The sequence below is a fragment of the Psammomys obesus genome, unplaced genomic scaffold, assembly GCF_907164565.1.
Source record: "Psammomys obesus unplaced genomic scaffold, mPsaObe1.curated_primary_1811, whole genome shotgun sequence".
NCBI lineage: Eukaryota > Metazoa > Chordata > Mammalia > Rodentia > Muridae > Psammomys > Psammomys obesus.
In genome coordinates, this window is record NW_026596234.1 from 5,045,992 (window position 1) to 5,118,080 (window position 72,089).

Sequence of the window (72,089 nt, forward strand, 5' to 3'; positions counted from 1 at the left end):
GCCACACCCCATGGCCAGGTCTTACACCATTGCCAGAGGAGAACAGGATGATGGCCTGTGCCAGTGTCCTTAGGCTCCACCCCCAATCTCTTCTGCCCTTGGCTGGTTTTACTCTGTGTCCCTTTCTGTGAACAAGGTCCAATGAGCTGAGTCCTTTAGCAAAGTTACTGAGCCTGTCAATGTTTTTTGGGATGCCCAGCTTTGCAGCTGCTGCCAAATGACAGCCCTTGGTTTCAGCAAGCTTGGGCTTTGCTGTAAGCATTAGCTTTATGGTCCCCATTTTCTGATATGAGACTGTGAGGACTCGTAGGAGGTAGCACCCTGGCCAAACCACACAACCAAACCAGCATTGGAGCCCTGGCTTGGGGCTCTGTGTGTCAGCCCTCTGTGGAAGTCTAGCCTGGGCAATGAAAGGCCTGGAACGAGGCCAGGAGTCAGGCACCAGAGGGGAAGCGCTGGGGGAGGTGATGAGGACCCTCATCCAGCACCAGCGTCTTTTCCAGGGTGGAGTCTGTGATGGAGCAGTCTGTCCTGAACCTCTGCATGGCCTCAAAGAAAGCAGGAGGAGGAGGATCTCCATGGGTCAGGGGGGCGGGGAGGGCTGCAGAGGGAGATTACACTGCTTCAGCATCCTGCTGTTATTAGACAGAAATCTATACTTGGAGTAGGAAAAAAAGAGAATTTTCTTTTGGGTTGTCATTTCCTTAAGAGACTGGAGAAGCAAGAGCTGTCTGTGTGGATGATTAATGGGGGAGACTTCCTCTTAGTGAAGTCTGTCCTCCGAAGGGCGGGGACGCTCATCAGAAGGCTGTGGAGAGTGGCAGCTGGGTTCACATCCTTTGTTTATGTCTCAGCTGGAGCTAGGAGAAATGGTCTTTCAACAAAGTAGGGTGGAAAATGAGCAGCTTGTGGCAGAGAGAGCTCAGAAGAGGCTCATGGGATGTAGTAGAGCAGGTGTTTACAGAACAAATGCCATGGGCCAGGTGCCTCACAGAGCCTGAAATCTGCCGTCTCAGGTGTGTATCATGATCCCACAACGAGTGCCTCGAGCATCGCATTTTATAGATGACACAATGAGACCCAGAGAACTTAGGAAATTGGGCCAGAGCCATAGGACAAAGGTATGGCTGGAATTAGATCTTTCCCACTCTTCAGGCCTGGCTGGTTTGAGGCCACCTTCTCCCTGACCTTCAGGGACCCCAAAGAAGGCACTGTTGTGAGATTTGTAGCAGCTTATAAGTCAGGGCTTATCCTCAGTCCTTAAATATTAGCAAATGTGCTGGACGCTGGGGTTAGAGCTGAGGCAGAGTGCGAGTCATGTCCTCCTGGAGCTGCTGGTGGTTGGGTAGGTGGATGAATGGAGAGATGAATGGGTAGATGGGTGGAGAAATGACTAGTTAAATGACTGAAGGAACAGATGGATGTGTGGATGGATAAGTAGGTGGGTGATTGGTAGAAGAGGTGAAAGGGTGGATAGAGGAGTGGATGGACAAATACATGGATGACTACATAAGCAGATGGATGATGGATGAATGGATGGACAGACAGCTGGATGGGTGGATGAATGGATGGATGGACAAATGGTCAGACAGATAGATGGATGGACAAGCAGATATATGGGTAGATGGCTTCGTAGGTAGGTGGAGAGATGGATGGAAAGGTGGGTAGATGGATAGATGGCTACATAGAAGGATGAATGGATGGATATTTAGAGGGAAAGATAGATGAGCAAATAGGTATGGGGGTGGGTCAATAGGACAGTGTACAGATGGGTGGATGAATGAAGAGATGGTAGATAGATAGATAGATAGATAGATAGATAGATAGATAGATAGATGGTTAGAAAGGTGGGTATATGAGTGGGTGGGTGGGTGGATGGATGGATGAAATGGATGGGCGAGTGGGTATAGAGGCAGATGCAGGGCAGGAAGGCTTTCAGGATTTGGAGATTCAGCAAAAGCTTTGCTGAGGAACTGAGTAGAACTGTAGAGCCTGAGCTGAGTGATGCAAAGGGACAGAGGAATGGACTATGCAAAAGTCCCCAGGCTGTTTGCTTCTGGGTTACCATATTCTGGAGTCTGAGCCATGGAGGAGGTAACTGATTCACAAGAAAGCTGCAGAAGTTCATAACACACTTCCTGTTCTAGAAAGTTCTATCTCTTATGCTCTCAGGAAGAGAGTGTTTCTCTTTGACCAACAACACGAAAATACTATGGTTTGAAATCGGTGTGGGCCTCGTGACTCAAATGCTTTCATCAGAGCTGTGGCAGAAGGTTTATTATTCTGCTGAGATTAAACCGAGCATCCGAGAGAGGAAAAGGAAATGTGGGAGACACCAGAGGCTGCAGGGAGCTCTTTTCATGGTCCCAGCCTGCACCCTGCCTGTTGCCCTTCCTACTCACCCCAGGCTGTTCTGGTCCCTAAGCAACTTCCCATCCAGCTGAGTCACATTGGGCAGAACCTTTGACAGCTGCATTTCCTCCACTCCAGGAGGCCAGTGAGATGAGAGGGCACCTCCCCTCAGCAAAAGCCAAGCAAGCAGATTAACTTAGGATGCAGCTGCTGTAGATTAAACACTTGGAAAAGCCATTTTATAAATATTTTTTTCCACAATAGCATCCCCATATGGCCACGCTCCAGCCCTTTTCTGACACTGCAGGACGCTTGGCGTAGTTGCCTTGGATGTGAGCTGTGGGGAACAGCCTGCCTGTTCCTGGCTGAACCAAGCAGCCTAGAGGGACTTTAGTCAGCTTCTGGGGGACATACTGGACTCCTGTGCAAACAAGGCCTTTGGAGGCTTCCAGGAAGTACAATGGAGTAGGAGAAAGGTGAGCATGGGATAGTCTCTTCTTGCCCTTTGTTTAGACACTGGCCACAGCCCTTTGTCACGCTCTGCTCTGTACTGAGCAAGGCACAGGGCTTCCAGAAAAACAAGCTCAGAATAAAAATTAAAAAATTAAAATTTAATTAAAAAATTAAAAAAAATACTCTAGTATCAGCACTTTCAGTGGCATGGCACACAGAGGGCAGGCTCAGGGCCCCCAGTGCTTGACTTTGTGACAGAGCTTCCTGCCTATACCCATCCCTAAGTCCTATTTCCTTAGCCATCACCCCTTGCAGCTGAAAGATTGAGCCTCCCATGAACACCCATGGAAACCCTTCCCCTAGCCTCCAGGCCCTTAATGGCCCCAGGTTCCAGTCCCACCTCTGAAATGTCAGCTTTCTTACTGGAACCTGCAGAGAATAGTGCAGAGATGGCCTTGCAAGTCCACAGTAGGAAAAAGGCTGGGTGTGGCTCTGAAGAACCACATCTATCACAGGGTCAGAGACAGGGTGTTCAGCAGGGCAGGACCTGGAGCCCGGGAGGCAGAGGGCAAGGCCTGGCTTCTTTTAGTTGCCATTATTCCTTTTGTGCCCTTGGGATGGAACCCAGGGCCTTACATGTGCTAGGCAAATGCTGCACGTTGGGCTACAGCCCAGCCCTTTTTCACTTTGTATTTTGAAGCACGGTCTCACTAAGTTATAAGGGCTTGCCCAAGTAGCTGAGGTGATAGCTTGGTCATGGCTCCTTATGGATACAGAGGCAGCCTGGCTTAAACTGTTTCCTGCAATATAGACTGAAGCTTCGATCCCACCCAGCCCTGTCCCGTACGCATGTTGTTCCTCCCTTTCTCAGAGAGCACAGGTGCCTTAACCAGCTTCCGGGTCCATAGTTATGAGGCCTCCTGTTCTATATCTCTCAGATCTCTCACTCCTGTAGATGAATACAAAGGATGAGGGACTTCCCAATGGAAGATGGCTGGCGTAAAGATCCTCAGACTTGCATGGCAAAACCCAGTGACAGAGAGGGGTGAAGGTTGTTGGAGCTGAAGCATTAAGTTTCCAAGCTCCTCTCCAGGGAGTGGGAGTGGTATCTGAACATAGAAACACAGTTCCCACCTCAGGAGGATATGAGAAAGTTTATTCTGGAGCCAAATATGGGTGACCATGGCCTAGGAACACAGACTTGGGTCACTCCAATTTCCATGTTCCATTATGGAAGCAATTTAATGAAATTGTTACAGTAACAGCCTGAAGAAAACCACAAATCAAGACACCTTGGTGGAGACCTCTGAGAGGCAGGTTCTAGAAAAATCTCAGCTGCAGCCTCAGGTGCTGCCTGACACACCAGTGGAGGCTAGTGATCCCCTAAGCGACTAGATTCCCACAGAAAACTAGTGCTTTGTGCATTCCGGATGATTTACCTGGTGGTCACAGAGCTACTAGGTCAGGCACAGAGGAAGGGGGCATGTGGCTATAGAGAGGGCTAAAGACTATTTGGCTCTGGACCTGAAACATTCCAAACTCTACACTCACTGAGGCGCTGACCACTTAATCGGCTTTGCTGAAGTTTCGACGGAAGGTGTGGTTCTTCTGGAACCTTCTTCCGCAGGCACCAGGTGAGTCTGTGGCACTGTGACTGTCCTCTACCCAGAGAAACCAGCCCCTCATTGAGCCTCCTGACCAAGGGTGGAGGGTGATGGTACATACGCATGTATGTGTATGTGTGTGTGTGTGTGTATGTGTATGTGTATGTGTATGTATATGTGTGTGTGTGTATGTGTGTGTGTGTGTGTGTAGAGTGATGCTAGATGTCCTCAGTTGTTCTCCACCTTGATTTCTGAGACAGTCTCTCCCTGAACCCAGTGAGAAACTAAACTCTGCAGCCTTGCCAGTCTGTCCCCAAAGTTCCTCTCATCTCTGCCTTCCCCACTCGGAGATCGCAGGAGCATGCCTCCAGGCCCAACAGCTTGGGTTTAAATCTGTTTCGCTGATAGACATTAACCAAATGTCCAGATTTCTTGCCCCTACCCCTGATGGCCCCTGTCTGTCTGCTCAGCCTCACTCAGGACCTAGAGAATTCTCGGGAGGGAGCCAGGAGTCACACACACCACCTCCCCAGCTTCCATAGGCTGCATTCGAGCACGCACTTCCCTACTGTCCCGTGCATGAGGCATGGCAGCAGAAGCTGGCAGTAGCAACTCCCTGCAGACACGCAGGAGTCATGGGGAGTCATGAGTGGAGGGGCACAGAGGGGCACAATTTTGAATTTTATTCAACTGTAACTAACTGAACCTGCGGCTCCTGTGTCGGACAACGTGGGTCTAGACCCAAGGGACAGGACTTGGGTCATTGCTTCAGGAGCCTGAGCCCCATCGTGTCAGCTCACCTAACAGAAGAGTCTGGTGTCCCAACAATGGTGGTGAGTGGTGGACAGGATACACCTTGACCAAGACGGCTTAGCTGTGCATCCTCTCGCCCTCTGTTTAGACATAAACTGTAGTGAGAACTTTGGAACCTTGGTTGCTTTTGAAAACACACAGCAACAGTATAAGAATATGTTTCGTTTTGATCCCAGGTGTGGGGCTACGGCTGACTGCAGCTCTGTGATTTGCCTGCAGCAGCTGACTGTGATTTGCCTCCTGCTCCAGCAGAGGCGTGGCTTTGCCAGCTACAGATGCTTTCTTCAATTGTATGACGTCTGAAATTCTGGGGAATTTTCAGCGGGTATGAAAATGCTAAGCTCCAATAGACATCGTGGGTTGTTTTTGGTTGGTTGGTTGGTTGGTGGTCGCTGTTGGTCGCCTGTTGTTAAGTGGTCATGTGCAAAGAAGACACAGGAAGAAGAAATTAGATATCCTGATGTCAAAGATCAAACTTGCCCCAAGGAGGTCGACGCCTCTAGTCAGCAGGAAGTAGTCTAACGATAATGTGACCTTCTTTCTGACTCCTGACTTTGTTCAGGGATCTCTTTTCTTTCCTCTCTATCCTTTTTTCTCTCATATCTAGTGCTAGGGAATGAAAGGGTGGGAAAAAGGTGGAGAAGGCTAGAAGAAAGAAGAACCCACAAAGCAGCAAATGCCAGCAACAGTAAACCTCCTCAGGACCCTGGATATGGACTGGGGTAGTGGCACATGGTCATGGACCCCTCTGTTCCTTTGCCATGTGGTCACATTAAATAAAAATCTTTCCCTGCTTTTCACCATGCCTTGTCTCTTCGATCGGCCCATTGAGACGCGGGTTGGCTACCAGAGCTCAGACTCTGACCCTAACACCTCCTGTAACAACAGGCTTCCCGGGGCTCTTTGGGGCAAGGGTTAAACTGATTCCTCTCTGAGGAGCATGCCTGTCTGTGAAGTAGAAGCCTGTTTGCACCCTCAAATTCAAAATGTCCCGCAGCTAGTGCCAGCAACTAAGCTCTGCCTCTGTACCAAGGAATGTTTGTCGACAACCATGAGAAGCTGCCTTCCACCTGAGGGAGGCCTTTCAGTGGGCTGACTGAGGAAAGTGCTATCTAGCTGGATTATTTGTTTGGCTTTCTGCACATCGTTTTCTGCTGGGGCTGGCGAGCTACGCACAGGGTTTATGATCCAGACGCAGGCCCATTCAGCAGCCCTGCTTAAGGAGCCCAGCAGCAGCCTGGTTTCCAGCTCACATGTAGAGGCAGGCAGTCTCTCTTCCCTCACTCCCACACTGCCGCCACCACCGATTCTCAGGAGGACAGCCTGGCCCCAGAAGAGACAGCTCTGTTCTGAAAGTCATTTCCTCTTCCTCAGCCAGAATTGCCTAACCCAGCAGCTAAGGTGGCCAGATCCACTTACTCAGAATGCAGTTAAGATGGCCCCAGATCCACTAACTCAGAACAATGCATGCACCTGGCCCTGCTGTACCCACCTTCAGACAAGGGTCTGATCAGTGACCTGATAGGGCTGGAGAACTCCACCGACCCACCGACTCCACCAGCCCCAAAGAACAGAATTCTCTGTTGATGAAAAAGTGCACAGAAGGGCAAATCACTTGGGCCTTGTAAATGAGAAGGATCTGTTGGACCAAAGCTACAACCCTTTTGTATTTCCTACCTCTCTCTGGCTCCCAGATCCGTGTCTGGGTCCTTCAGACAGCCAAGCTTCTTACTGTAGCCAGGAGAATTCTGTACCACATCAGATCATGAACAGCTACCAGAGGTGCCCCTCTCACGGTCCACAGTGCCTTGGGGCTGACTCAAGCCAGGATGTTGGGAACCTTTTATCAAGGTGATGTTGGGCCAGGCACATCTGACAGAGCCAGGTCTGTCTGACAGACCCAGGTGAGGACAAGGACTCCACCCAGCTTGGCTTTGAGATGGAACAGCATTGCCTTTCTCTGGCCACTCCAGTTGAAAGTGCTGATGACTGGTGTTGGCATGCACAGCAGAGAGAGGGGGTGGGGGGCCTTCCGGGACTCCTCAGGTGGCTCCAACTCCTTCCCCAAAAGAAAAGAGAATGTGGCTCCCACATTGACACACCTCTGTAGAGGAGGAGACATCTCCTAACACACCCAAGATGCCAAGAAACAAACCTGTGTTGGAAGGAGGTACTTAGGACCATGCTCAGGGTGCCCCTGAGAGTCCCAAGCCACAAAACCCAGGGCTGCTACCTCATTCACTTAGCTGAACCCCTCAACCATCAGCTTAGGATCTCAGGAATGGAGGCCATGGCTCATGGGCAATATCTCCCCTAATTCAGCCCCACTGTATAGTTAATTGTCCAGTTGCCATGACAACCTACCTGACAAAAGCGACTTAAGGAAGTAAGGGCTTATTTTGGCTCACAGTCTGAAGGTATATGGCCCATCACAGTGGGGAAATTGTGTTGGAGGAGCACGAGGCAGATGGTCACGTGGTCCCATACAAGAAGCGTGGAGATGAACACTGGCTGGTGCTCAGCTCACTGCCATCTTTCTATTCGTTCTGGGACTGCAGTCTTATGAGTTGGTGCTCCCCACACTTAGGATGGTCTTCCTCCTCAACGAGCCCCACTTAGAAACTTCCTCACAGACACACCCAGAGATTAGTTTCCATGGTGACTCTAAATCGAATCTGGTTGGCAATCAAAATGAATCATCAAATCCACCATGCTGCTGAAAGTTCATGGTGACAGCTCTGGACTTCTAAGGGTCCAAGCTGAGCCTTGAACAAAGACAAAGCTACAGACAGCTCTTAGGTGGGGCAGCCAGACCCTCCCCTTACCTACCATGTTCAGGATTACAAGCCGTGAGAGCAACTGGTTGTCTCTGATAGAGGGACTGAGCATGGGGAACATTCCTGGCCTGCTCCCCACCCCAACATCCATGCTCCCTTCAAAGAAATGCCCTTCCCCGCTGTGTAGAGCTGGGCAAAGCCACCAGTTGTGGGCACCAAGCCAGACGCCATGTTCTTTCCTGAGGTCTCACCCCATATGTTCTCTTATGCTTAGAGACTAAGGGCACCAGGCTCTCTGCTCACGTACCTTCGGTGGTAGAATGTGTCAGGTCATAGGGGATGATCCCTGGAAAAGTAAGAATGAAGCCTAAAGCCCTCCGTGGAGCATCTAAATCAAACCACGCCTGAAGGCCCTCCCATGAATTCTTCAGTTTATGAGCCAATAAATTGTCCTGCTTTGTAAAAACCATGATGAGTTAGTATGTGACAGTTGAGATGGAGAGAGTTATGATCCAAATAGGAGGCCTCTGTGGAGAAGGAATCCTTTCTGTGGCTGTTTAAGTGGGGAGGAGGTGATCCAGACAGACTGTAGGTGGGGCGAGCTGAAAGCACAGGGTCCCAGCATCCGGTCTTCAGGGTCGCTGCAGCCTGCACCACTCTGGCCCAAGGACCACCTACACACGCCTTTGGAAAAGGCATCAGACTCTCCATCACTTCCTAGGACTCAGCTCTGAGAGGAAAATAGCTGTTGGCCCACCCCAGCCCAGCAACCTTTCTTCAGCCCCCCACCCCCCAGTTCATACAGCTTCTTTCAGAAAAAAAAAAATCATTGTGAATCAAGATTTATGTCATTGCTCCACTAACAAATCAAAAGCAGCTTTGAGCCCACATTCTGGTGTCAGGAGCCTGCGAGGGGTGAGGGCGGTATTTCTTGACTCTCTCTGTGGCATCTTAAATGGCCAGAACACCCCACCATCGGGCTTCAAGGGGCAGCAAAAATCTGAGGCTTCTGCTCATGGTGGTCTAATCTGGAGCCAGTGCATCTTTCCTAGGATGGCAGCCTCGGGCTCCTGAGAAATGCTGTTTTCAATATTGTGGACGGCATAGTAAATTCTCATGTCAGCCACTATTGATTTTCCAGTCTCCCAACTGCCTCCCTGCCCCCCACTACTCAATGTCTTTGATTATTTTATTTATGAAAGACTTAACCTTGCCAGACAGCAGTCTCAGTGCTGACAGTGGCTCACAGGTTGGTGCTAGGAGACAAGATGGTGTTACTGCTCCTCACTGGCATCTCGGGGTGGAGTGGAAAGAGTTCCCAACATAGCCAAAGTAAAAGGCACAAGTCTGAGGTCTGATATTTAATGGGACATGAAGGGGGCTCCTGAGAGCCCCAAGCTGCCTCTTTGCCCCTTAACAGAACCCCACAACCCTCAGGGTTTCTCTCTCTAGTCCTGGTCTCCCAGGAAGGGGGAAAGCATGGTTTTCACTCAGTTTCCCAACTTGAGGCTTTCTGAGCATATAAGCAACTCTGGTCACTGAGACCAAGCTGGACTCGGTGGCCTTGTGGAGCTCAGTCCTCTTGGAGAGACATGAGAGGCAAAGGGGGCCCAGGGTCTTGGTGCATTTTCCATAGGCTGAGGAACCATAGCAAGAAGGCTTAAGGCAGGACCTTGCGAGGCAGATGAGAAGATCGGCTCCTTGCCCAGCCATGTGCCTGCCTGAGCCCGTCAGACCCTCGCCCCAGCCGTATGGGGTCGAGTCATCATCCCCATTACAGAGGGAGAAACCGGGCCAGGACGTGATGCATTCAGCACTAGATTGAGCCAGGCCAGAATCTGCACTGGGTTCATTCCCAAGTCAGCCCAGCTCTAGGTCAATGCTGAATTTTTAAATGTTAAATATTTTTAGAAATGATTGCGTGACTGCCCATGCCAAGAACAAACACCCTGGGCTACCCGGAGTAAACATTCTTCCTTCTCTTCTCTCTAGCTCCATGGCGTTTCCAGCTTTTCCCACCTCAGACCTCATCTCCCACGTCATCAGGAAAACAGCAGCCAAAGGACAATCTTGGCTTGCCATGAAGAACTTCTGGGTGCTGCTTACACCTTAGGTTCAACCTTGTATTCCAGTGACTTGTCCCTTGTCCCTCCAGCCACCAAATTCTTCCCTCAACTCTCTACCATTCTGCATTACTCCCAGAGTATAAAAAGGACTGAAATAAAAAAGTTTTAAAAGGACTGAAATTTCCTGCTTTTTCAGAAATACCGTCTTTATTGCTGAGCCTCCCTCAGCAGTTCAGCCAGAGGTCTAACCTCCCACCTGCTTGCTGTTCTCCCCACCTCCACCCACAGAAACCCCATCTTTGGTTTCTACAGCTACAGTCCTTGAGAGAACTAAAGAAGCTCCCAGTGCAGAAAACACACAGTGCCGTGTTGTGAGCACACTGCATCACAAAGAGCCGGCAAGCTTGTGTATATCTCCGATGTCAGAATTTATCAAATAACAATAAAATCCCAAGGTGCACCGGTTTCCTTCGCAACAGGTTGCCAAGCGGTCCTGATTTCCTTGACAGCCAGCCAATGCGTAGGCTCCTTTCTCCCAGTTTTAACTACAAACACTAACTCCCAGGTAATACACATCCAGATTCTAGACGGATAGATAAAGATAAGTGATAGACAGATGTTTATCAGACAGATAGACAGACCTTTTCTTTCCTGTTGCTATGATAAAAACCCACTGACGGAGGCAACATAAGGGAGAAAAAGTTTCTCTTAGCTCACAGTTCCAGTTACCACCTACTGTGGCAGGAGTGCGATGTATGGGGGCCTGAAGCAGCATCGTGTCCACAGTCAAAAGGCAGCAATGAATGCACGCACGCTGGTGCTCAGCTTGCTCTCTCCTTTATAAAAATCCAGGATCGGCTTCCCAGAAGGCAGCTCATCCACCCATCATTAGGATGGGTCTTTGTACATGGATTAATGTGATCACTGTAATCTAATCCCTGATAGACAGGGCTAGAGATCCACATCCCAGGCGGTTCTGGATTTTGTCAGGTTGACAATGAGTACTATCCATCCTAGATAGATAAGCATGTATGCACATAGATAGCTACACATATATCCACATAGATAGATATACATGTATGCACACACATGTATACATGCATAAGAGTTGGTATATACCTAGCTATGAAAGTCTTGAAGAGACTACAGCAAATTCTAGGCATTTCAAAGAGGCCTGAGGAGAGACTGCTAGGACAGAGTCAATCTCTGCAGAAATAGAGAGAAACCAGTGTGGTCTGCTGGCCACAAGGCTGCTCTGGCTGCCACTGTCAAGTCAAGCTACAGGGCTGGAGTAGAGCTACAAGAATGAGGTGTGGTTGAGGCTGAAGAAGCAAAGGTCTGGTCTGGGTCCAGATGAATGAACAGTGAAGAGACACCCAGATGGCAAGTCCAGAGGGACAAAGTGGCAGGCAGACAGATACAGCTTTGCATAGGCCATGTCAACAGTAAAGATGAAGCTTGTGAGAGTCAAGAGTCCCTGACACACACACACCAGGTGGTCAGATGACGGATGGGTGGAGGTGTTCCTATCAGAATGCCAGGTATCCTCTTCTTTCAGTCCAGGTAAAGGAGCCTTGCCCTTTTTTTTTTTTAAGCAATTAATTTTTTTTAATTATACTTTATTTACTTTGTATCCCCCCTCTAGTTCCCTCCCTCCTCCCCTTCCAATCCCTCCCTTCCTCCCCCTTGCTCTTTCTTTAGTCTGCTGTGTCCACTAAGTTCTCAGGCCTGGTTTTCTTGATATGATTTGAATACACCCACATACTCTGCAGTCTCAAGTCACCTGGATAAATTTATAGAGTGTCACCTGTTCTGCTTGGGAATAATTATGATTGTACTTTGTCTGTGGCACTGGAAAGACGGTGGTGTTTATATGTCCACCAGGTATAGTCATTCTCTGTCCTCAAAAAAGAGACAAATTCTGCTTGTAAAGTGGAGTCTCTGAAGGCAGGATCCATTGTACAACAGTAGAATCTCTGATGGAAGATTCAGTGTGTAATATGGAGTAGCCAAGGGCAGGTTTGTTAAAGAATAAGCCACTGAGCACATGTGCATTGTACAATATGGAGTCTAAGAGGGCAGGTCCACAATATGGAGTAGCCCAGGGCAGGACACATCTTGATCTCAACATGCTATACAGAGAGAAATCATTTCGCTCATGGCAGCTGTGTACTAAGACTGTCTACTTCTTCAAGGTGCCAACAGCAAGCCTGGCGTTGAGTTTTCTAAAGCTTCATAGCCTCCATTTTAAGTTCATGCAACCCAAACACTCTCTGCCAAATGGTAAAAATACGTGGGACTTCGTGTGACAAAACAAGCAAGTAGGAACAGGCATGGTTCAGCCCTCAGAGCTGGGTTTGAGCTCAGATGAAAACATGTAAGTTCACCCCAATCTGATTGCAGCTCCAGCTCTCCCGGAGATCAGTGTCCTGCTAAGGTTCTTAGTGGCAGGGAAAACATGTCACTGAGGAAGGCGGAAGGGATCCTTGGCATCTTATCACAGAGTGGAAAGTGGTCTAGGCCCGTGTGTGAGAACTGTGGCACACGTGACATGAGCAGACCCTGTGGGACGTGGGTGCCGAGGAGTGCAGGCCACATGCAGACCTGAGAGGCTGTGAGGAGCAGTCACTGCAAGAGGACAAACGGTTTGGCTTCTCAACGGCTGGCACTGAGTGGTTGGAGTGAAGACCCTGAGTGCTTCCAAAGAGACTGTTGCATTCTCTGGGGACAGGCAAGATGCCCTGAGTGAAAGCCAGGAGGAAGTGTTGGTGAGACAGGGATGGGAGGGGCAAAGCTAGGGGTGGCAGGTGTCTCTGCCATTCCTAGAACAGCAGCGATGTCTCGGCCACTGATGAGGCTCAGAAGGCTTACCTTCAAGATCTGTGCCAGTTACTTGCCTTTTTGTTGGGCCACTGTTTTCTCCAGGTTGAAGCATCCCCTCCTGGAGGGAGGGGAGAGACTCATAGGGCTCAGGGAGTAAAGGAAACTAGCAAGGATCAGGAAGTTTCCCAAACATACAAGATTCAGAAGGCGCATCCCTGAGTTATATAAGCAGGGACAATTGCTGGGGAGAAGAGTCTGGGGAGATGGAGCTGCCTGCAAGTTGTACAAAGGTGGACTTAGGGTTCCTGGATCCTCACCCATGCTAGGGATGGGCTTTTTGGAAATGGATCTGCCTTCAAGTCACTCATGCGCCTGTGAGTAACCTCAATAAACTCACCAGTTCACCAAGTTGAACTTGGATGTAATCGCTACCTGGTGTGTTGTTGATTCCCCATTTGGGGTGAGTATCTTCTGTTCATGACCACGGCGCGGGGGAGGGGGGGAGTCACACAACACCTGCTGTGGAGAAAGCAGTTCGCCTTCATTGAACAGACAGTTCTGGCTCCTCCCCAGGAGTCCTGCTGAGTGGAACTTTGAGACACCTCGGTCGCCCCTCTCTCCTTATGCAGTTCTAATGAAACAGGCCCCAGCATCCTGACTATTTACCACACATGGGCCCAGGGAAGTCAACATTGTGTCTGGGTCTCTAGAGAAAGATATAGAAGCAACTGACCGACCATCTCGGAGGAGCTACCTCACCTCCCTGAGGCTTAATTTCCTCGTCTGAAAATGGAGGTTTTGACAACTAAACAAACAGCAAAACTTCAAAACCTCAATGACTCGTATATGTTGTCTGCTACTGCAACAAAAGCTACTCAGAGGGAGAATTCACTGGGGCTCGCAGCTGTAGGCTACACTCTGTCATGGTGGGAAGTCACGGGGTGAGGCCGAAGCACGAGGCAGGTGGTGACATGGCAACCACAGTCAGGAAGCAGAGAGGTGGTGAATGCTGGTCCTCAGCTCGCTTTCTCCTCTCTATTCAGCCTGTGCCCCAGTTCACAGGCCTGAGCCACTCTTGTTGAGGGGAGATCCTCACTCCTCAGTTAAAACTCTTTGGCAACAGCAGCACAGACACAGGAAGAGCTGTGTCTCTCAAGTTGGCAGTTCACACTGACCATTAGAGTCATAAGCAGAACCATAAATACTTGACTGAAATGTGTCCAAGCCTGCCCGTTGAGCTCCCCTCCCCCCAACCTCCATTCCACTAACCAGCTAGGCCTGATGACCAGTTCCTCCCAGCTGAAGTATCCAAGGTAGAAACCCTGGGGCCTAAGGCTGCAGGCCACTTAGAACAGGGGGAGACAGCACAGCAGCTACAGTACTGACACCCGCATCTCAGCCAGGAAATCCTCAGGGTGGGCTTATGCCAGAGGAGAAGGTTCCAGAAAGGAGAAGTAACAACACATGACCACCTCAGGTAGTGCAACAGGGCAACCATTGAGCACGGTTTTGACACCACAGGCTCAGGTGCACCAGCAACCAAAGGACTCGTAAATGATCAGTCTCCAAACTGCACCTCTTTCTTCCAAATATTCTGATTTCCAGCACCGTGTAACTTGGGCAGAAGGCTCTGTCGTGCCCTTCCAAGCCTGGGCCCTACTACATTCCCAGTTGGCTTCTGTGCTGTTGCTTCTAATTGCCTCACCTCTCCTGAGAGACCTCCTGGAGCAGAGCAGCGTGGGACCCCCTGCATGCTCTGCCTCCCTAGGGGACAGGCCCAGACACTGCCTGATGGTGCAGGGTGGGAGCGTGTAAGCACAGTTCCCAGGATGAGTGAGCCCGCTCACCCCCCAAAGTTCCCAAAGAGCATGTGGAGCTGGGGATCAGCCTGCCTGCCACCTGCTCAACTGCTTCCCACTTCTGCCCTTTCTCCTCCTAAACACTTGGTTTGCTCCGCCTGGGGCCTTAAAGGACCAAGTGCCTCTGAATTCCCCAGTTCACTGCTCCCAAAGGCAAATACAGTCCACTATGACCAGAGACCCCATGGTTCTGGGTACGTAACTGCAAGCCAGGGAACTTCAGGGTCTGAGTGGCACCTGCCATAGGGGCACAGGGCACATCCCTGTGCTTGCCACTGTCACTTGGGAAAGGGCACAAATGGTGAGTTCCCAGCCAGCCTCCACTTCCCCTGGGTGGTCGTGCTCCTGCCTCTGAGGTAGGAACTGCTGACATCCCTGCCACCTTTGTCACCTCGTTGAGTGTGGTGTGAGACAGACCCGGGGCCATGTGGATTCCAGGAGGCAGGGACACCAGTCCAGCTTGTTCTGAATCTGCAGCACTAAGTAATGACGGAACTGTCCTACAGTCCTTTCCCCATCTCATGCTGCAGCATACCTCTGGCCTATGCCTTCAGCACAAACACAAGCCTGCCGTGTGGGTCCCCAAGCAGGGCCTGGAAGGAGAAGCCCATGGCAGGCACAACTTTGGGAAGGCCACTGCCTATACTAGGGACCTCTGAACCCCCAGAGGCGGGGCAAACACCAGCCATCCAGTTCTCCCCCATGATCCAGGGAGCTTCGGTCTTTCAGGGCAGAAGGCAGGGCCACCAACCACAACTGGCATGGATATAAAAAAGAGTAGATGTCTGTAAAGGAGATAGCCTGGCCTCCAAAACATTGAAGATACCATGCAAGTAAGCCAAAAGAAGATGGGTTTTCAGAGTCTGCGTGGGGTGCATGGTTTCATACATATGTATATAATTTATTTATTTACGATGTAAAGGTATGCACCTCAGTGGGTACATGGAAGTCAGAGGACAGCTTCCAGGAGTTGGTCTCTCCTTCCACCATGTCAGTCCTGGGGATCAAACTCAGGTCATCAGATTTGGTTACCAGCACCTTTATAGGCTAAACCATCAGTGGCCCAAGACCTATTACTTTTCATACAAATTCAGGCAAGAAATTTGAGCTTGCTCCTATTGTCAGGGTATATGTGTTTCATTTTATTTATTACTGGGTTGTTCCTAGGAAAGAGATCAGAGGAGTAAATACTTTACGGTAATAAAGCAAACCCAGGCGCTTCTGTTTCCTGTCTGTCTGGGAGGGTTCTAGGTGGAGAGCCAGGGTATCCGGGATGGAGGTGGCCTCCCTTCATCACTTAGGGGTGATAATTACATGCTGTAAACACTCGGTATAATGAAGGCCGGAGGCCCAAGGCAGAGACAGTTTCCACTGAGAGGACAGCATCTAACAATTGGTCCCAGCTCAGCTTGCTCACTGCGCCTGCCCCAGCCCTGGGGCCAGGCTGCAGCCCCCTCCCTCCAGTAACACAGCTCTCCCAGGAAAACACCAGCCTTCCAATGGGAGTCATTGTGGCCAAAGTCTGGCTGAGCACACAAGTCAGCTCTGTCCCAGGGCCTGTGGTCGGAGAAAAGCAATCAGCAGGCTGGAGCCCAGGGAAGGTCTCCTCCTCTTACGGTCTGCTTCTAGGACTCCATCCCCAGGAGGATGGCAGGTCCCATTCTCACTTCCCCAAGTAAGTTTTCAGGCTCTGATTGCCAAACTCTGAGGCCTCAGGAAGCTACTGAGGCAGTGACCCCTCTACCTGTTTAATAGGCATACCTCAACTAAACGTGCCTCCCTCCCCCTCAGCTTCTGAGTGGGACATGCCCTCCATGCTCCCTCCCTGCTGCCTGCTTGAGAATTAGAGACAGCATGACTCATGAAACCTCCCCCTTCCTGAGACCTCAAAGAAGAGACCACTCTGCCTCCCGGACCTGAACTCTCCCCAGAGCCCATAACCTGCCCCTGTCTATCTGTCGGTGAGCCCATAGTGTTAACAACTAATAAACCTCTTACCCAAAAGGACAATCTGCTTTGGTCTACCCCATGAACCCAAAATTCCAGACCCTACGATAACCAGAATGGAGCCTCCTCAGCCTGGGCAAAGAGGACCATGCCTCCAGCCATTTAGAAGATGCGGCTCTGCTCCCCACCCATAATGGTGCTTGTCAGTCCTCCCACACAGCTCTCCTCTGTGTAAAACTAATCAGACCTACTTCAGAGTCTCCCAGGGTCTCTGGTCACAGGGTAGAACATTCCACTGCTGTGTGTTTGGGCTTGTGGTCTTTCTTTTACCAGAACAGGCTAGGTTGGTTTTCATTTTCATTGCCTATGTGCCTGCTGGAAGGCTTTAATCCCAAAGGCAAGACCCACATTTTAAGGCAATGAAGAAAACAAACAAATAAACAAACAAACCACCCTCCCAGCCCCCAGCCCCATCCATCTCCATTTCTGTCAATGAGCTGGTCCCAGTCTGGTTTTGCAGTGGCTGAGTCCTTGGCTTCTTTTCTTGCAGTTGGAATGGGAGTGGCATTATTTGAATGTCTGAAATTGTCATTTCTGGGGACACTGAGAAGCCCTGTCCTGGTCACCTGTGGCTGTTGTTGGCAGAGCAGTGCCTAGAAGGGGCCCCAGCAGTGGGAGAGAGGGAAGTGAGCTCTGCTGTCTCAGCCCCAGGGAATTTTATCTGCTGAACTGGAAGAGAACCAGCTACCTGCTGCCGGGACATGCTGGTTGACAGGGGATGGACTGGGACTGTTTGAGGTTGTAATCCCTCTTCCCGTCCTTCCTTTCTCTCTCTCCTCCTCCTTTCTTTCTCTATCTGTACTTCTTTCCCTCCTTCTTATCCATCCCTTCCTCTCCTGCCTCCAATCCTCCTCCCTCTCTGCCTTCCCCTCCCCTTTCTTCTCTCCCTCTTCCCCACCATCCTCCTTTCTGCCTATCTATCTTCTCTCCTTCCCACCCTCCTCTCTCAGTCCCATCTTCCCTTCCCATAGGATCCTCCTACCTCAGCTCCCAAGTGTTGGACATGACAGGCATGGACCTCATTTGAGCTCTGGAATGACTTTTTCTACCTAGAGAACAATGGTGTGCTCTGGTCATGTGGTGAATGTCCAGAGAACAGATCTCCAAGGCTGTACCTATGTCTCTGTAGGTGAGTTTATGCCCTCCTATTGACGCTTGTCTAAAAGTGAATTCGAAAGTCGCACATGCTCCAGCCACCCACCCTCCTTAATTATTTTTTTGTCTCTTCAGGAGGAAATCACTGGGGTCCAATTTTGTGGGTCTCACACAGCGTCTGCCCTTCCATGCTGAATGACTTTGGGCAAGACATTTAATGTGGCTGAGCCCAGGGTTCCCTGCCTGTGAAGGGCGGGAAGTGATGGCAGTGGCAAGGGTACCACCTTCCTGGGGCAGCTGCACAGTCCCTGAGGTCGTGCCCACCCAGGGATCTGTGCAGGGCTCCTGCACAGTTTTCTGAAGCTCACGTGTCGTGTCCTGATCCTCAAGACTCTTAAGTTCTCTCATATCCTCCTTGCGCTAAAATGGAAACTTGAAGTGATTCGGGGCTGGGAGCCTAGATAGGGCTGAGGTGGTATTTAGTGAATATACAGGCTCCCTCCTGAGAGCAAGAAGTTGGGGTGGGAGGGAAGACTAAAGGGAAGGGGGGTCCTGTGGGGCTCCGGGTGTGACTAGGGATACTTATCCCTCATTCACTCACCTGTTACTTAGAGGGGTCCACCACCCCACAACAAACCCAGCAGCCCCTGGCATGAGGTAAGACAAGGGCAAGAAGACGAGGTTGGCACAGCTTCCACCATCTCCTGCAAAGGACGAGATCTAGATAGCAGGAGTCTCAGCTCCAGTCTACTCCTGACAAGGGGTAGAGAGTTTAATGCTACGCCAGGATAGTGTGCGTCACCGGGGCAGGCCTTTGAGGGTAGCCCCGGACGCTTTGAGCCAGCAATTCTGCTTCTTCATCCACCAAGATGTGAGATGCCCCACTTCCATGCCCCCATCCCACCCCCCACGGTGGACTGAAACCACAAGCTGAAATAAGTTCTTTCTCACCTTAAAAGAAAAGTTATTCCAAGGAGTCGAAAGGCCAGAAAAATAAAGTTCCCTCAGGACATTAAACTGGACTATAAAGGCTTGCTACCACCCAGTGCTCACTCTTCGGCTCCTTTATAGCTAAGGTTTTCAGCTGGCAGGGAGCCGTGGCCAGAGAGTAGCCGCTAGTGTGGCAGACACTGTAGGCCCTGCCACTCAACTCCACACAGGGATGTGGTGAAGGGGCTCCCATGACTCCCAGGAAACTATCTGACAGGACGAAATGAAAATTCTTTTCATCTTTGTCACACTGTGGGTAGGCGGGCAGGCCAAAATTCAAGGGAATTTTTAATTAGTATGTAAATTCGACTCTCAGCATTCCAATGTCATTGACTAGGTAAATGGTGCCCTCTCTGCAGGTATTTATTTGATCCTGTCCCGCCAAGGTGCCTTTGTGGCCTTCCTGAGTGTGTGATAACAGCATTTCAAAAACAAAATGAACCGCTCCCTCCGCGCCGACGCTGTCGATGTGCACAGAATATTTTAGGGAGGCTGGCAGCCGCACGTGCGGCCTCCTGTCTGTCTGGCATGGCCTACAGCTGCGAGGGGGGCTCTCACCCTCAAATCCCGGCCCAGAGCAGTCCCTGCAAGCGACCCGGCTGTGGGCTTGGGGATAACCGCCTGTTACCTGCATCCCGGGGACTCAGGAGAAGGGGGACGTAAGAGTGGACATTAGGACACACCGGTATCCACACACGCACACCCCTGTGGATCCCCTCAGAGCAAAGGGTGTGTTAAAGGTGACTTGATGCGAGGGCTCCAAAGGGCAGGAGGGAACTTCCAACAGGATCAGAGCATATTCGTATTCTGAATGTAGAAGGAGCTTTGCCGCACCATGAACGTGTGTGTGTGTGTGTGTGTGTGTGTGTGTGTGTGTGTGTGTGAACACCCCTTCTGTAGCCCTAAGCTGCACTGGTCCCAGTCCCACTGAGGGGGACATGAGTCTCCCAGCAGTGTAAAGAGAGAGAATGTGCCAGATCTGAGAGGCCTCCGCGCATGCAAGTATGCCTGGGGATGCCTAAGGATAAGTACTCAAGTTTCTGTGCACAGGATGCACATATGTGCATATTCATGTCCCTGAACACGTGCGTGCTGTAGATGAGCGCACACAGCACACATATCTGTGTATGATATTGTGCACACAAGTTATGGGTGTGACTCTGCGTGTGTATCCAAGCAGACAAGCCTGTGTGCGTTCCTGACTGTGTTGTGCCCTCGTGTGTGTCTGCTGGTTTAAATGCACATGTGTTTGAGAATGTGTGTGCACATGTGTTTGTGTCTTGCTGTTGCGCGTGTGTCTAGGTATGTATGCGTGCCTGCATATTGTTAATATGACTATTTGTGTTCGTCTATTGTGTTAACTGTAGATAGGCTGATGTCTGTACACGTATAGGCATGAGTGTGTATGCATATGTGCATCCATGCATGTGTACATGCTTGGAAATGTCCAGGTATGTGTGCATACATACAGGCATGTGCCTGTGATTATGTATGTAGCCAGGTGTGTATGCATACCTATGTACTGTGGATATGTGCATACCTGTGCATTCCTCTGAGTGTTTGTGCAAATATGTGCATTTTTACATGTGTACACACATCTAAGTATGCATGCTTTCCGTGCACACATGAAATGTACCTGCATGCCTATGAGTATGTGACCGGGCAATTCTGCCAACTCCGGTGCCTCCCCGGTGCAGACCAAAATCTAGCAACCTGACTCAGTGGTTTCTCCATCCAGCACCCATTCTGTCCCTGGCATGGCTGCAGTGAGGATGGAGACAGGGCGGCATGTCCAGAGTCCCTGATGAGTTTGGCTGGAGGTGCCCCCAACCAGCTGGTCTTCCTGCTGCTCTCACCACTCACTACCAACACCTTAATTTCTGAGCCATCGGTTTTCCCTGTCCCGCTTTCTCCTGCTCAGAAGTGCCATCCTGGGCAAACCCCAAAGCCAGGCTCCTCAAGTGCTCACCTGGAGGGTCACAGAAGCAGGAGGGTCTGAGAGAAGCTGTGTTCAGCTACCAGGCCAGCGCATATAAAGCCATGAGAGACTCCGTGCGGGGCCTTGGTGGTGGGAGAGCACCACCTCTTGGTGGGGGAGGGTCACCTCTGTGGTTCCACTTCCACTCCACAGCATCACGGTCTCAGCTAATGTGTCCTGTTCTCGTCATCCAGGGCTCAGCAGCCTGAGTGCTTTAGTGTCAACAGAACCCCATGTCTGCCAACCACCCTCTGCTCTCTTCTGTCTCCTGCATCCATCTTCCATCCACCCATCATCACCTATTCACCCATCAACCATTCTCCATCTGTTATCATTTACCCATCAGCATCTATCCACTCATCATCTATTCAGCCGTCATCCATTCAGCCACTCTCCATCCATCCATCACCTACCTATCCATTCATCAAGTAAACAGACATTTTCAGAGAACCCCTGTACATCATATGCTGCTCAAGATTTGTGGGCATAACCAGGAGAGAGACGAGACCCCTGCTGTGGAATTTACAGTCTAGAAGGGCAGAGAAACGTGAAGCAGGTAATCAAGTAGAACATGAGGAAAGCCCGGATAGAGGAGAGTGCTGCAGACACATCTTTCTGCCTGGAGAATGAGGAGTCTAGTAAACCCTTCCAACCTGAATGCCTCATGTACTATATAAGACATGGTGACAGGTCCAGAGCTGGTGTTCTTACTTTAAATCCATCTCTTGATCCTAGCATCCAAGATTACTGTGGTCTCAGTGTCCATAGGTTGGAGCTAAATTCCCTAATGCCATGGTATTTGAGGTGGTGGTTGAGAGAACATGAAGATGGAGCTCTTGTTGGTGGAGCTAGTTGCTCTGATTGAGAAAAGATCCCAACCACCTCAAGACAGGGTGAGAAAGTGCTACCTGGCCACTGGGTCTTTCAGAAACTTCATCTTGGACCTCAGCCTCCAGAACCACAATCAATAAACATCGTTCATTCAAGCCACTCCGTCTAGGGTCTGTTTGTTTCTGTACCCTGATAAGACTCTGGGTAAACAGAGGATTGAGGTTGTACTGGAAGAAGCCCTGTGATTCCTGAACAGAAAACCAATTTGGAGAAGGTAACACAGGGCGACTCTTCGGGGATTCCTTTGGCTAAACAAGGGCAGAAATGGACCAGGTTTGATGTAGAGTTTCCCTAAGCAATGGTCCTATCTCACAAGCACGTAAGCTTAGAAATCCCCCCCCCATGTCTCACGGCCAGGCATGGCCTCACCTCCATTCCCAGAGTCCCGTGTGTTCCCAGAGTCCTATGTGTGTGCTCCTGGGGTTCTCCTGCACGCATTCCCAATGGGAAGGTGCATAGAGTCCAAACACAGGTGTTTTCTAACCCCGGAGTGAGTCTCCAACCAAGAACTCATGCTGCACTTGGGCCTAGCTGGAGATGTCATCATAGGGCAGGTTAAATGATTTTAAGTGACTCTGCCTGATCTTGCCTTTATTGTCATCTTAACTTGATGGCTGTGTCATGTGCCCATACTTACAGCTGAGCAATGAGTCCTCTGGGTCCAACTGCTGAGTCTTGACAGGGGAGGGGAAGACACACAATTCCAGGACATCACCTTCTGGAAGAGGTTGAGGTGCCAATATCTTCATACACCAGGCAGGAGTTGACTCTTGCCCCCATCTCAGCTGTCTAGGGCCGAAACAGGAAGTTAACCAGAGAACACCTTTCAGGAACCTAAGTCAGAAACAGAGGGGGCAGCTGCTCCAGCCTCATTATTGCAAGGCCCCTGTCCCCCGGGGCATACAGCAGGGCTAATAAAATGGCACATCTTACAGATCCTTCCTCACTTACCTCAGAGGGGGAAGCCGAACAATCCCCAGCCAAGGCAGGAGCCAGGGAGTGTGGGGAAGGTAGCTAAGAGGTATAGATGATGTGTCTCTGACCCATTCAGCCTTGTGTGAGGGAAGCCGAAGAAGATCAGGAACCATTAGACAATGAACATACCATCCCTTCCTAAAGCAGGCACAGGGTCACTGGCCTATGATAGTGAGGAGGCACAGTTGTGCTCCCAAGAGGGCCAGAAGGAAGCCCTCTGAGGCTTATTCTGAATCCTGCTCTCTTCCTCCCCCCTCTCAGGGCAATGTGTTCTTAGCGATCTTGCAAAGCGCCCTCCTCTCTAGATGTTCTGGGGGTACTGACCTAAGCATTCTCCCCTGCCTAACGGAGTGCTTCTGGGAGTCCATCCTCCTGGCTGCCTGAGGAAGTGAGTGGTCCTTGAGGCCCTCCTGTGACCGTGGCTCATCTGTAAAGAAGACATTCTGGGAAGGTGGGAGGACTCTGTGCCCTCAATAAGGCCTTTGAACCCTGAGTAGATGCTGAGGCCTTGTTAGGACAGCAGCCATCTTCCACACTTAGGCCAGCTCACCATGGGCTGAGCATGAGCACCCCAGTATCGGGAATATGGGAGTGGGCATGTTCCCTACTTAGAAGAGCACTTAGGGGACTTGGGTGACGGTCTCAGTCACCTCCAGATACAGAAGGGTTACTTACAGCCATGGCTGTCTTGTTCCAGAGGAATTCCAGCCTAGCCTTTAACAAGGCCAAGCAAAGACAAATGCATCCAACATCAGTGGTCTCTGCAGCCTGGCTGTGCACTCGGCAGCTCCATCAATGAGGGTCAGTCTGAACATCTTCAGGGGATCCTTACCTTTGGCACGACTATGACGCTACCCATCACGAGGGGCGAGGATGAATATGAACAGGAGACAGAGTTGAGGAAGGGAGAGGGGGAAGGAAGAAAAGAGGGAGGGAGAGAGGGAGGAAGCCCAGAGCACTTAAGGGTGACTTCTAATGTTAGTATAGATGAATAAAATACTGAATTTCAAAGTTGTGTGAGAAAAATTAATCCAGCCACTGCTGGGTCGACATCTGAAGAAAACAGCTGAAGAGATGGCGGGGCTGGCCTCTGTTTGTGTGACCTTTCATCTTCCTAGGACCAGACAGGCCACAGTGAGGAGGTCCCAACACAGGCTCTACCGGGCCTGGAGCCCTTGTCCATCTCTTCCTGCTGTCCTCAGTGTTGCTAGGCACCTCATGAAAGTGCCCTCCTCCCCAGGCCATTCTGCTAACTCGCTGTGCGGCTCTTGCTGCAAGATTCCAGAAATGAAGACTGGGAACCAACTGGGCAACCAGGGTCAATCTCCGGGTCAAGGTGCCATGCTTCACCTCAAAACAGGGCTAAGAGCTGTCATGGCTGTGGGTGGCAAAGGTGTGAAAGGCAGGGAGGGTGGCCTGGGAGCTGAGGGGCACACTGAGTGGCATCTATGGGATGAAACAGTGTAGAGGAACAGCACACCTTCTCTGTAAAGGTCAGGAAGCTGCCTGGCTCCACTCCGTAATCCTTCATAATCTGGGGTTGTGGCGCTGACATTGACCCATGTCCTGATGGGACACTTAGGCACAACAGAAGTGGGAAGGATCTTGCCCAGGCTCACAGGGCTGAACTTAGCCCGTATGTATGGATAGAGGCCTGGGGTGGGGTGGGGTGGTAAGGGACCATCAGCTCTTAATGGGCTTTGTTCCTGGTAGTTCACAGTTGTGCCTTAGCTTACAGCTATAGAGGAGCCACTTAGGCCAGAGAAAAGACTGAGAAATGACAAAAGCATCATCACAGCCCTCTTGCACTTGGACCGGTAGCTAGCGGGGAGCAGTCCTGAGAGCAGCGTCCTGACAGGTGGTGAGCACTGTTTCACCGAGGTGGTGAAGGCTGTGCCCTCACCCTGCCACGCTCGGTGACACAGCACAGAAGCAGCTGGGTCCCTCCACTGTCCGAGGCCGTGAGGTGGGAATGAGATGCAGCCATCTCTGAGAACAGGGCAGGGCAGGGCAGGGCAGGGAGACTAACACTACTGTCATATGGTAGCTGCCATAAAGATGAGCCATAGGAAGAGAGTAGTTCCATATGATATGCAAAGATGCTGGAGAGCTGGTGTGGTCTGGCCCATGCACTAAGGGGTGGGGGTGGATGTGCTAGGCGACCCTTACTCCAATGCATCACTACAGACAAAGTAAGAGCACCCCGTGGAGTGGGGGTGCCGAACCATTGCCATCCCTAGGGCTATTTTCTGTGTTCTCAGCACCTCCTCAGTTGTAAGGGGAAGCCCAGGACCCCACATGTGCCCCTGCTACTGGGCCCCATGCTCCCACTCTGTCAATTCCATACCATATTCAGCTTTCCCAGCTGGTCACCTCCAGAATCATCCCAGGGTTCCTCTTTGCCCTCCCTTTCTCTTCCACATCCCACAAACCAACTTCCATATTCTCTCTATAACCTGCCCATCCCCACCCCTCCCTGGTCCGGCCACTGCCATCTCCTGGACGACCACCATGGCCTCCCTGCTCTGGTCCTGCTCCACACAAGACCCCATGCAGCTATATTCCATGGCAGAGTTCTCCAGCCAACCCAGCGTGGAGGCTCCGAAGCCCATGTAGGATCCCCTCCTATCTTGAGGGGCCGACATGCTCAGCCAAACCAGACACCCCAATTTCTGTGCCCTCCCTCACAGACTCCAAAGCACCACAGGCGGGTTCCATGTCTGTGATGTGGCCCTGGGTGCTGGGGTTTACAAGATTCCACCTAACTAGTGCTAATATTGTGCCTTTGCTGAGCATCTATGCCTGCATCGAGCTGTCCTGAGAACACTGCAGTGTTCATGTTCCACGGACCCTGCCACATCTCCAGCCAACCCCAGAGGACCATTTTAGGGTACGTCTTTTCCTTATGAGGTTGCTGGAAGTTATCTTGCACTGCTGCAAATGGCTGACCTAGGGCCAAGTCTAGACAGTTCAGAAACTGGTTTTCTCTCTCTCTTTCTCTCTCCACTGTCATGATGCTGAGTTAATGAGGGAGCAAAGGTCAGCTGTATGAGGTGCAGGAAAAAGCCCCATCCAGCCGGATGTGGTTCCAATCCAAATGGGCCTGGTTTCAAGGTCTCCATTTCTTCACCTGCTGTCAGCAGGTCTGTCTGTCATATGCGCATAGGTGTCATGGAAATGGTGGTTCTGAGAGGGAAGCAGGGCCTGACCCAAGGATGACCTCATAACCTTATATCCTGCTAGTGTCCTTGGCCTTTGAGAAGCTCCTCTCAGAGAGGGCGCTAGTGGCTCTGCTGACCTTAGAGGTAACTAGTTTTCCTCTATCTCACTCCCAGCTCTATGAACAACCGTAGAGCCTGGCATAGTGGTATAGTCCTGTGATCCCATCCTTGGAGAGACTAAGGCAGGAGGATTACAACTTCAATGCCAGCCTGGGCTACATAGCGACACTAAAATGTACTGGGACTTCAGGGTCCTCACACTGGGAAGGGTGGAAACAAATGGGTCCGTCCAGGCTCCTAGATATCCCTTAGCTCAGCAACTCAACTGGCCTCATGCTGTGACCAGAGCCTTTGACCTGCCAACCCCTTCAGCTTCAGGCAAATGAGAATGCAAGCAGTCCAGCCAACTCCAGGCTTTGGGGGAGCTCGCAACCCCAGGGCACAGTCTTGTGCCACCTGTCCACAAATGAGTGTGCTCTGCTCCACCAACTCAGCCAAGCTGGTAGCCAGCACACCAGGACCTGGTGGTGAAGCGTGAGGTGGCAAAGTCTATGCATGCCCCACCCCTGGGCTCTCTCGTCATCTGAGCGCCTCCTATGGAAGCTTTGCATGGTTTCCCTGGCTCTTCCAGCCTGGGGAGACCAATCACTCACTCAAGTCGTATTCTCACCAATGAGCAATTTTTTGCACACCTTATACAGTCCATCAGAGAGCTTTTGCATAACGCGAATCTAAAAAGTTGTACAGGGCACGGCGACCAAACAGTCTCCTTTCATGAATTGTCTTTAGTGGATTTATATCTTTAACTCTGTGTGCATGTACGTGTTCACACATGGGTGTGGGTGTTCATGCGCATGTGTGTGAAGGCCAGAGGTCAACCCTGGTTGTCTTTCCTCAAGAGCCATCCACTTTTTTTTTTTTGAGGGAAGTCTCTCATCCTACCCAGAGCCCACGGGTCTGGCTGGGCTACCTCCACCTGCCTCCAGCACCCCAGTGCTGGGATTGCAGCCACATACAGCTCTTTATGAGGGATCTGGGTGTGGGACGACGGATCTTGTGCTTTAGAGGCAAGTGCTATCCTGACTGAGCCATCTCCCCAGTGCCGTGCTGACTGAGACATCATCTTCCCAGCCCCTATTGCCTTTATCCAAAAGACTCACAGCTCACTAAACTGGCACGTGCCAGAACCCTGCAGGACCTGGTTCAACCTCCAGCCGTTGAAACTGCCAAGCAAGAGACAGAGCCATCCCCAACACACAAGGCCCCTGCAGGGTGGGCTGAAGGTTTCAGTGCTGGACTTTCAGTGTGACAATTCCCAAAGCAATGACCACGTCCCTGAGACGTGAACTTGGTGGTTTTAAAACAATCTAATTATTCTGGTAACTAGTCAAAACCTTTGTTGAAATCACCTTTGAAACTCTGGTTCGTGTGTGTGTGTGTGTGTGTGTGTGTGTGTGTGTGTGTGTGTGTGTGTATGAGGAGGCCAGAGACCAACACTGGGTATCCTCCTCTATCACTCTTGATCTTCATATTTGTGAGGACAGAGTCTCTCAATGAACATGGAGTTCAGCAATCAGATAGACTGCCGAACCCCACATCTGCTCATCTTCCACCCAGCCTAGTAATTACACCCACCCGCTGCACCCAGCTTGCTATGTAGTTGTTGGGAATACAGGCTCGGGCCCTCAGGCTTGCACCCCAGGCGCTTCACCCAACGAGCCATTTCCCAGCCCTTAAAATTAATTAGCTAATTAATTTTTAAACTTTATTGACTTAGTGTGCTGTAGCGCACACGCAGCGGTCAGAGAACAGCTTGAGCGGGAGGGAGGGAGAGCTTGTTTCTCTCTTTCTCCATTTGAGTTCCAGGGATCAAACTCAGGTCGAGGTTGGCAACCAGCTCCTTTACCTGATGAAGTCTCATCAGCCTCGACTGACTTCTTAAAGAAGAAACTCATACCGAGCACAACTCGTGGCATGAACACGAGAAAAGCTCCCTCCTAATGAAGCATCAGGGATTGAGGATTTGCACAGCCTGGCCTGACACAGGGGTTACCTGGGAGGGAGCATGCAGGTCCCTGTTGTCCCAGAGTGTCCCAAAGTGCTGTGGCCTGGCTACCAGCAGGGCCTGGGTGACTCCAGAGGGCAGCTGGAGTAACAGCCCTCTCCCCCGAGATGAGACATGACAGGAAGTAAGGAAAACCTACAAATCTCAGGACGTCCCTGAAACTACAAAACTCACAGGGCCCACCCCGCCACCACACCCACACCCTGAGTTATTATTAGATTACAGTGTTGACCAGGGTCACCTGGAGACTATCTCTGGTGACTCTATCCAGCAGCTTGGGTCCCAGAAATGTGACTGGGACATCCAGGCACAAGGATGTGCATACAGAAATCCCGGAGTCAGATGGGCTGTGCTCGCTCTGATGGAGCCCTACCAACGACAGCAGCAACCCGGAAACCCTCCAGTGCATTCAGTAAAGCACAGGGGGAGGGACTAACTAGCCTAGGTAGGAGATTCCTGTAGAAAGCAGCCTCCAGAGGAGGAAACTGCAGTTGCTAGGTTTTGCACTCACACTGCTGACATTTGCACTCAGACCAGAAGAAGGCTCTGCCATTCCCATGGCTATGAGGCTTTGGTCCTTGACATGGCTGTGCCCCCATTAACACACACATTCACTCAGGACTTAATCCCCTTTCTACACATTCACTCAAGGCTTCCTTCAATTCCCACACTCTCCAAGTTTATCCAAGCAGTAACAATTGTCAGGGAGAGGACATTCTCAGAGCAGCCAGCAGCCTGCAAGCCAAGCAGGGAGCCCCAGGGTGCTCCTGAGTCATCACCTGTGCTGGGGTGGGCTTTTTGGTGATGCAGCTACCTTTGAATTGCCCATGCTCCTACAATTGATGCCAGCAAAGTCACTGGTTTGCCAGGCTAGACTTGGATGGAATTGGTTCTTCGGTCTGTCCTCAGTGCCCTCTCTGGGGGAAATGCACATTTGTCCATGTCTCCCTAGGAAAAGTCACACTAGTAGCAGCAAAGAGTAAAGGGTGTGGCCACAGTGGTTGATAATTTCAGAGCGTGACCCATGTGTTTTCCATGTTATGAAATTTGGAGAAATGACTCAAGTTTGGCAATAAGGAGAAAGATCTCTGTTGCTGTTCCAAGATCTAGCTGGAACAACACCTGTAGGGCCAGGGTAAAGAAGATACAGCGTCCTTACATGATTGTCCTGGCCTCTTGTTGTCAATAAAGCCCGGCCTCTACAAAGTTAGATGTCAGCATGCACAGGACTAGAAATGGCACATGATGACAGTGTGTGCCCAAAATCGCCAATTCTTGAGACTTGGGAGATTGGAGAGGTGGCTCAGCATCTCTCAGCATCAATAAGAGTACTTACTGCTTTTACAGAAGACCCAATTTTGGATCTCACCATAAAGTGACTCACAACTGCCCATAAGTACAGTTTCAGGGATGCAACACCCCCTTCTGGCCTTTGCAGGTATCAGGTGCATGCATGATGCGCATATACACACATGCAGGCAAGATACTCGGAACCATAAAAGTAAATACTTCAGGACGACCCCATCAGAACTCTTGTAACATTCAGGAACTGAGGGTGAGGACCTGCTGGTACCCCTCGGTGATAACTTCAAGGTTTTTTAATATCAAGTTTTTGACTCTAGTCTCTCTCACAAACCCTACTGAAAGCAATGTCTTTAAACCTTGGGATTATTTACAAATGAGAAACGGGATTTTAAGGAACATAATGTTACCTCTGGGCCTCTTTGTTTTCTGTTTCCTTTTCAACCCTTCACAGTTTCTCAGAACCCAAACTGTGGCTTTCAGTGAAGCCCAAGTAACTCATAGGCCACAAAAACCCCGGGCCCTTCTAGTTAAAGACTAAACAACCAAGACGAAACTGCAACTTAAACAACCAAAAGGAAACTGCAACTTAAACAACCAGAAGGAAACTTTTTTGTCTTGTTGCTGCTACAAAATACCTAACAAAGACAACACAAGGGAAGAAGAGAGTTTGCGGCTCAGGTCGTGGCAGAGAAGTCAGGACAGCAGAAGAAGAGAGATGAATGCTCAGGGCACCTTCTCCTTTTCACTCAGCCTGGCACCCCGGTCTATAGGCTGACACCACCTACATTTAGGGAGGGAGCATGCGCCCACCTCAGTTATCCCAATTTGGATGATCCTTCTATTGTGGTTCCAAATCCCATCAAGTTGGTGGTCAGGACAAACCATCACAGAAATCAATGACTTTCCCATTCTTTCATTACCAGAGGATCTTACAGGATACTAGTGGATCCACAGGACACTTCTGGAAACTCCACTGTTCCCTCGGGAAAGAACCAATTCACAGAAGTCTGTCCCTCCCCGTTGCTGGGTGGGAGCTCAGAAGCTGACAGCCATGGTCGATACTGCACAGCTGGTTCCTCCAAGATCGTCAGCATTCTGCCACAAATTACCTGACCTCCCACCCACTTGCCCTACCTTGTCCCTTGTGTCCAGGTCCCTCCTTCGAACCACTTCTGCGTTTGTCTCCTGGTAAGACATGTGCAGGGCTTGGTGAACAAAATAAATCCCGGCGCCAGACTCTTCCAAAATCCGCCAGAAATGTGGTCACATATTTTCTTGCCTTTGAAGAGTCTGAACTTTTGCTGGGTCTTGTAACCAAGTTAATAAAATGCCCTGAGATAATTTAAGACTACCTATTTAGCTGCTGTCCTACTGTGTGCTCGGTGTGTCTGTTTAACCTGCCTTTAAGAAAACAAAATAATAACCGATTGCTGCCCGGGGTCTGCCTTTCCCCTCGGGGTATCCAGGCACCGCAGCACACCAGGCTGGACTGAAGGGAGCAAAGCTTACCCCAGGCAGATGGGTCAGGCAGGATCTCGGTTGGCATGAGTGTGAGAAAAACAGCCTTCTCCAGAAGTGGTTTTCAATGAAACAGCTCACTATTGGGAGTGAACAAGAGCTATCTAAACCTTGGTGAATAGGTAGGGGTTTTTGACATGTGTGCATGAGTGTGCGTGTCCGTGTCTCTTTGTGTGTGTTGTTATAATAATCATTTTCTGTGAGCAGCCAACAGGTTGAAAGCAACCTTGAACAAAACAAGCATCCCATAAATGCAGGAAGCATCAGGTGGAGATAGGTTGATGAAGTCTGGGCACAGTCTTGAATGCTATTCTGGGTAACTGGGGTCAGTCTTTCCTTGTGAACTTCTGTTAACTGTAGAAAAGTACTGCCATACCAGGTTTTCTGTGCTCAGTAAACTCAAAGCAGAGCCCATTTGTTAGGGAAAAACACACACACACATTAGGCAGACACAACATACGGACAGACAACATACAACAGACAGACCAGACACACACAACAGGCAGGCCAGTAACCACAATCCACAGATGGAAGACACAGGAGAGAAGCGGAGAACTCTAACTTGTGCTCACTCTTGGTCAACCGGATTCACAAGGAAGTCTCTGGCCCCTTCCTTAATGCAGCTTCGATGCACCTTGATGCACAGCATCCCAGAGCCTTCATCCTCTGCAGCGGACCTGGGCAAGGCGGTTTGCTTCCCCAACCCTCATTTTCTCTCCCTTTAAGAGACTGACACGCCCCTGTGGGGAGAAGAGCTTGGAAAGGTTGGTGTGGTGAACCTGGCACCTCCCTGGAGCTTGGGCTGACCTGCACATGCTTGCTCTCTTCTATCTGGATTATATTTGAGGATGGTGGCAGTGTGGCTAAAGGACAGCACTGGCTCACCAGTGGCAAAGTTAAATCAAACAAGAACTCCACTTCATTTCACACTGTCCCCACCTTCCTCAGAGAGCAAATAGCCCATGCATATCTGTTAATACCCAATAAACACTTACATACAGACCTGAGTGCACCGTCTTCTCTCGTGACCATCGGAGTATGCATATGCACACGTATGACACATTCTCAGAGGTAGATACATAACCACCAGGCTCAGAAACTCAGGTCCGAGACCTAAGAGACTATTCTGCGGGTGTCTTTCCAGGAAGCCAGGAGGGAGACAGCTGTGCTGTGCCCCTGACCAATTAGCTGTAAGTTTCTTGGCCCCACTCTTATCTGACAGTAGGGCAACTTGGGGACCTTGCTCTCCATGGTGGCCACTGGCCTCCAGACGGAAAGGGGCTTGCTGTGCACCCTTCAGGATCTAACAAGGCACTGATCCCATCCCTGGGATGCCAAGGCTCAGAGGCATTGCCTGCCGGTGCCAGAAGATCAGTGCCAGAAAGAGAGAGACCCAGAACAGAGTCACAGAGCTGGATACTGCCTGTTGTTGATGACATAGTCAAAGGCAGAGAAGCCAGGAATGTGAATACACAGTGCAAGGTGCGAGGGGGAGGTGATAGCCAAGACACAGCCCCTGGCCACTACCGTGGTCAGCTGGCTCCTTCCCCCACAAAGCCGGTGTGGCAGCTTTTCCATTAAAATCTTTATTTCCATGGTTTTATGGCTTGGCTGTAAAGTGAGGCTCTGTGGACGAGCAGGGGCTCTGTGGGGAGCTGACTGTCAGCGCTCCATCCATAATTGTTTTCTGTGTGACTTACCGGTTTACACAAAGTGTCCTGACTGGTGCTGGGCGGTATTGCAATCATGATGTCACATGGACGCCAGGGAGGGGTGGCCATGGCCTCGCCCCTGCCTGCCTGATGTTGCCTTGCAACTTAGGTGTCTCTTTGTATAGGGGATGCTCCCTGGTGCACCTCAAGAGTCACACTGCCTTCCCAGGCATGCACAGGGCCACAACCAGGAACCCCGAGTGCCCTGGGGTTTACTGGAAGGACAGCCAAAGGCAGTCTTCACAGGGTTCTCTTGTGGTCCAGCAATGCTCCGCCACTGTGTTATTCAGCTGTGGTGCTGAGCAAAGGCCAGATGGAGGCTGTCCCGGGAGACTCTGTCAGGGACTGTGAGCTCACGCCAAATTCCCAGACACCTCAGAGCTCTGAAGCCTACTAGGTTCTCAGGCCATCCACACTCTCCTAGTGTGCAGGGAAAGTGCAGCTGATGCTAATGCCCCATCTATTAATCTGCGTGCACACATACATATGTACAAATGCAGACACACACGTGTGTACATGCACACATGAACATATAGACACACACGTAGGCACACACCTACGCACAAATGCACACACAAGCACTCAACACTAACATATATCTGTATGTATACATACTCACATGGGCCAAACACAAATACCCATGTGCATGTGTGCACACACTCTCACTACACACACACACGCACACAGACACACACACACTACCCTGCACAGAGCCAGCCACACTTCCAGAGCCAGGGCTTGGGCTCCAAGGCAGCCTGACTGGCTATGAGCAAAGCAGGAAGTTTGTGAGCAGAACTGGGCTGCAGGTAGAGCCCAGATCCAGGGACTTCTACTTCCCACCTGGCCAAAGGCAAGCACACACATTCAGATTCAAAGCAGGACAGACCCACACGCTGCCTAACCTTGGGGTCAGAAACACACACACACACACACACACACACACACACACACACACGCACGCACGCACAGACATGCATACGGTCATCTCAACAGGGTAGAGCCTTCTACCCTGGAGGACGGAGGACAAGCCAGAGCTTCAGGGACCCTAGAGCCTGCACGCCCTGCCCTTGCTCCATTTCCTGGCAGTGTTCAATATGCACTTGGCAAAAAAAATCAGAAGAAAAGGACTCAGGAATGAAGGGATGGAACGAATTACCCCGAAGATCAGACGCTCGGGCTGAAGCCCAGGTCCTTGCAGAGTCTTGCGTGAAATCTTACAGGCAGCATAAACAGACTGGGGCCAACATCACCACCAGAAATATTCAATAATAAAAGCCAGCTGTGGCCCCGGCCCTTCCCAGGCAGAGCTGTGGTTCCTGCCACCGGGAACGCTGACAGAGGCAAAAAACTGCCAAATGAAAGCCAGTTTCCTTTCCTCCCAAAGAGGGAAGCATTTGTGAGCTGCAGTCTAAACATTCGCTCAAAACTCCAGCGGTCCATAAAAATAATTTAAGATGCTACTTCTTGGAAACTCATCTGACAGAGAGTGGCCAGGCCCTGGTCGATCCTGGTAGGGACAACCACTTTGATTTGAGCTCTGAAACTCCAGTTTTGAAAGGCTCTGGGTCCCTCTCTGGGACTTCATCCCTGGATCTATGAACTGGAATCCACCATCATGGGGCTGCATGAGGTGAAATCCAAAGGGGTTGGGCCAGCTGTGGAGGCAGAGAGCCCCTGCAGCTGCAGCCACTGACCGATGGGGTCCCAAAGAGCGCCAGGAGCTCTGGTGATAAAGTCTGGGCTTAGCAAAAGGTGCACCAGGGTGGGAAGGAGGCCAGAAGACTTGAGTTCTGGGAGGTTCTGTGTTCTCCCTGGCCTCTCGCACAACACAACGGCCATGCCCGTAAGGTTCATGGGTGCGGGCTGTGTGGGTGGAGGAGGCAGAGCCGGGTCAGCTCAGACAGGGAATACGTCATCAAAGGGGGAAGGAGGCCCCAAGTGCTGAGTCAGAACATAGCTTGATTGGCATCTCTATCCAAGAGACCAAAAGAGCAAACCTCGGGTCCAGGTAGCAGGCTCAGTGCGTGAGATCTTGCCACACCAGCCTGAGAACCCGAGGTCAGTCCTCAGAAGCTGTGTAAAAGCTGGACCTAGTTGTGTGAGTATATAATCCCGGTGCTGGCTGGCAGAGTCAGGAGGGCTCCCTGGGGCTCGCTAGCCAGCCAGCCTTAGCCAATCAGTGAGCTCCCGGTTCACAGAGAGCCGCTATCTTAAAAAATAAAATCAACACCTGGTGTGGACCTCTGGAGTCCGCACATTTCGGGCACTTGTGTGTGTGCACACCCCTCCCAGCCCCACCGCAATACATATTTGCACACGTATCACATACAGATGCATACACAAAAATATTAGACAAACTCCAATTTAGACGAACCACACACATGTGCACACACACACACACACACAGCACAAGAATCTTGAAGAATCACTAAGGGGGAAACCTGAGGCCTTGTTGACAGACTGAGGCATCCACAGAGGATGGACCATGGAGAATGGCTTGCTGAGAGGGGTGTTGGTGTTTCCTAGAGCCAGTGAACCCTGGACACGGCATCTCAGAGGCAGGGGAGAGCCCAGCCTGCTGCTGAAAGTTCCTCGGTGCACTGATCAACACCCACTTCTCTGTCGGCCCCACCCAGCACACTCCCACCATGCACTGCCCTCACCCCTGTGGCTGTGGCCTCTCTTCCTCTTCTCTGGCATCGTCTCAGTGGCTGGCACATGTGCATTTGATGAGAAGGCAAGCTTGGGATTGCTCTGGGATCAGGGAGATCTGAGCACTCCCAGCCTTTTCTAACCTCGAAGTAGAGGCCGTTACACAGGGGAAAGGCTACAGGGAAGGTGCCAGAGCCAGGTGCGGGGGCTCCCACCTCGGGACACGTGGCAGTATTTGCCTGGTAGCCTTCTGGTCCACCAGGGATAGAAGATTCCTTCTCTGGTGTGCTCAGGAAGGAGAGTTGGTAAGAGTCTGTAGGATGCAGCCTCAGAGGACAATGCCCGGCTGCCTTCCTGCTCAACCACTGGGAAGCATTTTCCTCCGAGTCAGTGAGAGATGAGCTGCCACGTGTGCCAAGGCAGTCTCTCGAACCGAGATTGACTGTAAGGTGTCAGGTTAGAAAAAATCATCATGAATGAGGATGTGCAAGCATCCACCCCCCCCACACACACACACACAAACAGTATTTGAAATGCACGAATACATGCGAATTCTCTGTTTGCTCTCATTTTCCCCCCAGTGATTTTTCTTGCTAACCTGGTGCTGGAGTTTTCTGGGTGTTAAACACAGTCTAGTCTCAACGCGCAGTTTTCAGAAGTCGAGGTGTGCGCCTCACTGTGTGCACAGTATAATGGCTTTACCGTAACTCCTCTCTGGGAGGTCTCCCAGCCCGAATGGACCGAAAGCCCTGTGCCACGTGCTGTGACCTGCAGAGGTCTCACCCATCTCCTTGCTCCGGCCTTCCTAGAACGCCTTCAGTCAGAGATGGTGAGCCCTGTGTCCTGTGGACTGATCAGAGACACACTGCAGAGTTTGCCCAGGTCTCAGGGTCACTTTTCCTGCCACCTGCTTGCTTTCTTCGTACTGAGTAAATCTCACCAAAGAGTCCAGAGAATCTAGAACGAGGCACAGATCCACTGTTTGAAGTAGAAAACTCAGATAGCAAGCAAAGGAACAGCAGGGGGAGGGGAGGGGCATTACTTCAAAGGAGCCTAGAGGAGGAAGCGCCCTCCCTCTTCTGTCTGCATTCGGATTTATTCCTCCTTCACCCTAGACTCCCATCCTGGAAGTGGAACCCCGCCCCACCAGATTGCTGTGTTGACATCGTCAAAGGCACTGCTTCATTCTCCAGAAGTTACGGTCCTCGATTGTGGCAGAGACAGCCTCCACACCTGTCCCTCAAAGCCAGGGGCTGCCCAGCAACCAGCCTGGCACCTGTTTCCGTTCACTTACACGTTCAGGGAAGAGCTCTGTAGAGGCCTCTGAAGTGAGGCATCTCTGAGGACATGGTCTAAGCGTTTCCCCCTGTGATGACACAACGCCAAGCACTCAGCCAACTGCAAAGACCTCAGCTGGCCTGGGGCATGACAGCACCCACACTGGATGTGGGCTTGGCACCAAACCTGCTCCCCCTGCCAGGCCCACCTCAGACCCTCCTCACCATACTTGGGAAGGGTCAGTGAAGTAGAGACGGCCTTTCCACTTCAGGAGTGTGCTTTTGGAATCCTGGACGGATTCCTCCCCTTAAATCTCTAAAATACTGTTTTAAGACAAAGTTAAAGGCAGCGGGGTTGGGGGGGGGGATGGCTCAGCCAGTGAAGCATTTAGTGCCCAAGCATCATGGCCTGAGTTCAAATCTACATCATCTACACAAAAAGCCAGGCTTGTGGTACATGCCTGTAACCCAGCCCTGGGAGACAAGAATGTCCTTGGGTCTCACTGGCCATCCAGCCTAGCCAAATGGTGAGTTCCAGGTTCAGTGCCTCGATAAATAAGTCAGAAAGTAGACACTGAACGCCAGCACACACACACACACACACACACACACACACACACACACAGTTAAGTTCACCCTTTCCCTTACAGTAGAACACTACCCCGGGACAGCACACTGGGACCTCACCCTGCAAATGTTTAGGCAAAAGGCTACAAGTAGGATGACTTGTCTTTCTGCCTTTTTCTCTAAGCCTTTTAGGTTCATCCTTGTCATAATAAATAGAGGGACTGCAGAGCGGGGGGGTGAACGTCCTCCTCTTTCCCTGCCACGTTGACTCCAAGGCTGTCTCCTCCCCACAGGCTGATCTGTGACACCTGTCTCCTTCCCACGGCCTTTTCTCAGGCAGCTCCCTGCACTTCCTGCAGACCCTACCACCCTGGAGATCACTGCTCATCTTTAGAGACACCTTGTGTTGGGGTGTGAAGGACAGTGACCTGTAATTCTGATTGGGTCCACAAGCATTTACTATATACCTACTGTCTGCCAGAGAACCAAAGCTGCCAATGCTTTCCCAGCACCAGGCACAAACTCCCTCATTTGTTTTATCTTCATGACAGCCTTGATCAATATCCACAAGCTGTTTCCCACCTGGATGGAAAGGGACACTGAGGCACAAAGACGAGGAGAGGCATCCACAGTCACATTGTGGAAGCGATGAGACTCAGATCCATTTTTCTGCCTGAGCCAGGCTTCTACTCACCCTAAAAGTTTAGGATACAGTCAAGCAGGAGCCATAATCTCAAGGTGACCTAGTGCAGTGAATGACAGACCCCACCACCACCAGACTCCTAGAAACCAGCCCAAAGCAGACATGATCCCCATGGCAGGGCCCCGCCCCAGCCAACCTGCTGCAGGCCACCATTCAGAGCCCACCCAGCCTGCACAGTTTCATTCTTCCATAAAAGGAGGCCCATTTGCCAAGGGGAACCTTCCAATCAGAAGTGGTGAGAGATTTGCTGTAACTCAAACTCGGCTGTGGATGGCAAGCCCTAGCTCACAACTATTTTGAGCCCAGGAAAGCCCACAAGGGTGTCTATTCTGAGACAGTGACACAAAAAGATACAGTTAGGAAAATGTGTGGAGACTTGGGAATTCAGAGTCACTCCCACACCCCAGCGCTCAAGCGCAAGAGCTTCAGCCTGGCTCTGTGCTTCCAAGCAGTGTGCTGCCCCGTGGACACGCGGGGAAGGTGGCTTTCCCTGCTGGCCTCTGCCCTCATGGAGAGGCCTGAGGTACAGAGGGACACCTGCTTCAGAATGGGGTCCTTCAGGAGGGAGCCAATGCGGAAGGGGTGGGGAGGGGCTGAGACAAGACCTTCTCTTAAAAGAACCCCCTCAGAGGCCGCTTAACACCATTTAGCCCAGGGGCTGCGCTGAGCTAAACCCAGGGTTTATTTAATCAGCCCCCAAAATAGATCTTGTCAGACTCCCTCCCTCAACAAGTATGAACGAAGATAGAGGGGCTGGAGCTGGCTCAGCAGTTCAGACCCCTTGTTGCTTTCCAGAGGACCCATGCTCAGTTCCCAGCACCCACATCAGGTGGCTCACAGCTGCCTGCAACTCCAGCTCCAGAGGATCTGGCACCTTCTTCTGGCTTCTACTGGCACCCCCACACACATGTAAGATACATAGATAACTCTCCTAAGGCCACCAAGTAGAGCAACGAAGTCATGGCAAGCCTCACTCCCAGCTCCGCCTCTCCCCTGGGAGGTCACAGGTCCTGGAAGCTGGGAAGGTGGTATGATTTGGAAAGTGTGTCTGCACATGGTCCTTCTTCCTGGTGACCTGGGACCCTGCCAAGGACAATCATCTTCATAGGAGACATGGGAGAATACAGAGATGGAGGTGGGAACCGGGGCCTTTGTTGCTTGAATGGAGCAGGAAGGAGCAACCTACAGTGAGCCCACAGCCCTTCAGATGCTTCTGTTTGGGTCCTGGTCCCTGGAATTATAGTAAATGCCACTCCTCAGCTGTGTCAACCCACAGCAAACCCTCCTCTGCAAACAGTAGTCTAGGGATCAAGGTGAGAGAGCTAGGTCAGGGTTGGTCTGTCTTGGTTCCCGAAGGTCTGGGTCACATCCCTGGGAAGCAGCTATCTCAAGCATGTCCTCACAGTCGCTTCCTCCAAATCCAAACACTCCCTCCTAGAAGGGAGGAAAGACACTTGTGGAACTTATGAGGAGCCTGGAACTACCTTTGAAAATACCCTCAACAGGTAGTGGTGGTACACGCTGGTAACCCAGCATTTGGGAGGCAGAGGCAGGCAGGTCTCTGAGTTTGGTCTACAGAGTGAGTTCCAGGGCAGCCAAGACTACACAGAGAGACCCTGTCTTGAAGAGGAGAGGAGAGGGAAGGGGAGGGGAGGGGAGGGGAGAGAAGGGAAGGGAAGGGGAGGGAAGGGAAGGGAAGGGAAGGGAAGGGAAGGGAAGGGAAGGGAAGGGAAGGGAAGGGAAGGGAAGGGAAAGGAATATCCTTAAGTGTTCAGAGTGAGGACCGTGTCCCACAGTTCTGTTTCCAAACATGGATACAGTCATTTCATAAGATTCCAAACCCCAACCCCCAAAACACAGTCCCTCCAGTGTCACCAGCATCAGATCTCCCTTGGGGAAACATTCACCTGAAATTCCGTGTCCAACCTAGAGACACACTGTCCACCAAGGCTGGGGATGGAGGGCAGCCTGGTTCCAGCTGTTTGCTGCAGGCTGTGCCCTGTGGTGGATGTAGACACTGAGTCACAGCCTCAGATCCCCAGTCGCACTCACCCAGATCCATCTGCCCAGAGGCAGAACATCAGCCAGCTCCCTACCTCAGAGACCACAGTCACCTGGATCTCAACACAGCCAAAATAAAATGGCTGCATTTTGAGTGAGGTGGCTCAGCGGGTATCTTAGGGATGCTACAGTTATGGTGAAACACCGTGATCAAAAATCAAGTTGGAAGGAAAGAGTTTGCTTGCTTATACTTTCACATCGCTGTTCATCAAGGAAAGAAGTCAAGGCAGGATCCTGGAGGCAGGCACTGATGCAGAGGCCATAGAGGGGTGCTGCTTACTGGCTTGCTCCTCATGGCTTGCTCAGCTTTCTTACATAACGCAGGGCCACCAGCCCAGGTGTGGCCCCACCCCCAATGGGCTGGGCCCTGCTCCGTCAATCACTAATTTAGAAAATTATCTAAAGGCTTGCCTACAGCCCAATCTTATGGAGGCATTTTCTCTACTGAGGCTTCCTCTTCTCCAGTGACTCTAGCTTTGTCAAGTTGACATAAAACTATCCAGCACCGTGTGTAAACCTGATGACATGAGTCCCTTCCCTAGAACCCACATGCTTGTCCCACAAGTTGTCCTCTGACCTCCACACATGTGCCATGGCATGAGCATATAAACACATACAGACAAGTAAATATTAAACAATTAAAGATGGGGCCTGAAGAAACGTTCAGCGATTAAGAGCACTTGCTGCTCTAGCAGAGGATCTGGGATTGCTTCCCAGCACCCATGTCAGCTCACAACCATCCAGAACTCCAGTTCTGGGGATTCGAAGCCCTCTTCTGCCCTCTGCAGGTACACATGTGCACACAGGAAAGACTAGGAGAGCGAGAGTTCATCTTTGTAGAATAACCCAGTTACCTCCTGAATTTTTTCTTCTCCCCATGAGGGAAAACAAACTCCTTAATTTTGAGCCCTTCTGGATCAATACTCACTCAGCTTTTAGAGGAGGCCTTCTTAACCAATATGATACCATTCCACAGTGTGTGGAGAAGCTGCGCTTAGGGAATGGGGGTGACGGGCTCACTGAAACGCTATTTGCTGCCGTGTGCACGGCCCAGAGTGGGAGCTCCTTCTCAAGCTCTGTGACTGTCTGAGGCTCTGGCTGGGCCCATGTCATAGAGCAGGAAACTAAAACACAGAGAAGCCAACCCTCCCAGCCAAGCTGCACGTGTGGCTGCCCATGGCCCTGGGCCCACACAATAAACCACTGGGCCCGGATCCTGCACAGTAGCCATGCTCCCCAACCAAGGTCCCGTTGTCTTCTGAAGACATGGTCGGCCTGCTGCAAGCAGCCCTGCCGCCTTGGCGGGTGTCCGTCTTTGTTGGGTGCTCCCACTGGGGGCCTTAAACTGACCCCATAGGGTGCCTGGCAGTGGTAACTTTCCAAAGGATGAGTGGTAGAGGGCTGGTGTTTTGTGTACCAGCAGGGACTCACAAGTGGCTCTCTTCCACTATGACAAAGGCCATCAACTTATATATCCAGGCCCTATGCCACCTCCCTGAGCTCCACACGGCCAGCATGGATTCTCTTACTCCACACAAAGGCTGCACCGACAAAACTACCATCACAGCACCCCACCTACCCCTCCCAGTGACTTATCAGTGCTTTTACAACGTGAGACTCTTCATAAATGAGCTTTACGAGAAAAGATGTCTTCAGCTTTGTCGGTAGTTGCATCCAGGGCTGCGGACAGGCCACAGCCCAAGAAGGAAGGAGAAACAAGGGACAGAACCCCTGTGTAGCACCGTGCTTGTCCCTGCCCACCAGACAGCCTGAGCCTGTCCTACCAGTGTGGGCAACCTCAGAGGCAACTTCCCAGAAACCATGGTTGTACGGCTCTAGTAGGCAAGCAGGGAGCCGCTGGGCCAGGCGCCTGAGTTCACAGCCTCCATGGGTGTCATTTCCTGCCAGCCGCTGCTGGGTATTCACACTACTCCACGGGAGTTCCAATGGTCCCCACCCATGGAACACTGTTGTTCAGACTCTGCAGAGCCCACACTGGGAGAGTGGCTTTCCATACCCACAGTGAAGCCAGCAGAGCAGCCCCAGCCTGAGGAGAGCTGGCAGAGCGCGCTCGCCTCGCTGTGCACAAGCAGCTCAGAGTCGGTGCCTCGGAGGCTGTATGGGCTGACGCCTCCACTCGTTTCCAAAATGTTTGGCTTGAAATAGGAGAGGCAGAGCCATGCCAATCACAAGCAAAGCTGAGATGCTGGGCAAGGTTCCTCCCTCCGTGGGGTTCACAGGGAGCTAGCAGCTCCAGCCTTAAGTCCCACTGAGGTACTTTGCCAGTCATGGCTTGCTTGGGTCCAGTGGGATACCATGACCCACAGGATCCTCTTCTTCTGATGATGGGACAATGAGAGTTCCCACCTCATTGGTTATTACCAGGGTGATGTGGCAGGCTTCAAGTCAGGCTTCCCTTGTCCCCTCCCCCAAACAATTGCTATTGGACGTTGGCTCAATATTGATGTTGACATGCTATTCTCTCTCTCTCTCTCTCTCTCTCCTCTTTTCTCTCTCTTCTCCCTCTCCTTTCTGCTCCCAACCCCTGCCTCTGTTCAAGACTGCCTGTCTCACTGAGCTCATGGTTCTAGAGTCATGGCCAGTCAGCTTGGCCTAGGGCAGGATACATACAGAAGAGGTGCGTCCCATGGTGAAGATCACCCTGCCTAATAAACCTGTTCTTGGTGTTAATGACACCCCTGGGAGAAAAATAAAAAAGGCTCAAAAACCACAGGTTGAACCCATCTCCTTCACTTCTAGGCTGTATGCCTTTGAACAAGATGCTGTGGGATTCTAGTCTCACTTCCTCCACAAGAAAACAGGCAAAAGATTCATCTCATGGAGCTCAGTAGTAAGCAGCTCATCCTGCTCTGGCAAAGAACCTTTCTTCAGTTCCCAGCACCCACATCAGGCAGCCCATAAACCGCATGCATCTTCAGTTCCAATAGATCTGACACTCTCTTCTCGTCTCCATGGGCACCTGCAGCACACACATGCCACACATAGATTCATGCAGATACACAGACATACACATATATGAAATTCAATTTTAAAAAAGATTCATGCCTCTTTTGCACCCAAGTTTGCCTCTTCCCGGTGGATTGTCTTGAGACAGTCACTCTCTCTATGGTGCACCTCGGCGTTGCAGAGGAATTTTTAATCCAGCAACATGGCTACTCTGGCTGTAATACAAGGCACACCCTTAGAAAACACCTTGAATCCTTCTGGCAGGAATACAGAAACATCTTTAGTACACACCTTTAATCCCAAACAATGAAGGTAAAGTTAGTCTGTAGAAGGAAGCACCTACGTTGGAAAGTGAAGTCCGTCTGAGAAGCAGAAAAAGTGATGAATCAGAGAAATATCTGACAGAATAGGATATGTCTAACGATCACTAGAACAGAGAGGAAAGGAACTTGAAAGAGAGAGAGAGAAGTGAGAGAGAGAGAATATCAGGACAGTTGTACAGAGAAAGGTTGTACAGAGAGAACAAGCTAGACACAGGTGAAGAGAGAACAAGCCAGAAAATAAGAAGGAGCCAGAAGATTAGAACAGATTGCTAGGGTTAGTTTGAGGTCAATCAGAGCAATTCAGTCAGAAGTTGAGAGAAGCCAGTTTGAATCAGTCAGCTTAGAGAGGAGTTTGATCCAGAACAGCTGAGTTGAACCAGCCATCCAGAGTTCAGAAAGAGCAAGTAAGGTTGAGCTTAGTCAGCAGTAAGTCTCAGAGGCTAAAAAACATTCTAAGGCCTAGATTAGACTGTATGGAGGCTGGAAACTTCAAAGACTAGGCCTAGGTTAACAGACAGAGGCAGTAAACCTCCAAGATGACATCAGGCAAATAGAAGGTACTTTTATACATCATCTACAACAGGGTCTTCACAATAACTGATTCTCCAAGCAACACTGAGCTCACTCCACAGGCAGTTATATATCAAGGGACTAGCGCTATGTCTCAGTAACATTCTTGTCATTCAAGCATAAGGATATGAGTTCAATCCCCAGTACCCACCTAAAGAGATAGCCATGCCCCAGGGATAGAAGGTAAGTCTGAAGACACCATGCACTATGGACACAGAGCCCAGAGAACATAAGATGAATCTGACCTGAATGTCTCCTCCCTGGAAACTATCTCTCATGGTACCAGAAGGCATCATTCAAGCAAAGGAGGGAGGCAACCAATAGTCTTACCCAGATACGACACATGTGAACCATAACCTTAATTTAAGGGTACAGTAGTGGCATGCATATCCTGGTGGTAACCAACGTCTTTCTAATTGGACTTAAGACTCACTCATCAAAGGGGAAATCTTGCTTGGTTACTGGAAGCCTAGTCGACTTCACAGGGCTAGTGAAGTCATGGATCTTGGAGGAGAATCTACAGCTACCACTTTTACCGGCACAATCGGTAACTATGCTCTATATTGATCCTTACACCCACAGATAAGTGAAGCCCTCACTCCACATCAAGAAAACTTCTCTTTGAAACAGGTAGACACCATTACAGAAAACCATCCCTGATCAAAACACAGAGTTGTAGGGCCCGGTCCCAACACAGCTCCTGCACCCAAGGCTCAGGGAACACTGCAGAAGAAGGTGGGAAAATTTTAAGAGCCAGGCGAGCAGAGTTTGCTACAAGACTCTTCCCCTAGGAATGTCAGAACTTACACCCACAAAGTCTCACCGCCATGACTGCCTAAACATGAGCTGAACAAGGACAATAACAATAAACATGCTCACACAAACTAGGGCATGGGGGTGAGGGGCCTGTCTTAGGGTTTCATTGCTGTGAGGAGACCATGGCAACATTGCTATGACCAAGGCAACGCTTATAAAGGCAAACATTTAACTGGAACTAGCTTACAGTTCAAGGTTTAGTCCATTATCATCATGACAGGAAGCAGACATGGTACAAGCAAACATGGTGCTTAAGGAGCCGAGAATTCCTAGGACAGGCACAGAGGCAAGTCCCTGGAGTTCACTGTGCAGCAAGCCTAAGCAACCGGGCAAGCCCTAGATCCCACTGAGAGACCCTGCCTCAAAAATCAAAGTGGGCAGTACCTGATGAGGTTGTCCTGTAGCCCCCTACACACACATACACACACACACACACACACACACACACACACTCACACACACCAAATTTCTGGTCCCTTCTACATGGTACAAATCTGGTCAGACCAGCTCATCATAAAAAGCAATGTTCTTTCTTCTGAAATAATCTGACACCTCTCTATTGCCCCTGACAACCAGAGCTCATCTTCTCCAGCAGTAACTTTGAGGCACAGAGAAGGGAAGGAACTGGCAGCAATGCACACAGCTTGAAAACAATCAAGAATGGAGTTGCAGGCTCCGCCTTCACTGGCCCATGAGTGACAGCAGAAGCTCTCCACTTCCCTTTTCTTGTGGCAGCCAAGAGAGAAATAAAACACGACACTCGCTGAGAAGCCAGCCAGGGCCCCGGTCCCTTGCTCCCTCTCCACTCCCAGCCCACAGATTCTGAAAGCTAATTACGAGTTTAATGGTCCCAGTTGCGCAGTCACGCGTTCTGACAGTGGTGCGGCTGGGAGAAGATGAAGCCCCTGTCCCAAACAACCTTGTTTTTATTGACTTGTAAGCAGCTAAATTGTCTGGGAAAAGCCAGCGCACCAGCCAGTGCCTCTGGGGCCCCCTGCGACATGGTGATATGCCGACAACTGGGACCTCTGCGGTGTCTGCTCACGAATGCAAAGTAAATGAATCCCCCAAGCTGGGAGCTGCGCCAGGGGCTGCTGTGCCGGCTGCAGCCATCTGAACGCTCGCCCTGTCTAGACAGGAGCGCGGCGGCCCATAAACCGCTGTGCTGGTTAAAATTCCTTCTTCTCTTCTCCGGGGCTTCTTCCCCATCAGCTCTGGAGGAGTCACCACTGGGGAGGCACTGTAGTTCCCAGCCACCAGCTCCCCACACTTTCTACATGTCCTTGGCTCTAAGGGTTTGGGCCCATGTCTGCAGCTTTCCCATGACAAGTCTTCGGGCCTCAGTTTCCTTAGCTAGGAAATGACTGGGATAACACTGAGCTCACAAGGTCCTTGAGAGAGAAAGAGAGGCACTATGCTGGGCCACATTGTCATACCCTGTCCCCAAATCAAAGTGTTTGTAAGAGTCACTTCAGGTGTGACTGACTTTTAAGGTGGTTGGCCTGGTGTTCAGCGTCCTAGGGCAGTGTGACAGGTGTCCTTGGGGGAGGAGCCAATGTTCAGAGAAGCAAGGAAAAGAGAGCTACATCGTGCTGATGCCCTGTAAAAACAGACTGGAGGAAAGGGCCCTGGACCTGGACCTGCCCTGTCACCTGCAGCCAGCAGACCCTGGAGGACACTTCCTTGAACCTCCAGAGGACTGCGCCCTGCCAACACCTGGCTTTAGACATCTGGTCTCTGGAGTTAGGACATAATACATTTCTTGGTTGAATCAGAGATTGTGAAGTCTTCTTTCGTGGCCCTGGGAGACTCAACAGTCCCAGGAAAATATTGAAGGTTATGTGACCCCTTCACACCTAACAAAAACTGTTCTGGATCCTCTGAGACGTCTGAGCAGAGAGACTCGGAGACCTGCAGTAGCCTAGGCATTGTCCAGCCATGGTTGAGGAAGCACCATCCACTCTAGCCAAGACACTCGCTACAGTTGGGCTTCAGCTCTCCATTCCTGTGACATCACAGGCAGACCCTGAAGGTCCCCTCACTGCTGGCCCTGCTCCTCCTCATAGGGAGTCTACACACTTCCTGCCTGAGGCTCCTATTTCAGGAGGAGAGATCTATCTTTCTGGACTATATTGCCCTTTAGAACCCTATATCCATGCCTTGTTACCAGACACTAATGGAGTACCTACTGTGTACCAGTGCCTACTTTGTGCGTGGTCCTACAGGCCAGTGATGGACAAGACATCAGAGATGCCTTCCCAAAACAGCAGCCTGTGGTGAGGGGGCACAAGGAAGATGTGGAAACTGAGGCCTGGATGACTCAAGCTAGAAGGACCAAAAGAATGGAGCAGAATTGGGAACAATGCAGAGCTGACCTGAAGAACCAGAGGCATACACAAGACAGCATCTTCTGGGGTGACAGAGCCTCTGCCATGTCACACTGAACCCTCCTTCCTCCTCTTCAATATTCAGGGCAGAATAAGTTGGGTCCCTTGAGACAATTCAAGCCAAATTAGAGTATATAAACACAGGTTTATTGGGGGCAGCTCTTGGGCAGGCAATTTTCCTGGCCCCATTCCTTGGGATTGGTGAACCTGCCCTGAATTATCTCATTTCGTTGGCAAAGAATACCTACCACTCTCCATCAATCAGACATCCGCCCCAAAGGCCTGGGGATCTGTGCTGTCCTGTTGGAGCTGAGTAAACCCTGGGGTCAGTCTACACTTGTAACATGGGTGTGCACTTGAAGGGTACTGGAGTCCACGAAGGAATCCCGGAGTCTCTCTCCATCTGCAGTGACTGGTTCTCTCAGGCAAGCCCTCACACTCACTTCCACATCAGCCACAGGCCAGGCCTCAGGGGCAGGTGGGAAGGAGGAAGCAGCCCAGAGGTCCAAGCCAGAGGTGAAGCACAGGTTCTAGCATCAGGAATCCCTCCAGAGTTCAACCACAGGGCAGAGACCATAATGGCCTCCCTGGCCCCAGTGAGATGCTGGCTACCTAGAGGGGAGGCTTGTCTTTCAGTGATGTATTCATAAATCCAACCACAGCAACAGCCTCCAGGGGTTCTCCAGGGTGGTTTGGCTCTCTGATGTCACATTTTGGCTGGGTCTCAGGTCTGCACTGGCCTCAAAGCACGAAGAAAAACAACTCCTTTTGAGCGGCCTGACAGAGCCTGTTGCATGCATAGAAACTTATTCCTGGAGTAGGAGACACCACTGGGACTCCTGAGAAAATCTTGATGCTCTGGGGAGCTGTGACAGGATCCTCTGTTTTTGCTGTAGCATGCCTGGGCCCTCTCCTAGCTCCTGAGGAGCTACCACACAGAATACTGCCCAGGCTTTCTTATTCTTCTAGTTTAACATGGTACAGGTATCACCCATTGTCGAAACAAATCACACACACCATAATGTTGTGCACACCTGTAATCCCAGAACTCAAGAGGTGGAGGCAGGGGGACCAGGAGTGCAAGGTCATCCTTGCATAACAAGTTTGAAGCTGACCAGGGCTACATGAAACCTTGTCTCAAAACAACAACAATGAGATTCAAAATCAGCAGAACATACAGAGGAAAGGTGGGAGCTTGTTTGTTTTAAATTTATTTTACTTTATGTATGTAGTGGCTTAAATGAGAATGACCTCCACAGGCTCACGCATTTGAATAGTTGGTCCCCAGTTGGTAGCCAGTTTGGGGAAGATTAGGAAGTGCAGCCTTGTTGAAGGAGGTGTGCCTCTGGGGGCGGCTTTGAGGCTTCAAAAGACTTTCACCATTTTGAGTTGGCTCTCTCTGTCTCTCTCTCTCTCTGTCTGTCTCTGTGTATATCTCTCTGTGTCTGCCTGTCTCTCTCTCTGTCTCTAGGTCCCTGGCTTGCATTTTGAGATGTGAACTCTCAGATGCCATGCCTTTGCTTCACCTTCACGGACCCTGGAACCACAAGCCCAAATAGACACTTTCTTTTACAAGTTGCTGTGAGGGCTAAAGTTACGATTTAAATTCTGATTACTGTGCTTAACAGAATCATAAAACAAAAATGCCTCTAACCTGAAAGCCCCACTTTCCCCACAGAGAGATAACATCCTGGAATGCTGGAATGCTATTGCTCATGTAAGATAATAAGCCATGTGTTTTCACTTCTGTAAACAAGGTTGCTTGCCCCAACTGCATAGGAGGTACTTGATCACATGTAGGTGGGAGGTATGTAGGTAAGAAGTACATCAGGATGTGTGCTTACCCCCAACTGGATGAAGGCAGGAAGAATTAGTTTTGCAGGTTTTGCCTTTATAAGCATAGGACTAACTTAATTCATAGCCATTTCTGGGAATCCCGGGTATGGACCTGGGCTGTGTTCATTGTCCTAGCCAGTTTTTAATGAGGCTTTTTATTTATTTTTTTTTCAGATTTGTCTCGAGATTTACAGTCACCTTGATCATAGTGTTTTATCATAGCAGCAGAAAAGAACTAATACAATTGTATGTGAGTGTCCTGCTGCATGTGTGTCTGTGTACCATGTGAGTGTCCAGTGCACAGAATCGGATCCTGTGGAACTGAAGGTACAAATGGTTGTGAGCCACCATTGGGTGCTGAAAACCAAACCTGGCCCCTCTGAAAGAGCGGCAAGAAGTCTTACTGCTGAGCCATCTCTCCAGCCCCTTTTCAGTGTATCACTGTATTTCTTAGAACAGGGCCGAGAGCTTCCCAAGACATCACATTCAGACCTTGTTGTGCCCACCACAAACACCTCACAGCCACACCCATGAGATTGGGAGATTCAGCTTCTCCCAGGCTTCAACCATGAGCCAGAGGCTGTGGCCTTCCAGCCATGGAGGCCAGTCCAGCAGGCGGTAGAACATTAGACAGCCCTAAGAAGAAAAACTTCAGCTGTCAAGAGTTGTGATTTAATCCAGGCCTAGTGGTATAATCTATATTCTGAGCACTTGGAAGGCTGAGATGGGAGGAGTCCCCAGAATCTAAGGTCAGCCTGGGTCACACAGTATATTCTGTGTGTAGGAAAGTGAAGTGTGTAGTTTACGGTTTGTTCAGCTTATTCAGTTGTTCCTCAGCCTGAGTTATGTATGTGGCTGTTCACTTCCCAGACTCTGGGCTGGGGACAGTAGATGGGGGTGCTGGAATAAGGAGTGCTCTTGCATAGGGCAGGTAGAGCCTGGCCAGCCCCAGTGGCCTCTGCCCAACCTGAAACCCTGTTCCTGTCCCATCTGCCTGTGTCAACACTGTTTCTATTACACACACACACCGTGCACACACATAACATACATTCTTCACACACACCAACACACCCATCCTGCATAAATGTGCACACACACATACACACACACTCACCCTACAACACACATGCCATGCATATACCCTGTGCGCACACACACACACACACACACACACACACACACACACACACACCCTGCGCTTGGGCTGCGGTGGTGACTATCACATCCTTTCAGAGTCAGAAGCATAGAAATCGTTATTTAACAATAAAATGAGACTGGAGACCGACTTGTGGGGAAAATGTGGCATCTTTCCAAGCTGCCTTCAGAACAGAACAATAAAAAATTATTCCTGAGTCTCAGTCCACAGAATTTCACTCGGCCTCCTGTTTCCTTCCTCTGTCACTCAGCCTCCTGCCTCCTTCACCACACCGGAGGCTCTGCAGCCAGACAGCCTGCTCGTCTTCCTGCCAGCTGGCAGAGATGTCTGGACCTAGGTCACTCAACTCAGGGGACTATTCTCTGGCCTGGAGAAAGAGACAAACAGGGCAGGCAGCCATACTCAGCTGCCCTCTTGCTTTCCCCTTCCCCACTGCCGTGGGGAAGTGGGCTGAGAAGGCAGAGGCCACAAACCCAGTGCCCTGAGGACTGGCATCTGTGGGAAGCTGTTGGAAATCATTTTGTGAGTGACAGCTTGCAACTGCACTTGCCATTCTGGTCAATGCCTCCAGCCCCTCTGGTCTCCCCCATGACATCCCACCGTCCCAGGACCTCTGGGTGCAGCCTGGTTGCCAGCCTCCTGAAAAGGCATGTGCTTTGAGGAGGAGCGGGTTGGGGACAAATCTCCATGTACCCTCCTGCTTCCCATGTTCTGGCTGCACGTGGCCCAGAAGACCTTTTCCTACAGTCCCTGACTCTCCTGTCAGACATATATGGGGGGTGGGGAGGGCAGTCAGGCCCTTTGCATGAGGTACCTCCCCCATTGGTATTATCAGAAGGATTTGAACACAGGGCTCAGGCATGCTGGCTTCCTTTGCATTCTTTCTGAGGCTGTGAATGAGTTCTGCGGCCTCAGAGGCAGACAAGCCCTCCTGGGGTTTCCAGACAGCAGCTGAGGGACCTCAGACATGCTCCCACGGAAATGCGGCCTTGAGTTCCACATGCATAGGAGGCAGGAGGCTGTGTTCCATGTCGCCTTACAACCTCCTTTCCACACATAGCAAAGTGACATCTCTTGATTTGGGTTTGTGGAGCCCCGAAAGCTTAGAAACACAGAGCAGCGTCTACACCTGCCCCTGCCTTGGCCCCCAGCCTCCACCTCACTGAATGAGGGTTTTGGAAGGTTTGTTAGAACCTGAAGGACAGGGCATGCCCTAGAAAGACAGCTGCCAGCTATTCCCGTCACAGTGAGTGTGATAGACACACTCCGGGGAACCCGCATCTCCCACATGGCTGTGGAAATCGGCAATCATCTTTAGAAACCAAAAGTACACTTCCCAGGAGGAATAGAGGCTTCTTCACTGGGTCCCTGGCCCAGAAAAGAACTTTCTGGAAAGTAGGGAAGCTGGTATCCTTGTTGTCCTCTGGAGACCATTCCCAGCCGGGTGTGAATCTTCCTGCAGTCACCCGGAGCTGGCAGACACCCCCTGCTCTGCTCCAGCTGCCGACGCAGCAATTTATTTGTTTACCAAATGTCTGAAATGTCTAGACAGGTTTTGGGGGTCAGACACTGAAGTCCCCCAGTGGCTTCTGCAGGAACTGAGTGGAAAGCTAACGCTGCCGTCTGGAGCGCTCCTGGCTTAGCCGTGTGTTAATTCTCTCCCTTTTTATCAGCTGACAGCTTCCCGCAGATAAAGCGGATTTCATTTAAGCTTTTGCTCACCAGGCGAGATGAATATCCCAAATTCCAGTCTTCACCCCAGGGGTGGGAAAAGAAGAGGATGTTGTGGACCCAGAGATGGGGCTAAATGTCTCCAGAGCCTTGGTGCCAAGTGAGGCAGGCACCCCTCAAGGGAATCTGGGGGCTAAGGAGAAATGGTTCTGTCCCAGTGATATGGGGTGGGACAGAACAGGAGCCAGCCACGAGGCAAATGCTTGCCCAGTAGCAAGGGCACTCCTCAGCTCACTCACAACCCCCGTGTACCCCGCCTTCAGGGTTGCACCAGGGCCCTTTGGGTGAATGATGGAGCATGGGGACCCCTCAGGCCAAGTTCTGGCCACGAGCACCAAGCTGTGAGCCCCACTTGTGTCTTGCTTATTTCTTTCTTGGTGCGTGGGTCTCAGACAAGCAACACATACCTGTGAGGCAGAGCTGGCCTAGGGTCTCTAGGGCAGGGTACTAAGCCACGGCTCTCCGGCTACCTCTGCGGAGGATTTCTGAACTCCAGTGGCCTGTGATTCCAGCTCTAGCCCAGGCAGACACTGGACAGTAGAGTCTGGCGACAGAGAGTGGCCACACACATGGGCCACGGGTCGGTGTGCTGCATAGTGTTTTTGTAGCTCAGCACAAAAACATCTTCTGAGAAGATAAAACCACAATTAAGAAATGTCTCCATAAGACTGACTTCTAGGCAAGTCCATGAGACATTTTATTATTATTATTATTATTATTATTATTATTATTATTATTGTTATTACTTTTATTTTATGTTCATTGGTGTTGACTGCATGCATGTCTGTGTGAGGGTGTCAGATCCCTGGAACAGGAGTTACAGACAGCTGTGAACTGCCATGTGGGTGCTGGGAATTGAACCCAGATCCTTTGAAAGACCAGTCAATGCTCCTAACTGCTGAGCCATCTTTCTAGCCCCCACGAGACATTTCTTAATTAGTGATTGATGTGGGAGGGCCCAGCGCACTGTGGACAATGGCACCCTGAAGCTGGTGGTCCTTGGCTATATCAGAAAATGGGCTGAGCAAGCCAGGAAGAGCAAGCTAGTAAGCACGGTTCCTCAGTGGTCTGTGCTTCAGATCCTGCCTTGATTTCCTGCCTGACTTTCCTCTGTAGTGACCTGAGAGTTGTAAGCTTTTCCTCCCCAAGTTGCTTTTGGTCACGTATTTATCACAGCGACAGGAATCTAGCTAAGACGGTCCACCTGACTCTCACCGGGTGTACAGAGAATCCGTAGAAGAAATCGAATAGCTTCACCGACTGTAAGTGATCTGGCTCCCTACAGGGGTGTCAGAACTGCTCAGTGTGTTGACTGGGAAGGAATAGAAAGGAGCCTGCAGGGTAGTCACGTGACCTGAAGCCACACCCATAATGAATATGGAATCCTAAGGAAGCCAAGGAAGATGCAAAGGTGTTGTTCATGGCCTGCCTTAGCTGTGACACCAAAGTTTCCACTGGAGACACAGGACAAAGGGCACACACTTCACACCGTGTTGACATTTATTTATCTATTAGAGATTGAACACAGGCAGGGCTTGCCTGTGCTAAGACATAACATGCAAACAATGAAAATGTATAAAACTGAAATGTTTAAATGCTCCTTGGTCATTTATTAATGTATTCTAAAATGGCATTTCAACAAGTTCTTCTAGTCAGTGTGTCCTAAGCACTGCTGGAGGGGGCCAAGGTAGCCAGGTGTAGACTGTGTCTGTCTCTTCATCTCTGTCTCTGTCTCTGTGTCTCTCTCTCCCTTTCTGTGGCGTTACTTTTGGGAGGGTCACCTGGGGGCAGACACAGGTCCTCTCACAGCACACCTGCCCCATGCTGGGAAAGGCTTTGAAACAAGTCTGGATACTAGCAAGTGTCATGGCTCCAAGTCATAGGAAGCCACCAATTAATTCACGAAGACCTCAGGCTGCATGTTCTAGACCCAAAATTAATGGCAGGAGTAAATTCAGCCATAGAACCAGGAACGTTCCACCCCCAGAAGCAAGCACAAGAAGGAGGGTGGGGGTCATAGTCTGGGGCAGAGGTCATAGTCTGGGGTTGGGGTCATAGTCTGGGGTTGGGGTCATAGTCTGGGTGGAGGACATGGTCTAAGGTGGGGGTCATGGTTGATGGTGAGGGTCATGGCCTATGGTGGGGGTCATAGTCTGGGGTGGGGAACACAGACTGGGGTAAGGAGCCTGGTGGCCCTGTCCTGGGCCCCATGACCTGTCTAGGACATCTTAGGCACCTCTGGCCCCATGCCTCTTCCAGCTCTGAGGCTGACAACCTAACTGGTTTTTGTGACATGCCAGGGCCTGGACACTATCAGACCCAGGAAGAGCCTCGCCTATCCCCCTTCTGACACCTGGCTGGTGCCATTGGGAGATGTCATGGCCAATGGGGAGAAGGAAGCTGAGCCCCACAGCCCTTTGTCAGGACTGGGGCTGGAGGCAACGCTCAGAACAAGGCCTGGCTGCCCTGGCTCTGAGAGCACCGCAGCCAGGGATAGGCACACGGCAGCACCTTAAATTGTAGCCCCAAGGAACTGAGAGGGGATGATGAGGCCAGGCAGAGACAGACACCCCCTCATCCCCAATCTCAGGGGCCCAGAGTGGGTCTGCATGATCAAGAGTGGCCAGTCCCTTTGCAGGGAGAAGTCCCAGAGCCATAGGCTGCAGGCAGATCAAACGCGGAACAAAGCTCCTGACAGTTCCCGGTCTCCAGTTTATTTCTAATTAATGCCTCGTTGGCACATCAGGCCTGCACTCTCCTCCCACCCAACCGTCCAGCACATGCATATTGAACAGCTCTGGAGCCCACTGCTAAATTAAGCCAGGATTTCTGCTGAGAGTTGAGTATGGGCCTCACCAAGCGTCACCTGGGACTCTGCTCTCTCTGTCTTGCTGGCCAAGCACATCGGTGCCTCCCCAACCCTCAGTACCACCTGAAGAGTTCAGGAGCCCTGTGTCTGACCTTGACCTAGCTGTGACAAATCAGAACACCAAATCCTTCCAGCAACGATGATTTGGTTCGGGGATATGCCTATCATTCCAAACAGAACAATGAGAGCCTCTGGAATTTCAGCTGGAGAAAGAAAAGTGTTAATACTCTCCCCCCACCACCTCCTCCTCTTTTTCCTCTCTCTCCCCTTCTTCCTCCTTTCCCTCCTCCTCCTCCAGCTCTTCCTCCTCTTCTTTGTATGCGTATGTGTGTATATGTGCACGTGTGAGCAAGATGCGTGTGCGCGCGTGCACAGCCCTGAGGTCCATGCCGCTTCTCCTATCCGTTGTTGTACTCTTCATTGACAGCCAGGGCCTCTCGCTGAAGCTGGAGTCAGATTCAGCGAGCCTCATCTCCACCCTCAGGCAGGTCACCATATCCACCTGGCTCTCATGCGGATGGTGGCCATTCAGATGTTGGACCTCAGGCTTGCAGAGCAGGTGCTTTGGCCTCTGAGGTATCTCGAGACCCAAGAGGCACTTCTTTTTCACTTAAGCCAAGAGTCCAGCAACAGGTAAGTAGGTGTTCTGCCACCAGGAGAGCTGAGTGACAGAGAGCAGCAGGGGAGAGAAGAAGAGGTACTGCCACATCTCTTGAGGTCCTGGATGAGGCATGCCAGAATTTTACCCAGCGGCGTGAGCTACTTGCTTGAACTGAACAAAAACTTTTCAGGAGACAGGCTGCAACGAGCTTACAGATACCAGAAATAAATGGATGGCACATGTGCTGGGATGGTAGATGCCCACCAAAGATGATCGTGTTGTCTGGACCCCAAAAGGAGTGTTTCCTAAGACCGAAGCTGACCCCAGCCATCTGGACAGAGAACAAAACAACCCAGAGTGCAGGCTCTGTACAGCACAAATGGTTTGGTTGCTTCAAAAAGTCAACATCTCGCTGGGCATGGTGGCACAGGTCTATGATCCCAGCACATGAAAGGCTGGGGCAGGAGAATGCCAAGCTTGAGGACAGCCTGACTCTCATGTAACACCCCGACTCAACCACCTTTCCCAAAGTCAGTGTCTGGGAAGGAAGAGACATTCCAGGTTTCAAGAGGCTAAGAGAGCTGAGAGTTAAGGGCGGTATAAAAAAAAAAAAAAAAAAAGCAGTTAGATTCTAGGCTCAAGAACAAAATGGGTGAGTCTGCAGTGTGGTTCTGTTGGTAAACCACTTTCCTAGCTTGCAAGAGGCCCTTGATTGTACTCCCAGCACTGCATCAAACAGGTATGGCGGTGCACAGCTATAATCCCAGCACTACGAATGTGGAGGAAGGAGAATCAGAAGTTCAAAGAGAGAGAGAGAGAGAAATGGAAAAAATAACAGCACAGGAGTTGCTGTCTAGTTTCTAGTGAGACTTACAGGAGTAGACACAGAAAGGGACCTCCTTCCTAGACAGTGGGACGCTTGGGATGAATAGCTGGACGACAGCTGCCGGCATTTAGGCAGATGTGCACACCTCTGAGTCAGGACCCTGTGTTTCCACAAGCACCCCAATGCCATCCTGTCCACACAAGGATTTTCCAGCTAACTGGCTTGGTGACCCGCACGTGGAGAGTGAAGGTGGGGAAGCCACTGTGCTCTGTGTGGGCAGGAAACAAGATTGGAAGGCCGGACTCATACGATCATGGCCTCCCAGGCAAGGTGCCAGTGGGAGTGGGACCAAGTGCAGAAGGTGAAGGGAAGGGTAAATGTGCTCACGAAGCACAGCAGCATCAGCGTTCCAAGCATCCAAATCTTGATGACTTTGGGCAGTAGCCAGGATCCCTTGTGGGGAAAAAAAGAAAGAGGGGGGGAGGGAGGAAGGGAGGGAGGGGGGAGGGAGGGAAGGAAAAGAGAGAGAGAGAGAGAGAGAAAAAAAAGAAAGGCCCCTGGATGGTACATGCGCTAATGGAGAGATTCCATACAGGAGTAACTGGATAAAGCAGGGAGTACGGGAGACAGCTAAATAGCACCCTCAGGGTCTCTCACTATGAGACCTCTGATACAAGCCAGCATCCCCCTGTTTTGTGCAAAGCCCTGGGGCTGCTCTGAGAGGAACCACTGAAAGTGATTCCCCACAGGTGAGCAGCAGGGAACTGACTTTGAAATCACTTTGGCCTTTGTGATTTGAAAGTGATTCCTTCAGAGCCACTGACCTGAATGCTAATGGCTACGGCGGTTGGTGAGGGGATTCATTTGTATTCAAATGGAGAGATAAGGAGGTGCTCCAAGGATTGGTTAATTAGGTCTCGTAGTTAATACAGAAGAAACTAGATGGTGCACCCAGCAGCTACACAAAATCTCCCAGGAACTCCAACTCCAGAGGTTCCCTGCTACTCCCCACCCCCACAGCCACAGGTCTCAAGAGAGCCTAGATTTCAGAGCAAATGCTTCACTGAGGTGTGGCCTGTTGTTGTCCCCAGACACCTGGTAGCTGTCCCTCTTCTCCACAAAGCCAATGCGAAGGACAAGAAGCTCCCCCCTCCCCCGGCCCAGCCTCTCCACCACATCTCAAGTCATCCCAGAAAAACCCCAGGCTGCCCTGTACATTTGTACATTCGTACATTCGTGGCAGACAACCTGCCAGGCCCCGTTTGATGTCAGATGACAGTGTTTGGAGTCAGGGTCACACTTGTGTGAGATCTGTTACAGAGGGGCACTAGCAGCACCCCAGGAAGCAAGGCTGGATCTTCATCTCCAGTCTGACGTGGATATGAGCCCTGCAAAGCAGCTGGGTAGGTGCTCAGTCCTTTCTGGGAGGCAGAGGTAGGAAGGCAGGCCAAGCTCCCAAGCCTGTGTGGAGCCACGGAGGCCGGGCAAGACAGAGGGCCCAGAAGCATGTTCAAAAAAGTGGGCCAGCATGGCTTCGACTAGCAAGGAAACCTCTTTACGGAAAGCATGTGGGAATAGACCACAGCTTCAAGCTGAATTCTACCTGACACTCGCCCACCAGTACGTTTGCCCATCCACACGTTCTGAATGGCTGGGGACAACTCTAGTGACCTTCGACATCCAGCTGTGTGGAAATCATTTGGAGCTCAGATTTCACAGTCCAGACTGCCACACCCACTTGGTACTTCTCATGGCTGCTGTCAGGCTCTGTTGAGGTAGAGCTGTGGCTGGGACCCAGGCAATCTGTACACACACACACAACCCACAACACAACCCTCCCTGGGTGCCTGAAGGACCCAGGTGGCTCAGCTTGTCCTCCTGGCCTTGTGAGTCTTCTGGAACCCAGTGAGGGAAGGAGCAAATGACACTGACTAACCCCCCTGCTTCCTCCCAGGACCTTGTCAAGCCTGACTCTATTAGTCCTTAGGCAGCCCCTGGGGGAGGTGTTGGCTCCCATTTTACTGACAAGAATTGTCTCTTAAAGGTGAACGGATTTCCCTGAGGGGACCAGGCAGGACTCTTACACGGAGTCCTCTGGTTCCAGAGCCTCTAACTTGGCAGACAGATGACCTGTGAACCCTGAAGCCTTGAGACAGAGCCACCGCCCACCACCGCTCCCATCCAGGAAACTCTTGGCCAAGCTCTGCCCAGAGATGATTCATTTTTGAGCCACAAAAACAAACCCAGGGTCACAAGCCTGTCTGGCCAGGCAGCTCTCACTTGAGGGTGGAGAGAGGCATGTCCAAGGGACCTGAATCAAAGGGCCTGGCCGCTGACATCTGTGACCCTGAGGTAGAGGATAGCAGATACTCTTGGTCCACCCTAAACCAGCCTCAGCACCTCCCTGGAGCAGGCAGCCTCCTGGGGAGCCTGATACCCAGCCTCAAGGGGCCACCCTGCTCTCACCCCACCCCACCTCATGTCAGGTGGCTGAGGCCTCACATATTTTAACAGCTACAATCCAGCAGCCGCCTGGGGAAACTGGAATCTCAGATAAACAACCAGTCATTTTTCAGCGTACCCATGAGCTCAGCGTGTCCCAGGCAAAACTCAGACATGATGACAGCGAAGAAGTGTCTGGCGCTTACCTGAAAGTCAGATTCCTCAGGAAGCCTTTCTTTCTGCCGGATCCTCACCAGCGGCCTTGAACCATGCTCCTCAGTTCTTACTCCCAATTGTGTTCCAGCCCCTACCACCTTCCCATAGCTCCTAGAACTTACCATGCCCCTTCTACTGCTGAGCTGTGCACAGGCTCCTTCCTCCTCTAGTCCCTTCCTTCCCTCCTGGCCAGGCTTCACCATCATTCCTCTCCACCCAGGCACACCACACTCATATTCTGAGCACGGACGCAGAGACACACATACACATGAACTCCACCCCTCTCCCACTTCTACCCTCAAATGTGAGGCGAGCAGGCTCATGCCCAGCTCACAGACCATAGTTCTACTCTCTTTGCTTTTGTTTCTTGAGACAAGGTCTCATGTAGCCCAGAGTAGTCTAGAATTCCTGATCCACCTGCCTCCGCCTCCCAAGTGCTGGGATCACAGGAGTACACCAGCACGCCTGCACCTCATGTCTACTGTCTATCTGCTGTTGCAATGGAATCTGGATACTCCATCAATGTGGATTGGCCTTCAGTTCTGTAAAGCTACAGCTGAAGTGGATCTTGACCTCTGATCCCTCTGTCTCTGCTATCTGCTTGCTGGGATGACAGACATGGGCCACCTTTTCTGATTGCATGTCTACTCTCTGAAGGCAGGACCCCATCTGCCCTATTTACTGCTGTGTGAGTCCCCAAACTTAGTAACAAGTATCCACCAAGAAGACAGTTCAGGTTCAGGGCGGTGGAGACAGTTGAGGCCTGACTCCAAACTCCGTTGTAAGGTTCTGCTATGATGCCACTTGCACAGGAACACCTAAAAGCCTCTTGTCAGTGGTGCCCTGGGGAATAGTCCACTTTGGATAGCTGGTCTAGAAAAACAATGTGTGGTGTTGTCTTTTTAACTTGTTTTTATTAGAAAATGCTAATTATACACAGTAGGGTTCATTATGACACTTTCATACATGTATATAATATATTTTGATCATACCCTCTCTAGTACCCTCAGTCTCTTGCTGATCCCCTTCCTCTTCCTAATGGACCCTCCTCTACTTTCATGCTTTGTGTGTCTGTATGTGTGGAGCTGGCGTTACAGGTGCTGTGAACCCCTCCATGAGGGTGCTAGAAACTGAAGTTGGGTCCTCTGGAAGGACAGTACACACTCTTATTCCACTGTCTGCTGCAGCTCTTACATTTTTTCCACCCCTTCTGTGATGTTTTCTGAACTATGGAGGGCAACAGAGAGACTCCATTTGTGAGAAGGACGATTTTTTTTTATGGTTTCATTATCCCTAACTAGAGAAAAGTGCTCTCTCTCTCTCTCTTTTTCCCCTCTCTCTTTTTCCCCTCTCTCTTTCTTTCAAAGATGCCTATTTGGAGGAGATAACATGGCAAGAAAACTGAGCACTGTTGGCTTTGGGGTTTTAGACCCAGCAGTGTACAAATACCTTGTTTCCTTCTCCATGCCGACCACACCTTTGACACCAGTCCCACAGCTGAGGAAATGGGTTAGCCTGGGCTCACCTACCCAAAGCCATGTGACTAGAAACAACAGAACCAGGCAGAAACTGCTCTCTCTCCCAACAAGTCAAGAGGCAAAGGACACTCCAAGGACTCCAAAACTCAAGCACAGGTTTCCCTTCTGGCCACTGATGGCATTTATTTATGCAATGTTCCTCTGTAGAACATTTGAGATGCTAGAAGCAACTGCGATGTCGTGATCATGACGTCATCTATGTGTAATGATGTGACTAGAAAGTACTGACCGTGCTCCAGAGCATCAGTGGGGACAGATGCAGGCACCACACAGCTTTGAAGCCTCAGGCATGGACCTAAAGGCTCTCAAGGCCACAGGGACACCAGAAGGACAGGACATTACATACAAGTTCATAGGTTTGAACGCTTGGTCCCCAGCAGGGAGGTTATGAAGGCTTAAGGAGGTGAATTCGGACCGAAGCCCTGGTATAACTGCCTATCTTAAAAAATTAGATGAGACAAGGGGGCCTGGGGTGATGGCTTATTGAGTAAAGTGCTTGCTAAGGAAATATCAGGATCTGAGCTTGATCCCCAGAACCAGTGTAAAAAAAGCCAAATGTGGAAGTGCACACCTTTAAAACCAACATGTGGGAGGCAGAAGCAGGCAAAACTCTGAGCTCTAGGTCAGCCTGGTCTATATAATAGGTTCTGGCTAGCCAAGGATGCATACTGAGACCCTGTGGAGAGAGAGAGAAAGAGAACCCAGATTGATTAAATTTATGGCAAGTGTAAAAAGAAAAAAGAAAAATAAAAAAGCTAAAAGCTAGAGTTTTGAAAAGATTAATAAAAGTAAAAACAGGGCTGGATCACATGTTCTACAAACATTCAGGTTGAACAGACGCTGTGGATATTTCCAGATCCATAGATTCACCAACAGAGATGAAATAGACAAATTCTTACAACACATCTCCCCAAAACTAACACTGAAAGAGATAGAAAATCTGAACAGAATAGCACCTATCTATGAAGGAAATGAGATTCATTATCAAAAACTTCCCCGCAGAGGTCCCAACACTGAGACTGGACATAGGCACAAACTCCTGTCCTCAGTCAAGAAGCTGTCTCCAGTCAAGAACATCTCGAAGGGAAATTTCCTTTCTTCAGGGGAAGTCTTACTGGGTAAACACACCACATTTAAGAGACCTCATGCTAAACTGCAGATGGCCAACACGAAAGAAGCTCAATGGCATTTTTTGTTTGTTTGTTTGTTTGTTTGTTTTTGTTTTTGTATTTTTTTTTCGTATTGTTTTGGTTTGGGTTGGGTTTTTTGTTTGTATTACTTGCCTTTTGCTTGTATGCTATGCTTTCCAATTCTGGTTGTTGTTGTTGTTGTGTGTGTTTCTCATGTTGTTTGTTTGGTTTGTTAGTTTGTCCATTTTGTTTTATCCTTATTTGTTTATCTTTTTTTGTTTGCCTGTTTATTTTCTTTGTCTTTGGGAAGGGGGGAGGATTTGGGAAGAGATGAAAGCAAGGAAATGGTAATCAAAATGTATTATGTGTTGTTATAAATAAAATGGTTTTGGACTGGTATTTGTGAGCTGCCCTGACATGGCACCTTGGTACCAAACTCCAGTCACCTGACTTCTGCCTCCCATCTTTTTCTTTTGCAATTCTAAACACTGAACCCACAGCCTCATGAATGCCCCCTCTTCCACAGAGATACCAGCCTTCTTTTATTTGAAGTTTTTATTCCAAGCCTCGGTCATTCAGGCTCGCCTTGAACTTGGAATCCTGCCTTAACCTCCCTAGGGACTACAGGCCTGCCCCACCCGCCCAGCCAGCATAAGTCATTTCTTGTCATGCTTCCTTTGGTTTGCAGAGTACAGAAATTCTGGAAGTCCAGTACAGATAAGAGGCTGCATGGGGCCCTGCCGCCTGCTGGCCCTACTCCAATACAGTTACCGTTACAGTCTAGGGTGAGAGGAGGAGGCCAAGTTCTCTCTCAGCCTGTGAGCCACTGACCAACTGACTGTGATTCTCAGCCACCCAGCATGAGGACCTCATTCTTTCCATCCATCAGCCCAGGCTACAGCTCTGGCCGAAGGTGAAGCAGGGCCGCAGTGACCGGCAGTGTCGTGCTTAGAATGTAAAGTGTCCCCCATAGGCTCGTGAATTTTCCCACACTTGGTTCCCAGCTGGTGTGGCTGTTTTGGGAGCTTATGGAACCTTTGGGAAGCAAGACCGTCATAGAGGAAGCAAGTTACCAGGGATGGGGGTTGGGGGAGGTTTTTCTAAGCTGGTCTAGCTCTCTTCGATTTCTGATCTGCTAAGATGTGAGGAGTCCCAGCCACATTCTGACTGCCATGACCTTCCACCACACCTTTCTTGCCGTGGAAGAGTATACCCACAAAGCATGACTCAAAATAAATCCCTCCCTCTGTTGCTTCTTGTTAGATACTTGGTCAAGGCAACAAGAAAGAGACTATTGACATACATCTATTGTGCTCAGCCCTGCCTCTACACGGGTGGGGTCATGTGTACTCACACCCTTCCCAACCCAGAGAGGAACTCCAACAGTCCGGAACATGGCAAAGCTGCCCTGAAGTTCACAAGTTCAAGCCCTCTAGATGTCCTTTCAATGGACACCTTTCCTATGTGGGAGCTGATAATCGGAAGAGCATGTGTTTGTTATCACACTGCTGTGTAGGCAGAACAACCATCTCATCTGTGCTTCCCAGTGTCTTCAGCGGTTTCTCAGGGGACAACAACAGTGTCTTAGGGCTGTGTGGGTCAGAGAGGAGATGCCTGCAAACACCCATGCTTGCGCAGAGACCGTTTATAGAACTTCCCAGATGGCACTTCCTGAGAGGTAACTTTGATGCTGAGTCCCCAGAGAGGTCACCAGGGATGATGCTGAGGCTCATCAGCAAGGTCACCTTTGGCTCAAAACTTCTCAGCCCAAAGAAAGCTCTAGGCTTTTAAGGATGGAAGGTGGCCGTCCACACCAAGAGCAGAGAGTCCTGGTGGAAGGGCTGCTCTCTGCGCAGGCAGGTGCGCAGCCTGCAGTCATTCCAAACACTGGAATGACTGGCCCTGGCCTCCCCTCCCGCTGCGGAGCTGGTCCTCTGGAGTCCAACCTGGACTGACTCCTAGTTTTCTTTTAACAGAATGGGTGGTAGTCACAAGGAGTTGCAGGCACCCAACCCCTTCTTGAGGTTTTCTTTGTACCACTGGCCCTAGAGGAAGACATGTGCCATGAGGATGCTGAGCACTCGTGGCAGTGTGAAAGGCTGGGATGCACATTACACAGTGGAGGTAAGATTCCTGCTAATGCCAGGGAAGCCCTAAGCAGATGCTGAGCCCACCCTGTGCTTTCTGTGGCTCCTGCCCCAGAATGCCCCAGAGAAAGTCTCATGGATGCCTCAAGAGATGTGACTTCTGGAGATGCCATAGGCCATGATGAGAACAGCAAACTGTAGGTGAAAAACAACAGAAACAAAACAAAATCACCAACACCAACTAAACAGCTCCTCACTCAGCTCTGCTGGTGTAGATGGGTGAGGCTCTGTAAAGATGGCATCCTGGGCATGGAGGTTGGCCAGCGCCCTGCTCTGACCTTGGAGCCAGCACACTGCCACAGTCACAGAAGAGAAAGTGTCTGCAGGGCCATAATCAACCCAATGCAGAACCAGGGCTGTGTGCCCATAAGAGAAAGAGAAGAGAAAGGAGAGGGAAAAGGATGAGGATGAATCAAAGAGAAGGGAAGGGAAGGGAAGGGAAGGGAAGGGAAGGGAAGGGAAGGGACTGAGGGATGAATCTCACATCATTACTCTGAGTGAAAGGGACTGAGAACCTAGATATACCTCCAGCATGAGACTCCGGAGCAGTAGGCTCATTGGCCAAGACACCAATGGGAACTGGGCTTCTCCTGGGTAGACGTGCGCACACACACACACACACACACACACACACACACACACACACACGGAGGAAACCTCAGGCATAATCTGCAGGTTACCCCAGCTCAAGAGGTAGACATAAGTGAAGAGGGATGGGTGAACTATACCAGACCCTGCAACAAATAGTACCAGGTGCAAAATCAGCAAGTTCTGCTAGGGTCTCAATCTGAGGTGTCCCCCAAATGCTTATCGGTGGCCAGATGGTGGGGCTTGAGGATACGATTGGATTGGAAAGGCTCTTGTTCATCCATTGCTTAATTTGTTGATGTTATCTGTAATCAAACAGTGTTGTTGGGAGACAGTGAAGCCTTGTTGCAGGAAAGGGGTCCTGGGAGCTGAGTCTTTCAAAGGTTCTTATCCCCAGCCTCTCTCTGGCTTTCTCTGCTTCTTGGCTGCCTGAGTGAGCAGGCGTGCTCTATAAAACCCTCCAGTCAGGTTGTGTTTGACCCAGCCCAGAGCCAGCCACAGGAAGAAACTTCTGAAACCTTGGGATGAAATAAACCCTTTTCCCTTAAGCCGTTTCTACTAGATGTTCTGCCACATTTGTGCACAGTCTCAGTAACTTTTTCTGTCACCCTGACAAAACGCCTGAAAGACGTAAGCTTATGCGGGCCATATTCATGTGGCTGGAAAGGCACAGACACTGGGGGCACTCTATCTGAGACACTGGGTGCTTGTGGGATAGTCATATCAATGCATCAGAACACGAGAGAACGGCAGTGGGAACCTCCAAGGCCTGCCCCTAGGAAGTCACTCCTCCTTTGTCTGACCGCAGACCCAAAGGTACCTCAACCTTCCAAAACAGTGTCACTAGCTGCAGCCCAAGCAGACACAAGCCTTTGGGGACATTTCAGATATAAGCCATGGCATGAACACACACACCCAGCAAGCCCGTAAGAAGACACAGCCATCTGATCAGTACAGAAAATCTAAACAGAACCCCCGAGCAGGCTAGAAGTGTGGGGTGTGTGTGTTAGGCCAGAGGAAAACTTCAGGCATTGTCCACCTAGGGTGGTTTTGTTTTGTTTTTTTTTTAAATAATTTTTTGAGATTGTAATATAACTATTTCCCTTTCCTCCCTCCAAGGCCTCCCATACATCCTACCTTTGTTCTTGCTCTCTCTCAAATTCAAAGCATTTTTTTTGTCTTAAATTGTTGTTACATGTGTGTATGTGTGTGTTTTAAATGCATAACTACAACCTGCTCAGTCCATATAATGCTACTTGAATATGTTTTCAGAGCTGACTATTTGGTAGTGGAGAACCAATTGGTCCATTCCCCCTGGGGAAGACTATTTCTCCAGCTCTCAACAGTCTTTAGTTGCCTATAGTTCTTTGGGAAGGCCTGAGGCCTCCTGGGATTTTCTCAGTTCACATCAGGTGCCTACTGCTGTTGTCCTTGTTCAGGTCATGTTTAGACAGGTTTGTTGGTGAGACTTCAAGGGTGTAGCATCTGGCATTCCCAGGAGACACACTCTTCTGTTTGTGTCAGCAAACAGAACTCCCTGTTCCTTGGGCTCTTACAACCTTTCCACCCTCTTCTCTATGATTACCCCCTGAGACTTGCGTGCAGGAGTTGTGTCAAAGATGTATCTGTTGGGAGTGGGCTCCACAGTGCTGCATTTTGATTGGCTGTGGGACGGGGATGTGACATGAAGTCAGGTCACTCAGGAGCTCAGCAATGTGATGGCGTCTGTGTGTTGCAAAGAGTAATGTCCTTGATGAGGAGTGACAGCTATGCTTGCACGTGGGTAGTATAAGGATCACCTTGTCTTTGGACAGGTCTCTTACTGGCCTGGCTAACTACACAGCAAGGCCTGGAGATTGTCCTGCCTCTATCTCCTGCACTTACAGGCATGTGTCAGCCTAGAACTCTTTTTAAACAGACAGTAAGTGCTGGTCAGGACGTGAAGGTGCTGGGTCATTTTACCACACTGGTAAGCGTACAGAACGGTCGGGCCTCAGTGGAAGCAGCTGATGGGTCCTGGAAAGGTGGCCCTGGAGTGTGATGCACGTGGCTTTAAGTGGATGTACTGAAAGTTGGGTGAGGACACAGACCCTGCTCAGGCCCCCAGCATGGCCCCCAGCCTGTGGGGCCGCCGGGAGGGGAACCTAACAGAAAGTGAGGTCACTCAGGAGCTTTGGGACGTTGGCTCACACTCTCCCTCCTCACTGTGTTTCAGTATGACGATGTCACGGGAGCAAAACAGTGAAGCTGGACAACCAGAGACTGTAATCTCTGAAGCTACAAACCTTTCCTGCTTTTAAAGTGTTCGTCTCAAGTGTTTCCTCACAGCAACATGACACTGAACAACACGACTGTTTCTTCCATGACTTACTGCTGGGTCCTAACATTCCACAGCGATTTCATTCTGCAGCAGCTCTAATGGGTCACAGGACAAGGCTCTTCTGGAAAGTTCCTCGCTCACATACCTGGCTGCAGTGCTGGGTCACATGGACTAGGCCCAGCTGGGTCTGGGTGCCGAAGCGCCTGCCCAGGAAAGCTCCAGCTCCTGTTTCCTTTTTGGCACAGTGACCCTGGAGTGCCCAAATGTCTAGGCAGAGAAGCTCTATGGCCACAATGCAGCTGGCTGGCCTCACCCTGCCAGGCCCACCGCCTGCACACACACACCCAAGTTCCTGCCTTCCATTTCCTCTTTTCTCTGTGGGGGGCATCTGTGTCCTATATTATCATGATGAATTTAGGTTACTTAATATTTCCTGCTTTGTGCTGGGGCCGCTGTGTGAACTTAAAGAGAAGAGCTATTATTGTTTTATGTGTAAGAAAGGAGAAGCTCAGAGAAGTTAAGCCCCTTGGCTCAGGTCACACAGCTGAAATGGCTACTGGAAGATTTTAACTGCCTGTCTGCTTCCTCTGGCAGGTTCTGATCCTCTCACTAGCTGCCTTCCTCTCCAGGTAATCATTCACCCTCAGACCCCCAGGCCCTCAACGACCCCTCCTCCTCCATCTTGCTCCCTATCCCCTTCTTTCCTCTTTCCTCATGAGAGCTCCCAGGCTGGCCTTGAGGAAGGTCAGCTTTCTTGAGCAGACAAAGCTTATTTCGCCGGCTCTGGTTCCTGGAGGCAGCCTTGCTCCCAGAACCTTTAAAATTTATTTATCTAATTAAAAAATCTCTCAGCAGCCAACATGCTTGGAGAGTTCATATTTAACCAATAACCCATCAGGCAGGCTGCAGAGTCCGGGAGCATCCCGCCCGGGCCTTGAAGGGCGGGGCGACCAGAGCAAGCATTCACCCGCAGAGCAGTGGGCACCCCGGGCCGTGGCAGCCTCTGCAGCCAGCTGCGTTTCCGGCCGATGAACCTGCCGTTCAAAGTCTCTTTTTTAATTAAGTCTATCTCAGGCGTCTGGGGCACGTGGGCAAACTTCTGTCTACTTCGCTGTGAAGCCCAAGCATATCCCCATTCCTTTCCAAGAATAGAATTAGGAGACCAGCGGAGGGAGGAGGCTGGAATCTAAAAATGAATTTGAGGCCCAGAGCAAAACAACCCAGCCCAGGAGAAGAGAGAATAGACAGCATACAAAAGTGTACACACACACACACACACACACACACACACACACACACACACACACACGAAGCAGGCCCGGCGGGGGCTGTCTGCTGCCATCCGGGTGGGACTGGCAGTCAGGCCTGGCAGCCTGCCCAAGTGTCTGGCAGGGATGGGGGTGGCGGGTGGCGCTGTTCATGCCAGGAGCAGCAGCTGGGGATCCCGAGGGAAACAGGGCTGTCTTCTGGGCTGATTGCTTTCCCCAGACAACAAGAGTGAGTCATGGCCCTGTGGGCCAGGGTCAGGGGTGCCCAACGGTCCCCAGGTCCCCAATGTGGCTCAAAGTTTCAAGGACTCCGAAGCCTAAATGTTTCTAAAAATGGGTTGGGGCACAGACACCAGGAGACCCCACTCCTTCCAGGAAATTTAGAGGGAAAAGACTCGACCAGCACCGTTCAGGGACACTCAGGGAGGGAGCAATGGAGCGGCACTCTTAGCTGCTGTTTGGGGGGGGGGGGGTTGGGATATGATGTGCTTGCCTAACATGCAGGAAGCCCTGGGTTCTATCCTCGGCACCACACAGAACAGGTGCAGTAGGCAGGCCTGGAATCCCAGCACATCGGAGGCAGAGGCAAGAGGATCAGATGGTCAAGGTCACGCTCGGCTACGTAGCTGAGTTCAAGGCCAGCCCAAGTTACATTATCACCAGATTTGAGGTCAGCTTAGATTATGTGAGATCCTGTCTAAAAAAAAAATTATTATTATTTTAAAATTATTAAAATAATATGAATAACTGAGAGAAAAGCAGTCTCATGGAGAGCTGAGAGAAGCGGCTCATTCCTGCAACCCCAGCACTCTAGAGGCTGAGGCAGGAGGACCAGAAATCTAAGGATCCTCTGTTATAATTCAAGTCTGAGGCCAGTCTGGGCTACATGAAGTCCTGTTTCAATCAAATATAGGTACATCTATCTACATGTGTATACATACATAGAATTTTTCGAAAACAATGCTAATCTTGAGGTTACTCCTTTCTGCAAGTTCAGCTCTGCCAGGCACTGTCCTTTGAATGCTTTGTCTCAATGGGCCATTGCGTTCTTATTATTGTGAGGAAACTGAGGCCTAGGATTTGTGGCAGGCCCAAGTTCATACTGTGGTCCGGACCATTGGCAGGCTGGCCACAAAGCCTGTGGTAGCTAATCTTGGTTGTTAACTTGACAGCATCTGGAATCAACTAAAACCTAAGATGCTAGGCATGCCTGCGAGGAATTTTCTTTCTTATCAGATTATTTGAAACAGGAAGACTCATTGCAAATCTGGGTCATACCTTCTGGTAGCAGCCCACAGAAAAGGACACAGGAGACAGAAACTTTACTTTTTACCGGATGGCCCTCCACTCTTCACTGGCACTCTTCTGTCTGTCCTGCTGCTTCAGCGAATACTGAATTCAGTTTCTTCAGGATCCCAGGTGAGCTTAAACAACCCTCCCGGAATCCTCCCGATTCCTGCTCCAGATTGGGACTGCTGAGCCATCTAGCCTCCTGGGTCAAACAGCCACAGACTCCATGTTTCTGCCGTGAGACAACCTTGTTGGACTGCGCATGGCCTGTACTGCAGTCAGTAAGGTCCCTTTTATGCACTGGGTACATACAAAGCCTCGCTCCTCCATCCTTCTGCCTGCATGCTAGATAATAAACAAGCTGGTGTGAGCCCATGGGTTGCTCAAGTGTGGCACCAAGCCACTGTACGACGCACGGACCAAAATGGCCTCCTCTCGCTCTCCCCCACGGCCCGGCGAGCGTCTCTGGACACCACCTCCGTTACTACTCCCTGACTCCTCCAGGAGTCTTGAGTCCCAAGCCTGGCCCACCCTGACAGCACCAGCTCTCCCTGTTTGCTCTCCGTGTCTCCACATTTTTCCATTTGCAGCTTTTCCTTTAATGTCGCTCGTTACACAGAATTCAACTTTTACATCACTAAGTTTAAAGAAATACCTGTATGCAGAGCCATATCTCGTCCAGGATTTGCTTTGGAATAACCTGGAATGGCGAGTGAGTGAGATACAGAGGAAGTGAGGTCGGCCACAGGAGGACACCCTGAGAAGTTAGTGTATTCAGAAGATCAGCAGGGGTCTAATTTCCACATGACATATTCTGCATTGCTATAATACACATGCGTGTGTTACGTGCTCTGCACTTCATATTTAATGATGCAGGCTGTGTTTTGTAATACCCCTGGGCGTGTTGGGAGTAGAACCCAGTGCCTTGCATGTGACTGCTAAGCAAGAACTCTATCACTGGTATAACCTTCAGCGCGCCTAAAACCTTGTCTGGTGTAGCCTTGGCTGTCCTGGACTCTCTTTGTGGACCAGGCTGGCCTCGAGCTCACGGAGATACAACCTGCCTCTGCTTCCCTAACTGTAAGGATTATAGATGTGTGCTATTGTACCAAGCTATACAAATTTTTTTTAATTGTCCTAAAGTAAAGGTTTGAGAGAAATACTACAGGACAGTGGCTGTGACAGCATGTGTGAAATGCAAATGACAGTTTGGGGTACGGCAGAAGGTGGGTCAGGACTCCATCTGCTCCTCCTCAACACACTGTGACCCTGCTCTGTCTGCTGTCACCCCTGTGGGACTTCAAGGCAGGGCGGGAAGAGAAGCAAGCCTTTTACATCTACTTTTCCATGATATCAAAGACCTGCCCTGCCCCAGGCCTTCCCACCTCAAATTCCAAAAACATGAGGGATGAACAGGCCCAGAGCTGGTGTCCTTCACAGGCTGGCCAGCTGGTCCCTCTGTGGGGAGGACTCAGACCTGCTGTCTACCCAGAGTCCAGCATGCAGGAGGGTGACCTCACTCAGAGAACCTCACTGAGCAATTTGACTAGACTGGCTGGTCTGGAGTCAAAGGAACCTTCAGACACACCCAGCTTCTGACCTGGGGCTGGGTATTTGAACTCTTAGCCACTGAGCCTTCTCCCAGCCCCTCTGAAATATTCCTTCACAATGTCTTATTTGACTGCATGTTGAAGTAAAAACATTTTGGATATATTAAGTTCAACGTAACCTTTGGTTTTTGTTGTTTGTGTTCGTTATGTCTTAATAGAGACAAGGTCCCAGTAAATAACCCAGGCTGGACTCAAAATCCCTAACTTCCTGCCTCAGTTTTTCTAGTACTGGGATTATAGTGTGGGCCACCACGCCTAGCTCCAAAGCACATTTTATTTTTTTTTTAATTGCTTGTAGAGATCTTTTTCTGTGAAATACAATCTCACAGCAGACTTCCTGGTCCTCTGGCTCTTACAGTCTTTCTGTACCTGAGACTAAGGTGCAGGAGTTGTGTGTTGTAGATGTATCCAATGGGGAACAATCATTTGATCTCTGCTTTTTGGCCGGTTGTGGCTTTCTGTAAATGGTCTCTGTGGCAAAGAGACGTTTCTCTGATTGGGGGGGGGGGCGGTGATTGCTGCTCTAATCTGTGGACATATGCTTTAGAATGTGATTAGAAATTACCCTGGTTTGATAACATGCCAGTAGTAGCTTCTCCTCTGAGATCCGTGATATCACCAACCCACGGCAGCTGCCTAGTTTCCAGGACCATGCATGATTTCCCTCCTGTGAGATGAGCCTTAGTTCTGTTACACAGCTCTTGGTTACTACCAAGGCATGGGTGCCACTACTTCAGCAGGACACAGCAAATGTGTCTAAGGCCATTTCATAGACAAGGACACTGAGAACACAGAGAGTGTGGACCGGGACAGGAGGCAGCTCTGGGAACATGTGACCCATACAGTCACACAGAGCCCAGCCTCAGAAATGCCCTCACTGTCACCCTTCTAAAGGCTCAGTAACTTTCCGACAGGGGTCACCACAGGTGCACGTCTGAGCAGGGAGCATCCAGCCGATGGTCATGCCCCTGATCCCACATCTTTAGAGGAGCCTGCCAGGCTGGAGTTCAGGCCCCACCCCTTTTCCCACAGCCCTCTGCTTGGAGACCAGAGTCCTGTCTCTGAAGAGTGGGCTCTCTGCCCATCATAGATGCACTTTTCATTGCCTTTTAATTTGCCCAAACTGGCAACAGCTCCTTGTAAGTTCTAGAACACTCCATCTACCTTCTAAGGAGATTCCTCCTTCTTTTCTTGGACAAAGCACAGCGAAGCAGCCTAATTAGGAGCAGTCTGTGATGGGTCGAAATATTATTAAGGCACTTAAAACATTCTTAACACCTTCCGTGAGCGTGTTATCTAAAAGCCTGTCACGTCTAATCACCTTAGCGCCATTAGAGCTGCATTAAGCAGCCACCCCAAGATTTTGCACTGTGAAATACCAGCATGTCGAGAATACTCACAAAATACAGTGGCACGGGAAATACTCCATCACCCCAGCGAGCCAGCTCAGGCTGGCAGACCCCAAAGCAGAAGGGGGCTTTCCTGAAGGTGATAGCTGAGCTCCTTAGGTGTGTGCTCAAGGAGATGGCTTAGGGGCCGCAGAGAGCACTGTGGTTGGACATGTGCAGATCCACGTAGCTTTCACACTCAGCAAACGTACAGACATTTGTAAGCTAAAACACATTTCTCTCACCCTAAGAAGCCCGGGCTGAAATTCCAGCTCAATACTTAAAAGATGTGTGGGCTCAGGCTAG